The sequence below is a fragment of the Cyprinodon tularosa genome, unplaced genomic scaffold (genome assembly GCF_016077235.1).
Source record: "Cyprinodon tularosa strain WSP-4 unplaced genomic scaffold, ASM1607723v1 ctg540, whole genome shotgun sequence".
NCBI lineage: Eukaryota > Metazoa > Chordata > Actinopteri > Cyprinodontiformes > Cyprinodontidae > Cyprinodon > Cyprinodon tularosa.
The window spans coordinates 228,072-299,034 of record NW_024039275.1 but is presented as its reverse complement, the minus strand read 5'-3'; the positions used below and the strand labels follow the sequence as shown (position 1 = coordinate 299,034).

General features: G+C 38.0%; 5 protein-coding genes across 11 annotated transcripts; 2 read left to right on the top strand and 3 right to left on the bottom strand.

The window, feature by feature from the left end:
• Positions 1-5,843: 5,843 nt before the first annotated feature.
• On the bottom strand, positions 5,844-7,915 carry si:ch211-145b13.6 (T-cell ecto-ADP-ribosyltransferase 1). Its single transcript, XM_038304776.1, has 3 exons — positions 7,655-7,915; positions 6,771-7,489; positions 5,844-5,948 (listed from the first exon to the last, which is right to left on the bottom strand). The coding sequence occupies exons 1-3, from the start codon at positions 7,712-7,714 to the stop codon at positions 5,873-5,875; spliced, it is 855 nt and encodes a 284-aa protein (XP_038160704.1). The 5' UTR covers positions 7,715-7,915; the 3' UTR covers positions 5,844-5,872.
• A 2,546-nt stretch (positions 7,916-10,461) lies between these two features.
• Positions 10,462-16,097, bottom strand: LOC119796283 (ecto-ADP-ribosyltransferase 5-like). The gene is made up of 5 exons (XM_038304775.1): positions 15,963-16,097; positions 15,731-15,813; positions 14,932-15,647; positions 13,278-13,331; positions 10,462-10,698 (listed from the first exon to the last, which is right to left on the bottom strand). The coding sequence occupies exons 2-5, from the start codon at positions 15,788-15,790 to the stop codon at positions 10,623-10,625; spliced, it is 906 nt and encodes a 301-aa protein (XP_038160703.1). The 5' UTR covers positions 15,791-15,813; positions 15,963-16,097; the 3' UTR covers positions 10,462-10,622.
• Positions 16,098-17,173: 1,076 nt separating this feature from the next.
• On the top strand, positions 17,174-23,447 carry primpol (primase and polymerase (DNA-directed)). Of its 3 annotated transcripts, none has more exons than XM_038304747.1 (14): positions 17,174-17,293; positions 17,966-18,232; positions 18,316-18,410; positions 18,488-18,626; positions 19,792-19,939; positions 20,030-20,114; positions 20,192-20,313; positions 20,569-20,731; positions 20,802-20,899; positions 21,182-21,268; positions 21,792-21,900; positions 21,990-22,066; positions 22,174-22,220; positions 22,326-23,447. In XM_038304747.1, the coding sequence occupies exons 2-14, from the start codon at positions 18,059-18,061 to the stop codon at positions 22,545-22,547; spliced, it is 1,566 nt and encodes a 521-aa protein (XP_038160675.1). In that variant the 5' UTR covers positions 17,174-17,293; positions 17,966-18,058; the 3' UTR covers positions 22,548-23,447. The 3 variants fall into 3 exon arrangements, with proteins under 3 accessions (XP_038160675.1, XP_038160676.1, XP_038160677.1); XM_038304748.1 differs by having other exon boundaries at positions 17,175-17,292; positions 18,018-18,232; XM_038304749.1 differs by having other exon boundaries at positions 17,177-17,293; positions 17,985-18,232.
• Positions 23,448-24,864: 1,417 nt separating this feature from the next.
• acsl1a (acyl-CoA synthetase long chain family member 1a) lies at positions 24,865-59,079 on the bottom strand. Of its 5 annotated transcripts, none has more exons than XM_038304744.1 (21): positions 58,973-59,079; positions 41,586-41,792; positions 40,325-40,442; positions 40,177-40,241; positions 39,985-40,086; positions 36,552-36,651; positions 36,302-36,477; positions 36,194-36,226; positions 35,049-35,100; positions 34,873-34,946; positions 32,048-32,125; positions 30,153-30,287; positions 29,886-30,020; positions 29,524-29,619; positions 28,981-29,053; positions 27,081-27,169; positions 25,905-26,021; positions 25,679-25,822; positions 25,492-25,593; positions 25,339-25,410; positions 24,865-25,174 (listed from the first exon to the last, which is right to left on the bottom strand). In XM_038304744.1, exons 2-21 carry the CDS (start codon positions 41,778-41,780, stop codon positions 25,034-25,036), a joined length of 2,097 nt encoding a protein of 698 aa, XP_038160672.1. In that variant the 5' UTR covers positions 41,781-41,792; positions 58,973-59,079; the 3' UTR covers positions 24,865-25,033. The 5 variants fall into 5 exon arrangements, with proteins under 5 accessions (XP_038160672.1, XP_038160670.1, XP_038160674.1 ...); XM_038304742.1 differs by lacking the exon at positions 32,048-32,125 and adding an exon at positions 31,917-31,994; XM_038304746.1 differs by lacking the exon at positions 32,048-32,125 and adding an exon at positions 31,917-31,994 and having other exon boundaries at positions 41,586-41,787; positions 58,973-59,051.
• A 7,863-nt stretch (positions 59,080-66,942) lies between these two features.
• helt (helt bHLH transcription factor) lies at positions 66,943-69,307 on the top strand. Its single transcript, XM_038304734.1, has 4 exons — positions 66,943-67,097; positions 67,600-67,704; positions 67,865-67,961; positions 68,069-69,307. Exons 1-4 carry the CDS (start codon positions 67,071-67,073, stop codon positions 68,542-68,544), a joined length of 705 nt encoding a protein of 234 aa, XP_038160662.1. The 5' UTR covers positions 66,943-67,070; the 3' UTR covers positions 68,545-69,307.
• The last annotated feature ends 1,656 nt before the right edge of the window (positions 69,308-70,963 follow it).

Genomic DNA, 70,963 nt, shown 5'->3' with positions numbered 1-70,963 from the left:
GCAACTTGAATGACTTACTGGTGGTGATTTTGTCATACTCTGTTGGATATTTTCTTGAAATGCTTTGGGGCCATCAGTAGGAGTTGATTGCCAATCTATCAATGCCGCTGCACTGATGTTGACCATGGCTATCCCTTTATGCCCTTATTGCTCTTATCTTCTGATGGCTATTTCCCAAATGATAATGTCACATAGTGAAATAATGATTTCAGTCTTTATTTAGTTGCTTCGACATACCTGAAGGAAGTGCGTGACGCTGTTAGGAGAACATGTGGATTTATGCCCCATGAAGTTCAAGCAATTCTCAACTATATTTGATTCTCCATTTTTGTTAAATGAGACCTTTACCACCTGTCCATCCAATGTCTAAGCCATTCTATCCTCATAGAGTGGAGGCTGGTGCTTCTCTCAGGCATCAGAGATTACTCTGGAAATTATTGGGCCACGCAAGTGATAGATGGGATGAGATAACGATAGGTCAGTGTGTCGTCTGTTATTAAAACCCAACAGGATCACTTTAGTAAGTGAAATATTGATATTGATTTCATGCTAAATGATATCAATTTTATCTCAATGGATCTTTTATAACATTTGAACAATTTAACACACTACAGTATTTACTTCACAGTGATTGAAATATTTTAAATCATATGAGCATGAAAAATAATATTTCAAAATGACTATGGATTGACAATGACCTGGATTACTGAGAAACTTCACTAGCATAAAGTTATAAAATGTTTAATGTCAGCAGATTGAGATGTAAAAAACATCTTATGGTGATGCTTAGAGAATCAGAGTCTCTTCTGTATCAAATGTTTCTGTAGGAGATAGAAAGATTAGGCCTGTTCGTTTCATTAAACCCATTACGACTGCAAGATGTACTTTCAGCTGTTCATAAGTAAGTTTTGGTTTCAAGTAGAGATGTTCCAATACATTATTTCTCTCCAGATAGGATTCTGATGCTTTTGCTGTGAGTATCGGCCAATACCAAGTACCGATAGCAGGATGTTACAAAAAATATATACAGTCATACTGCACCTGCACCTGTGATTGATTATCATCGTGGTAAGGCCTAGCAGAGCTTAAACCTTTGAATGGAAACATGAATGAATACAGCAAGTTTAAGCCATTTATTTTTTGAATAGAGAAAAAAACAAAACAGTAGTACTAGTAGTAATGGCAAGCTCCGTCTCCGTCAGGTGATCAACTCTTCTTTACAGCAAGCAACAGGTGGCAGCACAGCACAACTGGTTTAAGAGCGGTGAAGAAGTACTGCATTATAACTAACAGAACTAACCAGTAAATAGATTCCTGTTTTAAATAACATGGTGCCTGGACTCCAATACTCGTCGATACAAAATGCCAGCATTTTTGGCAGTATCTGAGGGATTTCAGATACTGGTATCGGAATTGAAACAACTCTAGTTTAAACTTTAAAGTATGAAGCTCTGGCTGATTTACAAACCTTCAAGCCTGCCTGACCAGCAGCCTCCAACTTTGTGTAAGGAAGGTTAAAATTTACCGTAATGGTTTTAGACGAAGAGTTCCTTTTATTCCACATATGTTATGCCATCTGTGTGTAACAGTGTTCATCAATGTCTGGGCCCAAAACGTAAGCAGTAGAAAGAGAAAAAAAAAAGTGAAGCAGTTTTCCTCAAGGATGTTAGAGAGTCAGCTGTTGGGCCATACACATTATCTGGTTCAGATGTACCACCAATATACTTTTAGCTTTTCTTATCTATATTTGCTTTTTAGTCATAGAGACGCTAAACATTTATAAAGGGAAATTTCAAATACTTTGAGCAGTCAGTGGTGTAAGAAAAAAAGGCTTCCTTTCTTACTTTTTAAACTGTGTGTAAAAAATCCCACTGTTTACATATTTTTGATTTATTAAACTCAAAACCTGTTTGTCCAATAAGAAAAAAAAGATACCAAGTAACATGTGACCATCTCTAAAACCTACACCAGCTTCCTGGGAAAAAAGAGCCAGACAGTATTTAGTAACTCTTCCACATATTTCAAACTTAAGCTTAGAGCATTTTTACAAAAGATGTAACTAAATATTAATGCAATAAAGATGCTCCAGAAGAGACTTCTGGAGAAAACAAGAGGATCATTTTTTGGAGAAAACTAAATAAAGAGATTTGGTTATGTCTTACAGTAGATGCGACTTAAAATGGGGAGTGGTGGCCTAGTGGTTAGAGCATTGCCCTTGGGTCTTGGAGGTTTTGAGTTCAAGTCCCTCTCATTCCCACAGCCTCCACTCTGGCTCCCTGAGCAAGACCCTTAACCCCTCGTTGCTCCCGGGGTGCTGCACAGTGGAAGCCCACTGCTCCCCAAAGGGACTGGTTAAATACAGAGGTTGACTTTCCCCATTGTGGGAAGTAAAACATTTAACCCAAATATTGACATATTCCCCAAATCCCATGACATTAATTTCTTAATAACATTAGATCAAAATATTTTTTTTCCTGTTTTAGGGTGGTTTGGATTAGCTATATTGGTAAATCTGTTAATACAAATGTGAGACCGTGGCTCAATCTGAATTGGGCAAATTGATAAGGAAACTTAAGCACATGTGTGCGAGCTGTAGGCCTGATATTTGCCCAAGTAGTGCTTGCAGGAAGGGGGCAGAAAGGAAGAGGAAGCAGGATGCTTCCTATCAATAGTTCATTTAGCACAAGGGGCTCATGACATTCCTCTCCTGCACTCAGTACTATAGAGATTTCAGGGGGGTTTTGCGTTCCCATGCATAGAGATGTCTGTGGCATGCACTCACTTAACATAACATTAAAAGTCAACTGCAATAACTCCAATAACAAACGATAATTTCATTCAAAATGTATTTATTAAAAATGCTTAACAATTCCTGTAATGAATGAATAGCACAATGAAAGAAACAATGTCTCATCTAAACATCCCTCAATTAACAATAAAAGTTAACAATAACTCTCAACTCCCAATAACAGATGATGCTCAGCCTCAGCAATGAACGAAATAATGTCTGTTCTGTTGGCTATTGGAAAAAATAAATTAACAAATGAGCTAATTAACAAAAAATACCTCTTGTGTAGCAAAAATTATTCATAATGTACCAAAAACGAACAAACATATCAATAGACTATCTTTACTTTCGGAGTCCTGGTGGCTTTTCAGATCCCTTGCACCTCCATTGGACACCGAGACATATGTGCACAAGGCCTCCCATTTTTCTCGACCCGGACTGAAAGCGGGGAAACTCTTTTGTAAATCGTTGGTAAACATACAGCGTCGTGCGCAGTGCCCTAGCGCCTGTAAATTTAATGGTCCAATTAAGGTAATTTAAAAAATCAGGACATTTCCTCACTTTCAAAAAAAACCCCGGGACAGGATGTGAAATACGGATATGTCCCTGGAAATATGGACGTTTGGTAACCCTACCTAAGGAGAACTTAGATATGCCAATTAACCTAACACTCATGTTTTTGGACTTTGGCAGGAAGCCGGTGTACCCGGAGAGAACCCATGCATTCTCAGGGAGAACATGCAAACTCGCTCCACTGTGCAGCCCTTAGCTGGGCTCATTTTGCTCCTAAATTCAAACTTGTCCAGAGCCACAAAGTTGTTTTTCACCTCACTTTCATGGTCTGCAGAAAAAGCTTGTGATGGGACTATATACCTGTTGTGACTCTAAAGTTGGGATTTAGTACAAATGTGTATTTCATAGTAATGCTATTTTATTGTTGTATTCTATCATGGTTTTGAAAAGACATTCTTACAAGTAGGGCAAACTTGTGTTAACAATGTGTAGAATTCACATATATTTAAATGTGGCTGGAGAGATGGATCATATGAAACTGACAGCAAGCATGTCTGAATTATAAATCATTACATTAGCATTTCTTTGATTTGTTTAGTATTGGAATGTAGCACACACTAACAGGTGTCAAGTAACAAAGTATTTGTACTTTGTTACTTGACATGGCTGTACTTAAGTGTACTTAAGTACACTTTTTAGGTATCTATACTTTACTTCATTACCTATTTTTCTTCCTACTTCTGACTTCTACTCATTACATTTTCACACAAGTATCTGTACTTTCTATTCCATACATTGTTAAAACTAACATTACTAGTTACTGTTGGCTTAGGTTTAATGTTTGTAAATATTTATTTCCCGTCATGTGCTCCATCCAATGCAGATCATTGGCTCCATCCACATCTAGTGAAAACCAGTGTAACTGGATGCGTCATATAACGCAAACACTCATTGGTTAGCTAAAGGAAATCATCAGAAGCAAGCAGGGGCTCTTCAAACTGCAAACGTGAATTGTCTATGCCATGCTACAATGTTGGATTCAGAAAGATGTAAAAATGTCTGAAAGGTTGGAAACAGGCGAGAGCTTATCGGGAGATGGAGTCCAACAAGACCTCCCTCATCCTTGGCCCTATCTCAAAGAATTTTTCGAAAGAGTCAAAAAATTGAGCTTTCAATTCATGTAGTGGCATCTGGCTGCCTTTTTTTTAAGGTTACTTTATATTTTTATACTTAAAGTAGTTTTTGGAGCACATAATTTTTTACTTTTACTTGAGTAAAGAGGTCAAGATACTTCAACTTTTACCAGTGTTTTTAAACTGGAGTATCTATACTTCTACTTAAGTAACACGTGTGTACTTTTGACCCCACTGCACACTAAGGTTTATATCAATAATTCTTTCAATCATTTTGGAAAACATTTACACATTTAACATGATTTATTGGCAAAAGAAGAAATAGAAAAGTAGAATCAGATACTTTCATTTCACATGAGAAAGAAAATATTACAACAGATGCCTTCATGGTGGATCCCTGTAAAAAGTGACCAAAACATTCCTGGTTATGATCTTTATTGTCCAACTGATAAGTTCAATATAACATGTCAATGAGGTTAAATGTTGTTATTTCAAGACAGAAAAATAGGAAAATAACTTGACTTAAGTGAATCCCTAGAAAGTAGGTTCAATGAACTCAAGTTCAGTTCAAGTAAATTCCTCTTAACTGTTCCAAGGCTCTTTTATGTCAACATCTTATTCATAGTCTCATTCCACTGAAGTCAGCACAATATGTGCTTCCAGTAACTTCAACTATAAAATGCTGTTCTCTTTCCTTTGATGGATGACTTTTCTTGAATGCTCATTCCTTTCCTGTACACACTTGTCTTGTTATCTCACACAGCTTATAAAAACAGTGTAAAATATAAACCTTTTCAGAAAAAAAACAACAACATAAAGTTCACAAGTGAATATAATGACCTAGGGGATTTTTTTTTTTTTTTTTTTGTTAAATTAATTAGCAAGGTTAATGTAACATATGTAAAATGAATACTTTGCATAGTTTCCACCAGGCTGTCAGTGGCCAACAAATTACATTTAGTTCCACAAGTCCATTTAAACAAATAATAATCTTGAACGGCATTATCTCTGATTCTGGTAGAATTATAACCAATAAAAATAACTATAGTTCCCGGAACAAAATGCCTATTTGCAATGACTCCAATCCCACTATGTCCTAGCTTCATTCTCTTAACTCATATATTTCAAAATTTGACAAGAGTAATAGCAAAATATTTCCCAATTTGCTTCAGTCTTTTTATTCTGTATGTTTTTAGCAAATCTAAATCATGCATTGACTTTCTTTAGCTTTTCGATCTTAAAATGAGATATATCTCCATGCGATCCCATTGCAAAAACATTTTAACTTCAAGTATTGTTTTGTTTACTTTTATAAACACTTATGAGATGAAAACATTTTATTAAGCCAGTTCTCAGCTATCTGATGGATTTTACTAAAGAGACATCTACAAAAACCTTTTTTTTTTTTGGGACAAATTTAAGGTCAGAAGAAGTTATTTTACAAACATGTGGACAATATTGCTAATGCTGCAAGCAGAGGAAGAAACAAATGGGCATTGATGTCAGCTGCAGACCTGAGGGGATAAAGAAAATTGGTTTTAAATACACCCACACACACACACACACACACACACCCACCCACCCACACACAATCTGTTTTCTATTAAACTGGGAGTATAATTTGTTTTACAGCAGGCATGGTAGCAGTTTTTTGTCTAATTTGTTTTGATCCCAGAACAATGCAAATAGCTGAAGAATGAGTAAAAATGAGCGTGACAGGACATAACACTGGGTGTGGTAAGATTATGTAGTCCTCTACATTGTCTGTGTTGATCAGTGCATGTAGTGGGTTGCCTCTAATTTTTATTAAAAACATGCCACCAAGAAACGTGTAACACACTTAGAAAAATATTGTAATGTAAACTTATTATCCACACTTTTAGAGGAAAGGATGACATGGAGTAATCAAAGGTTTTTATATTGTTTTCCTCTGTAAACTGTGGAGAGGTCGGGATAGATGGAAGGGGAGGTTGCAGGGGGAAATGGAAAGAAGTCCTTGTAGGTGGTGCAAGCTGGGAAAAAAGTGACAGTACTCTTTACCATTGCATATCGGTGCTCTTAAAGCAATGCTTTTTAAAAATAACTTTCCTATAGATACACAATTTATATTCTCAGCCTGACTTCTTCAATTTTCCTGCTGCTACAGTCAGCTTGGCTCTGTGCTATATGCTAAAAAAGGTTATCAGGAATGACTTAAAGTGATACTAGTTAGTGTACTCTTTATGAACAATTCAAAAGGTTGGATAACTACTCACTGACTCCCTGAAGTTTGATGAGGACATAGGTTTTTACTTTGTTTTAATGTAGATATTTGTTGAACTTTAAAGAGGTCTTACCTTGAAAACATGATACAGTTGTGGTTGCTTCTCAGAGCAGAATGGGCCAAGACCACTTCAGTGAACTCATCACCATCACTATTCTCCTTTTTAGCTACGGTCTCTACGGTGAAGACTTCAGCCGGAGATAGGAGTATTTTACCAAGATATCTCTGACAAAGCTGGTCCCCCAGGTCGACGTAGAAGCAAGTTTTTATTTTAAGAACAACTTGGTCTACATAATCAATCAATTCCAAGTCTGTTTCAGCAACGATGAAACTTGCAAACCTTACACTTGAGCTTGGTTCTTGTTTTATTTGCTCCTCCAGGACTAAATATACCTCCTTGCATTCCTTTGGCTTCAACAACTTCATGGAATCCATCAGTAAGAAATGAAGGGCCTTGAAATGAAAGTCATTTTCATATGTGGTAACATTTGTCATCATCATCTCCACTGCATTATTCAGCTCCTTAATAAAGTCTGTACCCCTGTAGTAGTAGAAGACGGACAGGGCAGAGGTGTGCTCTTTATTTCCTCCGGGGATCTTTGATGAACAATTTATTCTTGTTTTCTCTTGCTCCCAGTTTTTCCAAGCTTTCTGCAGTTTTTCACTTTTGCCAAGCTCTTGTTTTAAAACGTCAGGATTAAACTTCTTCATGGCTTCTTCACGGCATCCATCATAGAGATCATCAATAACAGGTGAGGATGCATTCAGCAGTTTTGAAGTACTGAGAGTAACCTTTAAAATAATAATACATTATATTTATAATAAACTTTACATACAAACATAAAAGGGCCACAAAATGGTAATAAAAAAAAAACAACCAACAATCATGCTGATAAAATATTCTTATTAAAAGGAATGGATTTGAATGGTTTCTAAAAAGAAAAAAAAAAAACTTACCTGGCAGTAGAAAATCAACACAATGAGTAAAACCAGATGCTTTTTTCCCTCGGTATACATATTAGATTCGGTTCTACTATCACCCTCAATCTACCTCAGATGTGGAACAAATATGGTTTAAGCTTTTCTGGTCTGCTTGCTCTAGCATACAGCAGTCTATTCCAGCTTTAAATAAGATATATATAACAACTACAGAGAGCAAATTTCATTACAGTGAAAACCAAAAATGGGTAAAGTGCCTAGGTGTGTCTTTTTACTCCTCTAACTGTTTTTTCTAGCTGACTGCTCTTTTAGGAAGTGATGTAGCATGTCTCAATAAATAACTTTTATGAGCAACGTGAGAAAAAGAGCTTCCTCTTTTCTTTTGAAACTGGGCGTTCAAATGATCTTCACCCACTTTGGATTGATTAAACTCAAACATTCCATGCAATGGGGGGGGGGGAAATCCAGCAACATGTGCGCCCTGCATACAGCTGAGCATTTGATGGACCGCTCAGGATTCAGTAACTCTTTCACACAATTTTGATTTTTAACTTCATGCAAATTCATATCTGACATGTTTTCAGAGCAACAGTTATTGTTAGTTTAATCTTGGTCATTAGTTGAAATACAAACATTTTGTAACTTTTCATGATCTTGGCACTGATTGCGGACTTAATGGTTAATTTTATTCACCTGCCTGGCTCTGCCCATTGTGACATTACTCGCCTGCTCCTGCCTCTATTTAAGCTGCTTGCTCCCTATCATCAGTGCCAGATTATTCAAGCCTTTGAGGAGAGTTCTCTAGCAAGCCTGTTGTTGTTCTGATTGCCTGATCCTGACTAGTTCTTGGACCTCTGAGCCTGCTTTTTCCCGTTCTGATCTATTTGCCTCCTGCCTTCCTGCGTCTCCTTGCTTCTGCTCATCAGCCAGCTCAGCAGGCTCTTGGCTTCTGCCCCTGGGACTCTCTGGGAGGCGTTCCCCGCATGCTGTTGGAAATCTTCTGGCTGGATTCCACTCCTAGTTCTGGCCCCAGACTGAATTTTAAATCCAGTTTAGTGACTCATACGCTCATAATCATCCTCCGTCAGATTTATGTGGTTACTAACCTTAGTTTTCCCCTCTAGAGAGATTCCGGCCTTTTCCGCTCTAGCTGTTGAGTCGCAGATTCAATGTTTATTAATAAACGCTTTTGTAAATCATGTGTTTGTCTTCTTGAAATTCTGAGTCCACAGTTCTGAGCCTGGACACATCCATTATTTGTTATCTATTCCTTATAAATAGCTATGTTAAGAACACAAACCATTCATGGCTGCATTACTCTTGCTGTTCTTTCCAGGATCAGACAAAGCAGCCGGTCCGCAAACCTTAATAATCATTCAGACTTTTGTAACAGTGCTTACCTCTGAGCAACTTCAGATTTGCAAGGTCTAAGGGTTATGGTTTCTATTACTGTTGGACTTAATAAACATTTTTTATGGATTCTAGATGGATTTTAATGTCTGATCCACGTCTTCTACTTTCTTCATTTAAGCAGTGCTATGGTGCTTTTAACAGATCTAAACAAAGAAAAGCTAACTGGCTGCAAAGGGATCTTGTAAAAATGACAGCAGACACGTCACATTTTATCATCAACTTAATCATATTTTCTTGCAGTGAAATAAGTAATGAGTCATAAAGTTTTACATCAGGTTATAAAATTTCTTTGATTTGTTTGATTTTATAATTTACCACAAAATAAGCAACATTATGGCCTATTTATTTCAGTGTCTTTTTTATTTGTTTTACACACTAGAACCAATGTGCACTCCCTTTCTGTACACTTTTCCTGCCAATTCACTAAAGGCATGCAAAGCATAAAAGGCAGTGTAATATAAAAACTTGCAGAAAAAAACAACACATAAAGTACACATGTGGATACGAGGACCCTGGTTGAAATGTTTGCTAAGTTTCACCACAAGGTAGATATGTAAAACATGTGAAATGAATACTTTGCTCATTACAAGTGAAAATTGAGTGCATTTTAAATATACAACAAGGGAAACATATGTGAAACCCCTGGGGTTACAAGTAGAGGCTATATGGTGTCCATTGCGTTACAACTGGAAATAGGCTATCTCAAAGCAATCACAGCTGTCATTTATTCAAACACAGATCTCCGGATCAGTAGGCAACTTGGGGTTTCACTGCCTCGCCCAAAGACAAATTGGTTGCTTAGGGAGACTGCAATAAAACATACAAACCTGCCAAGATTCAACTATGTGTGAAAGCATTCTGTGTGTGACAGCAAAAAGCACAGTTGAAGTATATATTGAAATGTGCAACATATGAAGAACATGCATTTCACACGTGGAATTATTTACAAGTGTTTCATATATGGAAATTATTTCAATGTAGAAATAGAAAAAATTATCTATATATGAAATGCTTTTCATTTTTTTCTGCAATGGATATCAGGCAGTAATGTGTGGAACTGAGGGGGAAAAAATCCACATGTGACAACAATAAACACTGTTGAAAAAGAAAAAAAAACAGTCATGTGTGTAATACATTAAAAACATGCTTCAGATATGAAAATATCTTCATGTGTAACAGGTGGAAAGACATGCCACAGGTACAAACATTGTTCTGCATGTCTTCCATATGTTACATTTTGAATACATGTTTAAATGCATTTCTATCAGTTTTAATTTCGCTACAGTTATTCTTATTGGTAGCTTTGCTTTCATTAAATTTGGAACATGTAGCCACTTTAACTTTTCAAGATGGCACAGATAGTGACATACCTCCATGTTATCAAATGGGTTCTACACCTTAACTTGAAGTGGTTTTTTTTTTTTACCACTTTTATAAACACAACAAAGAAAGAACATTGTATGAAAGTTGTTTTCAGTTAATTGATGGCTGTTTCCAGGGTACTTTTTGTTTTTACAAAAACAGAGCTTTAATTTTCTTTTCCAGTGATTTCAGAGTCAGCGATTTCTTTCTCTTAAGGACACATGGAAAGCATTGCTAATGCCACAAGTAGTGGAAGGAACAAATTGTTGGAGAAGTCAGCTGCAGACCTGTAGGGACAAAAGAAAAGTGGGTTTGGAGATCTTAGAACAAACAATGATTTAAACACACAAAAAGGTGTTTTCAAATAAGTTGGAAGTGTATTTTTTTATACAGCAGACATGGAAAATGTTCCACTGACTCATTTGTTTTAATACCAGAATTTGCACATATTTGAAGAATGTCTAAAAATAAGCTCTACAGCAGACCGCACTGGGTGTGGTTAGATCCTATAATCCTATCCGAGCTGTCCTTGCATCTTTCCTATTTTTCACTGGCAGGACAGTAAAATAAGAGCTCTCAGACGACCAATGCATTTAAAGGAATAGTACACCCAAAACATGATTAGCCTTCATTTTCTACTCACCCCCATGCTGAACAACACTCTGGAGTACTTTTTTGATATCTCAAATGCATCTGGAGATCTGGGAGGCTTCTTGCTGTCTGCTGACATTCAAATAATGGAGGTCTATTGTGCCCGAGACAGAAAGGTCCATAAAAGTCCACAAAAACGTGTCAATATTCCTCCATACTGCTCGTCCAATGTATTCCAAGTGTCCTGAGTGGGTAGCATCCAGAATTTACTCGAAACGAAGTCATTTAGAATGTTTTTAGAGCATAAACAGTAGTGTATAGGATTTCCTGAAAGCGCGCACATGCGCGTTCACGACGCTACGGAAGCCGGCAGACCAAACCAGCACATTCAGCTCGGCAAAGAACTCGTGCTCTTCCTCAACACTGAAGTCCTCAGACATTTTTCTTTCGTTGTTTCTTTCTTTGCACAGGTAAACAGCACATTTCTTCTTCTACGCTTGCATTATTGGCAGAGCAGACGCTGAATGCGCACTTTCATCTGGCTTGGTCTGCCGGCTTCCGTAGCGTCGTGAACGCGCATGTGCGCGCTTTCAGGAAATCCTATACACTACTGTTTATGCTCTAAAAACATTCTAAATGACTTCGTTTTGAGTAAATTCTGGATGCTACCCACTCAGGACACTTGGAATACATTGGACGAGCAGTATGGAGGAATATTGACACGTTTTTTGTGGACTTTTATGGACCTTTCTGTCTCGGGCACCATAGACCTCCATTATTTGAATGTCAGCAGACAGCAAGAAGCCTCCCAGATCTCCAGATGCATTTGAGATATCAAAAAAGTACTCCAGAGTGTTGTTCAGCATGGGGGTGAGTAGAAAATGAAGGCTAATCATGTTTTGGGTGTACTATTCCTTTAAGCCGTGGGTTAGAGGCATCATCAGAGACCAAGCCCCTAGGAGATGAACAAAAAAATTAGAAATTTGGAACGACAGAAAATACACTTTCATACTATATCTCTGTTTGCTATCTCCACTTTCAAATCATTACTCTCCAATTAAGAGTGTAAGCCAGGTTTTTATTTTTCAAACAGGAAGCAGCTCCTGGTTCTTTAAATACATAGCACTTTATGCTTTTAGCTTGGGACTGGAACTAACTAATAATTACTTCCAACAGTGATAGGAAGTGCTTACTTTTTGATATGTTTATTCGTTTAAAGCTATGTTCTGATCACATTGTATTGGATTTGCAGTTATTTGTAAGACAAAAGTAAAAAGTAAGTAAAAAGGTGATTCAATTAAGAATCATAACAGCTTTTATGTTATTCACTGGCGGAACCCTCAACAATTGGATCTCTGAGTTGATCAATGTATTTAGGTGCTGGGTTGCCTTTCCTGAGAGGCCTGACTTGGTTTTAAGGACAAGTTTAGCCCAAGGAAATACACAGGATGCAAACGAAAATAGGGGGGAGCACAAATTGTCTAACAAAAAGTTGCTTTAGCACAGGTTCAACGATTTAACAGAGATATATATTGTGTTAAAGTTTAAAGAAACTATTAAATTGTTAATACATTAACATAAACACATATGTCATACATTTAATTCAAAAGTGAGATTGTTTTAAGCAAACCTGAGTGTTTCTTGTCACCTAATCCTGACCTGTTCTGCCTCTCACCACTGAGCCTGCCTGTTCCTGTTCTGATCTGTTTGCCTGACCTGTCTTCGGACTCCTGCTTGCTTCTCTGTTCTCCGGGACTGCAGCATCTGGGACACCTTGGGCGGTGCCTGCCGCATCTTGTCAGCAGGCCACTGTCTGGATCCTACCTCATTCTCTGGGCATGGATTGTACTCTAAACCAGGTCAGTAACTAATTTGTTCTTATCATCCTCCGTCAGGTTATCGTAATCACTAACCTGTGTTTGTTCTCTCCAGAATTTCCTGCCCTAGACGCTCTAGCCGCTGCTACTCCCCTCTGCCAGTTTTAAATAAATGCCTTTTGAATTATGCCACCGTCTGTCTAGCCTGAATACTGGGTCCTCTGCTCTGAGTCCTGACAGTAATTGTTTTATAGTATTGTGGCCCTATTCATCCTCCATACAGATAAGGTATATTATTTCAAATGCAGTACTTTTAAACCAATTCAATAAATGAGATAATGATTCATAAATCTTTCCTAACTTCATTTTAAAACTATTTTAGATAGCTATTTTGTTGATGTAATCACTACTTTTACTCATTAGAGCCTTGGAAGTAGTGACCCTTTCCTTAGACTTACCCTTCCAATAGTGCTTTATCTTCTTTCTCTCCCCGTGTTCCTCTGTCTTGATCCCTACAAGTCAATATGGAAGTGATTATTTCATGTATATCTCCATCATCAACCATCGATGATAATCTTAATAATTTCAGTTCTTTTTTGACATTGTGGAAGCATCTGTGTGTGAAGTGAGAAACAGTTAATGTTTCAGAAGGAAGTCCCCCCAGATATAGCAAAATGATGCACACTTAGCTCTATAAACAACCAGGGCCTTCAAAATGCATTTTAGGATATTTAATAGCCTAAGCAGCATTCCCTTAAAGCTGGATCATAACTTTAAGAGAGCCATGAGAGATAAGAATTTATCCTGTTATCTAGGGACTGGAATGAATTAATTGTTAGAAGTGGGTGGTTTGTTTGCTCATTTTAATCCCTCAAAATCTGTTCTCCTAGTTAATATTCCTCAATAATCGGTAAAATCTTGTCTGAAATTATTACCACCATCTTTGGTGCAGAATTAGCATAATATTTTTGTTCCAAAAACATTTAAAGAAAGAAATCCAAAAAACACGCAGCAGAACATAACGGTGAGATTAAACGCAAACACAACACCATATCATGTTGCTGGAGACAAAACCCCCAGACCAAGGGTGTAACTTTGTGATAAAAGTTGGTGGGGACACCTGGGGGGTGGGTCAACCTGAACGCTTTCATAACGAATAACAGCTGATTCCGATGCCAAAATCAATATATCATGCATTCCTAGAATTACAACTTCAATTCTATCCATCCATCCAGAAAATTATGGATATGCTGCATTTTAAATACAGGACAGGATATCTTTTTCTTGTAAACTTTCTGGTAAACTTGGAGATATATTTTTAGTGCATGTTGCATATCCCAGTAAAATTGTTTCTTGCTTTAAATCTGCAGCTCTTCCTGCTTCTCTCTGAGCTCTGTTTAAAAAGATTATATACCCCTTTACTAATATAATGATGCAAGAAACAAAATTTCAAGATATGTAGAAGCTCTGCAGTCTGATTCTGTCTATTCAATAAGAAAACATTTTAACCTGTAACTGGGAGTCATGGTTCTCTGAGAAGCCCAGCTAGTTTTAAACTAGTAAAGAGGAACAAACTAAGTTTTCTCAAGCTTCTTGCATTGTATTACAAACTTGTATAAATTTACAATCTGCAGTCAGCTTGACTGTGTGCTCTATGCTAAGAGATGTTATCAGGAAAGACTGTTAGTCTTTATGAACAATTCCAAAGGTTGGTTAACTCCTCACTGATAGAGCTCCCTTTTGCTATGAAGCAAAGGGAAACTGACAAATATTATTAACCAAGATATTACCATATTTTAGATAATAGAGACAGTTTATATTTGTTAATTTAAACTCATACTGGATTTCTCAACTGTTTATTTACTAAAAACAAAATAATAATAATAATAATAATAAAAAAAACAGGCATTAAATTAAAAACCAACATATTTTGTGGTGGGAGGGTATATTTAAGGGAGGCTCAATATAGGCTCGTTAGATTTTCAGAAACATATTGTATGTTAACTACCTTTATTGAACTAAGGTAAAGATCCCATGGATAATTCCGAGATTTTTTACTTTGTTTTAATGTGGATATCTGTTGAACTTTGATGAGGATGCAGTTCGTCTTACCTTGAAAACATGACACAGTTGTGGTTGCCTTTTATTGCAGAATGGGCCAAAACAACTTCAATGAACTCATCACCATCCTTATTCTCCTTTTCAGCTACGGTCTCTATGTTGAAGACTTCAGCCGGAGATAGGAGTATTTTACCAAGATATCTCTGACAAAGCTGGTCCCCCAGGTCGATGTAGAAGCCAGTTTTTATTTTAAGAACAACTTGGTCTGCATAATCAATCAATCCCAAGTCTGTTTCAGCAACGATGAAACTTGCAAACCTTACACTTGAGTTTGGTTCTTGTTTTATTTGCTCCTCCTGGACTAAATATACCTCCTTGCATTCCTTTGGCTTCAACAACTTCATGGAATCCATCAGTAGGAAATGAAGGGCCTTGAAATGAAAGTCATTTTCATATGTGGTAACATTTATCATCATCATCTTCACTGCATTATTCAGCTCCTTAATAAAGTCTCTATCCCCGTAGTGGTAGACGGACAGGGCAGAGGTGTGCTCTTTATTTCCTCCAGGGATCTTTGATGAACAATTTATTTTTGTTTTCTCTTGCTCCCATTTGTTCCAAGCTTTCTCCAGTTTTTCACTTTTGCCAAGCTCTTGTTTTAAAATGTCAGGATTAAACTTCTTCATGGCTTCTTCACGGCATCCATCATAGAGATCATCAATAACAGCAGAGGATGCATTCAGCAGTTCTGACGTACTGAGATTAACCTTAAAAATAAATGATTACATGGTGAAAGGATTTTATGGAAATCTCTGGTTTTAAACAGTTCCTGAAAAAAACACACACTTACTTGGCTGTAGAAAGACAACCCAGTCAGTAAAACCAGACGAATTCTTTCCCAGGAAAGCATGTTAGGCAGTGGAGTTCTTTAAACTGCAGGAACAGAAAGAAAACCGTCCTTACTAAGTTAGAATGAAACACATCTGAATTTTAATCAAATGCCAAGTTCTTAAGAGCTACAAATGATCAAAAATCTGATTTCCCTGTGCCATGCAGCTAAATGTACAAAGAGACGTACATACCTCAAGGAATTTGAAGAAAAACTGAAGGGTAACTTTAAGGATCCTTTTTATGAACCTCAAACTACAGTGGACTGATTGCTTTTGCAGAGCTTAGGGAATACTTATCTACTGATGTAACTCCCTACTTTTTCCTGTGGAAGGAAACCCGGTTAACAACACACAGAGCTGTTCTTCCAGAATTTGTCTTCTCACGGGAAAGAATCTCTTCAAAAGTATTTAAACACTCCCTTGAGACATTTTTTTTCTTTCTTTCTTTTTTTTTCTTTTTTCTTTTTTCTTCTTTCTTTCTTTCTTTCTTTCTTTCTTTCTTTCTTACTTTCTTTCTTTCTTTCCTCCTGCTGATCAGTGCAGTGAGAGTTCTAATAAGAGGGTATAAAGTTATAACACAATGCACAATGTTTTCTTTCAGTTGTTTTATTTTCTTTTTTTGGCAAAATGAAAATAAACATCTGTGCATGATGGAAAATTAAACTCAGTCCTTTTCCCAGAATCCAGGTGTAGGTAAATCTTGGTAAGTTTGTTGTTTTATTGTAAGAAAAGATAATTAGTAGAGGCTCCAAATTATTTGAGGGTACCTTTTTTTGTCTATCCTATTTCAACGGGGGGAGAGTGGTTAGGGCATAGGGCTTGGAATTGTGAGTTCAAAACCCACTCCTACAGACTGCCACTCTGGGTCTCTGAGCAAGACCCTAACCCCTGATTGCTCCCCGTGTGCTGCACAGTGGCAGCCCACTGCTCCTCAAAGGGGATGGGTTAAATGCAGAGAGTTAATTTCTCCATTGTGAGATCAATAAAGTTCAATTAAATTTAATTAAAAGAGTTCTTCATCACTAAATTTAGTTTCATGTACACTGATCAACTTAGATGGCACAATTTGTACAAACATTTATTCATTTTTTTAGTGTAAATCTTTTACCCAACTAGAAAAAAACAAAACGTAGAAACTAAAAAAGAGATTGGATAAAAAGAAATCTATGGGATTAGACAACATCGCTTTTCCCAACAGTTTTTTTCGCCATAAATACATTTTATTTTGAAAAAAGCTATACAGGAAATGGATAAGCGGATGATACCATTCGTAAATGAGAGGGCTATAAACGGAAATTGTGTTACACCGACAAAAAATCTGCCTTTACATGAATTTTAGATTTATTTTGTTTTAATCATTGTTTTCAGGTAAACCCCCCGAGTTCGGAAAGTCCATTTCCGGTTTTTGAAGCGCCAAAACATAAACAGCTGATTTTTACATTCTGTTTAGAACTAGACATTTTCTCCATAAATACACCGTCTTTGAACCAAACAGCGAAGAACAACAAAGAGGAAATACATTGGTAATGTAGCACACCGAGCAACAAGGAACTAAATCTATAAACTAGTATTAACAAAAATAAACGTATAACTGGTTAAACATTGTTGAGACGAAAAGGTTTTTCGAGGGGCTGATTTATTTTTAAAACCCTGTTTTTTTTTATTTTACTCAAACTTTCTGTACAAAAATAGATGAAACTACATGTTCATTCTATCCACAGACACTGCTCTTATGCTATTGCTAGTTATGTAATATTTAAATGAAGAAATTTTCCCCTTATTGGAAGTCTTTGTTTTATTACAAGATAATTTTTTAATGTTGTATAGGACCCACCCCCTCACCCTACTTCAGTCATTTTTTAATTTTGATTTTGATTTTTTGTATTATTTTTTTTTTTTTGTATTTATTTATTTATTTTATTATTATTATTTACTTCAGGCATTACTGTAAAACCTTTTCAGTGTATCTTCACCATAAATGTAAGCTTCTGTTTTCAACTTGGCAAAATTATGAAAACAATAAGATACATGTTTTAAAAAAAATGTGTATTCTCACATTGAAGAAAAACCTGCAATAAACTAAAATTGAGTATATTTATTCAAAACCTTTTATTTTCACTGCTTTCCTAACAACCTTTCCTCCTCGGGTTATTTTTATCTGGTTTTTATTTCAACTTTTATTTTAATTTTAACAGGGTTATGTTTTGAAAACAGAGGATTGGTGCTACAAGTCCTCTGTTTTTTGCCGGCTCGTTGAATTGCATGAAAGTGATCAGCTGGACCTTAGAATGAGCAAGTGGGGAGACCGGTTGAAGAAAGTGGGGCAGCTTGCTCAGTCCTTCCAGCAGAACCCCCTGACAACGCCCTACAAACCCCGACTGTGGCCCCTCCAGCCCTCCTCTGTCTGGAAACTCTTCCCTCGGCAGAGCCTGGCAATCAGCTTTGCTCAAAGCTGTAGAGAGGCACGGCCTTCATGAGCAACATGCAGCTTCTTCTCATTGTGTGAAGCTAAAACAGCTAACGTCTGTCGTTATGTTGTCTACAGGCCGTCCATGTTTTTGCCCTTGAAAAAGAAAAGGCTTCACATGGTCAGAGAATCTTTCTGGTCACCAGTTACAGCGAGCTGTGGCATTATTACAGGTTAGGTCACGTTTTTGCTTCAGTTGCTGTTGTTTTTGTAATTCATTTAATTACTTATTACCTCTACATTTTTTTAGGGTTTACCCCCAGTCCTTGATGCATTGTTATGAGGTGATACCAGAGGGGGCAGTGTGCAAGCTTTACTTTGACTTGGAGTTTCACAAACCCTCAAACCAAGGATGTGACGGGACATCAATGGTCTCTCTGCTTATTCAGGTTTGTGATATTTTTAATCATAAATCAAACATGACAGTCAGTATCTTCTATATCATGTAGCTTTTGTCAAGGTCTTTCTAACTATGGAGCTTTTATATGTTTTTGCAGAACCCTTAAAGTTATTTGTTAGATTATTTTCTTATTTAGTTGCTTTAAAAAGAGAATAAGCATGAAATTGGAGTTTTATTCCCCAATGGGAAGTGGTGGCATAGAGCTTTAAATCCTTTCGTTCTGCTTTCGAGCCCCACTCCCACAGACTGCCACACTGCTTCCCGAGTGCCAAACAATGGCAGCCCACTGCTCTTCAAGGGGATGGGTTAAATGTAGAGAGTTCATTTCATTGCTCTGTACTTGTGTAAGTGTATTGACAATAAAAAATCCCTGGGAAAATAATTACTGAAGCAATATTTGGTCTAAAGTGACTTAATGCTGCTACTTGACATATAAACCAGGAGTACCGTGTTGTTTCCTTCCTAAGGATATCCCTTGGCCAAATTATTCGGTTCACCCCAGTAGAAACTCATTATAAACTTCTGAAATGTCTCCCATCTTACATGGCTTACATTCAACATGTCAGTAAAATTCCTCCGAAATGTTGTTTCATATTGATATGATAGCATAAAAAAGTCCTGCACATCCTTGCTACAAGTGACCTGTTTTACCACATCTCCAAGGAGCTGCATAGGATTCATACCAGGTGACTAGACTAAACGCTAATTCAAGATAAGATTAGGTTTAAAAGCATTATGCTGCTGGAAGGAAGTGTTAAAGCTCAGATCCTCAGTATGTATAAAGAGATGGTCCTGTTGTGTTACTTGAACTGGGATCAACTGGTACAAAGAGGCCTAAATGTCCCTCCACACCATTATACATCCACCAGCAGCAGCCTGGTCCAGTGATGTAATTGACACCAGCGTGGCATTTCTGTCCACACAGCTGCAGCTCACTGAATAGTATCTCTTTTTTGTTTAGGCTATTCTCTTTAAACTCATGATCAGCTGTTCCAGAAATATTCAGAAAAAACATATCTTAAATTTCAATTTCCCATCTTTGAAATACTGCCAGATGTCTGATTTGCTGTCTGTGGGAACACTCAGGTTAACAGATATACCTAATAAAGTGGCCTCTGAGTGTCCAAACGTGGACTTTGTTGTTGTGTTGACAGTATGTCTGTGAAAAGTTGATGGAGGTTTATGGGATTGAATGCTCTGTGAAAAACGTCCTGAACCTGGACTCCAGCACGGATAACAAGTTTAGTCGCCATCTTATCTTCATGCTACAAAACGCGGCTTTTAAAGACAACCTCCATGTCGGTATGTTCAGCCCCACAAGAAAACCATGATATTTATTTTTTTCTTTTGAATATTCGTGTATTTTTACTCATGTTCCTTTATTTCTTTTAGGTAGATTCATCCATGCTATTCTTCAGCCCATCATCACCAAACTCAGAAGTGAAAGAGACGTGTCACAGGAGGACAACAGTAAACAGTCAGTTTTCTTTTTTTATGGCTTTTTTTATTGAAATATATTTTGGTTTGTCATCAGTTAGTGTAATTCTTGCGCAGAGCGCTTGTGTCTGAGGTGGATCAAAGTCCAGATATGAAGAGGAGAAAACAGGAAGAGAGAGACCTCAGCTTCCTGATGGTGAAAAACAAGGATGGTCATAAATGTCTTTTTGTTGATCTGGGTGAGTCCATGGTTTTAAAACGAAAATATTAATTTGTGCTAAATGTGTGTTTAATCATTGTTATTTATTATTGACCAAAAAAAAGTTTGTTGGCATAAAATTGAAGAAGAAAAAAGTCAAGTTTCTCACACTTTGTTTTCAGTTTTAAAGAGTGACAGGACATCTTTTAATTTCAGTTTTTCTTTTTGGTGGGGGCCACTATTGATAAATAACTTTTCCCGTTTCAAACATTTTGATTTGAATTCACACAAACAGGTGTGTACACCAGGAACAGGAACTTTCGGCTGTACAAGTCGTCTAAGGTGGGGAGAAACGCTGCATTCACTGTGGCTCAGGACAACCAGTTTGCTGCCAAACCTGCAAAAGGAATGTCTGTTGAGGAAAGTGTATTCTTTGCCTCTTTGGTCTGTAATATTAGGTACGTGCCAGTTTTTTGTAATGTTTTGAAAAATTTTTCTTAGCTAATATCTTTCTGTCTTTCTTTTCAGTTTCACGGGCCAGAGGATTCTAACGTGGGACGCCCCAGAAAAAAAAGAGGCTGAACCCCAAACGCCTCACTGCCAGCAGGGATCTGATTCAAATCCAGGTAACTCTAAATGTGACAATATTTCCTTTCTGCCTACCATTCAAGTCATTATGCCATCTGCTTGGTAATAATGCATTCTGCTACAACAGTAAAGTTAAAATACAGTTTTTCCTTGTGTAATCTCAACAATGAAAAAATTTGTTTTCTAGATCATACCAGTTTATTTTGCTGTGTATACATACATTCATTCATTGTACAAATTGTCCTTGGTTTTACTTTAAATTTTTTTTTTTCTATTTGAATGCTTTGGATTCCAAACATCTCCCTGTCTTTTCCTTACAGGAACACTGTCTGGCTGCCTGTCTTCTCCGTACCAAGAAGTGGACAACTATGTGTTAACCTTGGTCAGAAAGGATGGGGTTCAGGGAAGTAAGGGAATATTCAGTTTTTAAAATGTCTCATTCCTGCCGCAGGGTACGTCAGACATAGTATTAAGATTTTATTTCAGGTTTTGCTTTGTGTACTTGTACTCGTCGTTTAATCCGGGTCAGGGGAGCAGCAGAGAGGATTGGGCAACATGCTCCGGCCTCGCTTTGCTTTTATTGTTTCTTAAATTTCAATGCTTGGTCTTTGTTTGGTTTAATTAGTGTAATTATCTTGTAAGTTGAAGTGTAGAGGACTATTACATTATTACAATGTCACACGGCCTATGTTTTTATAATAAAAATGCATAATAATAATTTTTTTAGGGACTTGTATATGATTAAAAATGTCTTAATGCAATGATTATGTCACAAACATGACCTAGAGTCATTAGAATAAAATCATTAAAGATTATGTTTTTATTTAGGATATTTTAGATTTTTTTCACCCTGATAAACTGACTTGTTTCCAGGCTATTTTTTAAAATCTGAACCTGCCTTGTGCTCAAATTGCTTCCTGATCTCCGCAGGCATTCGAAGATGGAGCTACTTTGCTGCAGAGCAGCTTCTTGTCTATGACATTGCCAAATACCGCTGGTGTGAGAACGTGGGAAGGTTTCATAAGAGCAACAACATCATGTGTGCACCACACTTTGCCTCCAGTTCTTCTGAAAGCTCCCTACAGTTTTCTTTTCCTCTGACTCCCCCCGCCTCCTTCTCCTTTGCAGGATTGTTGTAGACCTGAAAGAAGAAGTCTGGTACCAGAAGTGTCATGATCCAGACTGCAGGATCTTCCGGTCCTCCAGTAAGTGGTGACCTTAAATCACATTATTCTCTGCAAAATTTCAAAAATAAAAGCATTTTTAGGAAGAAAAAAAAAAAAAGAAGTTGTAAACTGGTGCTTTCCTGCAGGTTTTCCACTGCCACAAGAGATCTGCGTCAGCTACATCCTGACTCTGGTTAGTTCATGTCAATGACTTAAAATTAAAAAATTAAAATCTCTGGTTATTCATACTCAAGAACAGCCTCCATAAATAGTGAGCATGTCTGCTTTCATCTGACAGGATGAGGACGATCAGGCCTATTTAATGGACGACACTGGAAACATCGAGCCCAGCCAGGCCTCAAATGGCTCCGTCTGTACGGTAGAGGAGACTCCTGAAGATGTGTGGGGAAAAGAGCAGGACGAGCAGGAGTATTTGAAGAGCCTGAATGACTTTGAAGAAAACAGTGTAGAGATCTCCGACCAGCTTCTCCTCACATGTGTGGCAGACTTTGACTCCTAGAGGGAGACTGTGTTCTGCTGCGATAACTGATGTCCTCATAAAAACCCATTTAAATCAGCTATAAGCAAACCTTTTATTAACTCAGGATGAAGACATGCAGGTGTAAAAAAAGAAAATGGCACATTTTACTAATAGTACAGAATATTCCCTTTTTATTCTCTTTATTTAATAAATGTGTCATAAACCAATCATTTAACGTGAAAATACGGGTTCTGAATAATAATTGTTAATCAAGCTTCTCAAGCAACACAGCTGTACATTATAAAGGCTGCTATAAACCCCAAAAGGCCTTTAAAATAGAATAAACTGATAGGAAACTTGGAAATAAAAATGTTGGAAGAAAATATTTTATTTGACAAATATCTTAGAATTTTAAATAAAACATTTTTTCCCTCCTTTTTGTTACAAGAGTGTTAAAAATGTGAGCTTTAACATCACAGAGCATTTGACATCCTGAGCTTTGCAGAGGATATTGAAATCTGAAGACCGTTTTATTTTTCAGGTAGCTTGAAGAAAGGGAGGGACATTTGAATTCCTTCAGAGAATCTTCTCTTTCTCTGTGAAATGTATTTGCCTGTTGGGAAATCTTTACCTTAAACCCAGTCGCTGCCAAACTTTGAAAAAAAAAAACACGCCCCCAGAAAACTATATTTTTTGTCAATATTAGCAGCACATTATTACAATTTACACTTTTTTCAAAGGTTTTTTTTTTTACAAATTTGAGCCAAAGCTAAATATTTTCTTATAAACACATGAATAACAGAAACATTATAAATCCCTTCCTTAACATAAACAGTTTATAATTTCTATCGCCTCAACATTTATCAGTGAAACTGCTGAAATGAACCTTTTCTGGAGTTAATTGGTTTGTAAATAAATGGAGATGCACTTTTACAGTAATTTTGAATGTGACATTTTATGTACCTTACTTGGTGTCAGACGAACTTAAATTTGTATGGAGAGTGCCGTCTAAAGTTGTTTTACGTTTCTTTATACTGTAAATAAAAACTTTAAGCATCCAGGAACCGGGAGGGACACTAAGTTGTTTTCAAACCCAACAACAGATTTCCAGAGGGTGGTTTACAAAGATGATAGTTTACACGTGACTTATGGGTCTAAACGAAAAGGTCCCTGCTACCACCTGGTGTTTCATCATCCAATTCATGCTGAATTCACTTCATGCTGTAAAATGTAGCTTTAAACACTTAAAAATCCCAGAAATCATCTTTACAGGATGATCTGGAGACTCAAAAGCTTGATCTTAAGATCAGTAGGTCCCATCATATCCAAATGCTACCAGACAACAGTCAGTGTTCTAGATGCTTTAATGATGCAGCAGAAAAGACTAGAATAAAAAAAAAACCTGTTTTAGTCTCATTGGGGTGTTTAACTGACATCATCGTGATTAAAGGAGGTGTAAAAAGCTTATTAACAGGAAATGCTGTCTTTGACCTGTTGAGGCATCTGAGAAAGCACGATTTCTAGCAGATAACAGGAAGGCTGAACATATAACAGCAGAAATGTTCAGTTTTAAGCTTTTTTTAAAGGAAATTGTTGGATTTGGAAATGTTAACAACTCTTTGAAAATCCCCACAGAGATGCAGTAAGGAGTTATATTCTGTAGTAAACACAGCAAGGTTTTTATTGTCCCTGTGCTCATCAGTACTGGAACACACTAAGGAGGAGCATTTAAACTTAGAAATTATCTTGTTTTTCATTAAAAAAATTCAATTAAAGCTTTGTTTTTCAGGGTAAAATCACTTCAGCTTCTAAAAAAAAGTTTCATTTTCATTACTCTTCTTATGTTGTAGCTTCTAATAACATACATCTGCTGGTCAAGGCTGAAACTAGAAATCTGTGATTAATGGGTCTAATTAGTATTCCTGGTGATGTTTAAAACCAAAGCCTTTTTTCTCTGGGTTTTGTTTGTTCACTGCATCAACTTAGAGCTACAAACGTCAGCCACGTCTTCTTCAAAGAAGTCTTTGCTTTTACTCTACAGATATATTAAACATTTTACATGCACTTTACAAAAACACAAAGCAAAGGCACCTGAACCCAAACACTTGACTAAACCTCGCTTTTTACATTTTAAAGAGCTCTTCAACAAGACAGACAGGAATGCAGTAGATTATAGCTAGAGTCTCAGTAAACTATTTACAGACTTGATGATATTAAATACCAACTTATAAATAGCTCGGCGTATAAATAGTTGAGTTGATGTAATAGAGGTTTTTTTGTTATAGTTCGAATATTATTTCTGCAATCAAAGTTTCTATAAAAATACTGGAGCCTGAATGTTCTGATCATAAAGAGATCAAATGACATTGAAATTATGAGAAGCTCAATTTTTCTCTTTGCGATTTTTTTTTTCTTGAGCCCCTGTACAATTTGTTTAAAATACCTCCTACGAAATAGCTTGAATCTTCTGCAGAAATGATTTGGTTTGTTGGGAGGCCATGCTGTGGTGGATTCTCAGTTCCAGCTCACATTTTGATTTTGGCATAAAGTTCATCAATCTGCTCTCTGAAGTGATTCCGGAGTTCGTTCCTCTTGGCCTTCAGGGTGGGAGTCAGCAGACCGTTTTGGACAGTAAACATCTCAGGATGTAATGCAATATCTCTCACCTACAATGGAACAGGTAGAAATGTCAATTAGGATCAGGGTTTGGATTATGTAATCTCAGTCATTCATCAATGGCTGTGTGTCAGCAGAGACTGCTGACATTAGTTGATGCATTACTAATTAATAATACGATATTTTACCTTTTTTTTTTTCCATCATTACTCACTTGTTCAAACGACTTTAGTCCAGCTTCTTTCCCCAAAACCAGGATGTCCTCCAGAATAGCCGCCTTTACATCCTTCAATAAAGCAATCAAAAACAGCTAAGACCGTATATCTAGAGCTCCATAATTACATCACTGCTTTTGTAAGAATCAAACCTTGTTACTGCACAGGTCGAGGTAGGATCCTTCAAATCCTTTTCTCTTGGCCCACATTGGTAAAAAGTCTGGATCTGGTACCACGATCCCCACCAAGCATGCCTAAAAAAACAAGAAGAGAATGAAATGAAGCAACGCATTTGCAATATTATAAAACAAGATTATTGTTATTTTTATAATACTTAACCTTTAAGCTGTCGCCATGAACAAATATCTGAGCCACTGGATCGCTTCGGTTACAAACGGTCTCTATTTTCTCCGGGGCGATGTACTCTCCTTGTGCCAGCTTGAAAATGTGTTTCTTCCTGTCAACGATCTTCAGAATGCCATTCTGGAATCGATAGGAAGGCCTTTTAATGACGTCAAACTTGAAAGTTTCTAATCAGAGTTCTACTATCCAGTGTTTTGCTTACTGGGAGCCATTTCCCAATGTCTCCAGTGTGCAGCCATCCATCCTTGTCTATTGCCTCTGCTGTTCTCTCAGGGTCATTCAAGTATCCCTTGAATACATTTGGTCCTTTCACACAAACCTGTAATGAAACACAGATCAACAATGCCTAACTGGGGAAAAAAAATAATCCCTCTTACTGTTATTGACATAATATTTCAGAGATTTTAACTAACATCACATTTACAGTACAAACAATTTTAGAATATTTTGTCCTTTCTAAAGCTTTTTTTTCTGTGTAACATGCACATTTGCTAAAGGCAGTTTTATGTAAGGAAATGAGATAACTTAACCAATTCACACCCAAATGCAAAATAAACCAAGATTTTAACAACCAAAAAGATAAAAAGAAAATGTCCTAATCAACATTTACATAGAAAGACTAGAGTGGGTATCAGTGCTGTGCACCTGCACTACTGCTCTCAGGGGCAAAGTGAAAAGTCACAAGAGAAGAATGCACCAAAGCAGCTGCAGTCAAGGATAAATGGCTAAAACGTCCCATTGCAGGCGTTTCAGGAGAAGGCCGACTGTTTCATTAACACAGTAAATTATGACCCCCTGATTTATGAAGTTAATATTTGTCTATAAGTGACTCATTCAGAGGAGCTTCATTTTTTGTTAAAAAAAGTATATTTGTAAATGAATCTTATTTTGTATATATTTTAGTACTTATTCACTTTCCAGTCAACAGATTTAAGTTATTATTTTATTCTAATTGAAAATATTGAAATAACTGAGCAATAAAAGTTCAACTAAAGGAGATTAAATTAATGTTTTACATTTTATATTCAGCTGCACTTTCCAAGGAGATACTCATGGTATGATAAAATGGCCAAGGGGTTACATGAGTCAAAAAAGGTTGGGAACCACTGGAATACAACACTGTGAGTGAGCCCTCATGATCAATGGTTGCTACGCTTATGTTTAATAAAAACAAAGTTGGCACAAATTAATTATGTATGTCTTACTCTACTAAAGGAAAAAATAACAATCTGCAGATGTAAATGAAGTTCATGGGTACAGACATTAAATGTTTTGATCTGCAAGCTGCAATCTTACATTCAAAAATATAACACAAACTAAAACATTAGTACACAGGATGATGCCCTAACAGCTAAGAAAAATAAATTTGCATTCTCACCTCTCCTTCTCCGTTGGCTGCTAGGTAGTTCATTTCTGCCACATCCACCAGTTTTACTGCATTGCATGGCAGAGGAGGCCCGACGTGACCTGATGACACAGTATTTATGTTTACTTTCTGTTTTTTATTTTAGCACCATTGTTCTTAGACGCTTCATTTTTAGACTTCTTTATTTGTCATTTTGTATGCACAGGGTGCATACAGAACGAAATTGCGTTACATACAGCTTATGAGCGTTGCATTGATATTTCACAATGGCACGAGTTATAGAAAAATACAAAAAGTGCAGCAGTGGTCAAAGTGTGAACAGTGCAGAGGATAAGAGACAGTGTGCAAGTTGCAGTGGTTCAGTGCAAAATGGCATTTGTGCAAAAAATGCGTTATTGAAAAATACAATGAGATGAACAATTTAAAGGGCTAAAAGTTAAAAGTTCAGCAGCATTTGATGCCCGATAATGTGCAATAGGTGCAGAGTTCGGATTGTGGATCAAAGGTTCAACAGTCTGATGGCAGTGGGGAAGAAGCTGTTGCACAACCTGGTGGATCTGCAGCGGATGCTGCGGAACCTCTTTCCAGAGGGCAGCAGGGAGAACAGTCCATGGTGGGGGTGTGAGGGGTCTTTGATGATATTACGGGCTCGGGACACACAGCGCTGTGATGAAATGTCCTTAATGGAGGGAAGAGGAGCCCCAATGATTCCTTCCGCTGTCCTCACCACCCTCCTCACATTCTTCCAGTCAGAAGCTCTGCAGCCTCCACACCACAGAGAGAGACAGCTGGTCAGAACGCTCTCTATGGTGCTTCTGTAGAAGGTTGTGAGGATGGGCGGGGGCAGGCGGGCTCTCCTCATCCTCCGCAGAAAGTACAAGCGCTTCTGTGCCCTCTTCACTAGAGATGAAGTGTTTACAGTCCAGGTGAGGTTGTCCGTGATGTGCACCCCCAGGAACTTTGTGCTGCTGACCACCTCCACAGCTGAGCTGTTGATGAGCAGTGGAGCATGGTGGGGGCGGTTTTTCCTGAAGTCGACGATGATCTCCTTCGTCTTCTCCACGTTCAGGATCAGACTGTTTTCACTGCACCAGTCCACCAGCTGCTCCACCTCCTCTCTGTAGTCCCGGTCGTTGTCGTCCCTGATGAGGCCCACCACCGTGGTGTCGTCCGCAAACTTCACGATGTGATTGGTGGTGAACCTGGGGACGCAGTCATATGTCATCAGGGTGAACAGCAGGGGGCTCAGGACGCAGCCCTGAGGGGAGCCCGTGCTGAGGGTGATGACATCAGAGGTGTTCTGACCGACCCGGACTGACTGAGGTCTGTTGGTGAGGAAGTCCAGCAGCCAGTTTCGAAGGGGTGTGTTGAAGCCCAGATGTTCCAGCTTTCCCACCAGGTGCTGTGGGATGATGGTGTTAAACGCTGAACTGAAGTCCAGGAACAGCATCCGCACGTGGGTGTTCTTCTCCTCCAGGTGGGCCAGGCTCAGGTGAAGAGCAGAGGAGATGGCGTCCTCAGTGGAGCGGTTTCGCCGGTAGGCAAACTGGAACGGGTCGAGTGTTGGGGGGAGACTGGAGACGATGTGTTCCTTTACCAGCCTTTCAAAGCACTTCATCATGATGGGAGTCAGTGCGACGGGCCGGTAGTCGTTGTAGCAGGTGACTTGAGGTTTCTTTGGCACTGGGATGATGGAGGCAGACTTGAAGCATGCTGGCACTGTGGCTTGCTCCAGCGAGGTGTTAAAAATGTCCGTGAGGACACCAGCTAGCTGACCTGCACACTCCTTGAGCACCCGCCCAGGTATGTTGTCGGGACCTGGGGCCTTCCGCGGGTTCATTCATCATAAACATAAAAAAATTACTCTTGTTAAAAAGCTTAAGCAACACCTCATGAAGCCTGAAACCTTTACCTGCTGACCAGTCGCCAGGCATGGACATGGTGCAACCAGCTGTGCATTCCGTCTGACCGTAGCCTTCATAGAACTGGGAGAAACGCAGTTAAATTCACTTTAATAAATAGTGATTTAAGGTAGTATTGCTGATAAAACCAACATTAAGTGTCTGAATTAGAATAAAAAGAAAACTTATTGAAACACATTTATTTGTCATACCTTCAGCTTATTCATTTTTTCCCTTTATTTTCAAGTTTTTTAATTAATTAAGAAGCTCAGACAAATAAATCATTATGAGGATCCAATATCTGCCGACAATGCACACTTTGTTCCACATAATTCAGTGAAATATAAAAGATATACTACTAAGAGCCTCTTAGCATGATGCTACCAACACTATGCTTTGTTTAGAGATATGATCAGAGTGTAGAGTACTCTATCTATAATCAATTAGATCCCTCGACTGCATTTCCAACAAAACACATTTGACTTTCTAATAAGAAGGATAAATACATTTCTATCCAGGCTAAGGCAAAAGAGATAAGGGTAAATTTGACTGACCTGACAACCGAGAGCAGCTCTTAGGAAAGTCAGAATGGTTGGAGATACGGGGGCTGCTCCTGTGATCACCAGTCTCACCCGACCGCCCAGGCTCAGCTGCAAAAATAAAATACAAACTGAAAGGTAATGTTTTAAAGTTATGTGGACTTTATTTTTTTTGATAAAGAGAGATACTGTAAACCAAGGGTCTACAGGGTTTTTCAATATCTGTATGCCAGATTGATGGAGAGGATCCTAAGTTTTTAACCCCACATGGGGTGGGGAGGTTTGTGCAGACAAAATTGTAGCAAACATTAAGTACGGTATAACTTTTTACTACACTTTTTGTGAACTATGAGGAACAAAATGTGTAAATTCCTTACCTGTACTTTTTTGAAGATGAGTTTGTCCCACATGCTGTCCTTTCTCATCACTCCATTTTTCAGCTCTGCTTCCTTCCTTCTAAACGCAAAATCCAGCAGCCATCTTCTCAGAGGTGTGTTGGCCTGGCTGAAAACCTACAGAGAAACAATCATCTCAACTTCTGCACACCAAGGCAAATATAATAATAAAAAAAGCACCCTAGATAAAGAGAGAGACAGGAAGGTGAGAGGCAGAGTAAATAGCAGAAACAGAATGCGTTATCTAACCTTGTCAAACATACGGTTGAGGAGACGGGGAACGACGGGGAAGACCGTTGGCTGCAGAGTTTTCAGATCATCCATAAGGAGTCGGATGTCCCCTTGGAAGTAGCCTATCCGTGCTCCGTGGATAAGGATCACACCCTGAGGAAGAAAAACACAGATTCCTGATTTAAATCAAAACAGTACTTTCTTTCCCCACTAGAGGGCACCATCTTCAAATAAATTTCATCTCTTGTCCTGTCATCAGTGGGATAAACTTAAAGCACGACTTATTTCTATTTTGCCGATCCCCTCCTGTCAATAAGACTTTAATTTACACTTGTACTGACACAGATCCTTAAGTTTTACAATAACCACTTAAGAAGTCAATGGGTGAAACAGACTGCTTGTGTTTAAGACATTTCAAATAATACAAAACCCACTTAACACGGACATATCAGCTGTTTAAGACAGGCAGCGCAAGGTCAAGAGTTTGTACTGTGACTATTCATCTTATACATTGGGGGAAAAAAAGTCTGTAGCTACATGTTTGCTTTTGACACTTCTTTTTTTTGTTTATTATTGACGATAAGGATATAACCTTCAAAGACGTACTAAATAAGAAAATCAGCTTTCTACATGTGTTCCGTTTCTTTTATCATTTATCTTATTTTCTCTCAAGGCTATATATTTATACCTGATGTCGGTATGCTGTGAGCAGCTGAATCAAAGGTCAGATTCCTTGTTCATGCACACATTCAGAGGAGACACTGCAAGATAAACTTCTGGGGAAGTGACGAGCTCAACAAGTACTGATGCACAGAACAGGTTAGGAAGGTAGGCTGGGCAGAACGTAGTAGCCTCAGTGATTACATGTTGTGTTGCACTAAATGTTGCATGTTGAAATGCAAATTTTAAGCTCCACTGTAATAATTTTGTCAATATTAGAGATGAAATTTTAACTTCTGTTTAAAGCAAAAGTTCAACTATTAAAAGCAGTGTTGTCTTATTCCTATGTATATATATATATACATAGGAATATATACAATATATATATATATATATATATTTATATATATACATATATATATGTGTGTGTGTGTGTTTTTGACCATATCGAATGGAAGGAATTGTGCTATAATTAATGACCATGCACTGTTCAATTCACACACAAAAACAGAAGTATTTTTTCAAAGAAGTTTTAAACAATATCAGGGTATTTTCTTAAAAAAGCTAGGAGCTTATAACTTTTAACCAGTTTGATGGTAAAATAACCTCAATAATGGATTATAAATAAATATTTTAGTTGCTCATTCTGAGGACTTTTCAACTGAGAAGGTTGTTTCGATTATATGTTTTCAATCAAAATACAATTAATTGTGATGAAGTAATTGCAGACCAAGTCAAAACACAAGTTGAAAATCAAATTGGGTCCCCCCCAATAAATATTTTACATGTTAATTTTACTCTTGTCATTGTCTTCAATACCTTTTTTTTTTTACTTTTGTTCTTAGAACTTTGAGATAGGCTACTTATGTGAAGAACACTATAATATTTAGTATGATCATATATGGCTTAAAAGGTTGCTTTTCTTTTAAGGCAACTCTCAACTGTCAGTATTACATGCCGTCTGCACCTCTTTATATTGGCAATGGCAATCTTTGTCTATCATTTGCAACATGCCCAAGTATTGCATGCGCAACTAAATAAATACATAAAATAAAAATTTGCCACATGCAATTTATCTGTTAAAGCAGAGAATATTCATAGTACATTAGATCCACAACATACCTGCACAACCCGTTCAAACATGTGAGCTAGGGGGAGATAGGATACATGAATGTCATGGACGCTCAGCATGCAGTGTATCTGCAGAAGAAAACACATGCATGTGTGCAGGTTAGATCACTCAGCTACTGTACCTCCACCACCCTCTCAAACATGTGTGCCAAAGGGAGGAAGGAGATGAGCACATCTTTGGAACTGGGCTTTAGTGATCCCTGGACAGCCGGTCACAGAAAAAGGAAGGGAAGAAAAAAGACAGACAGACAACGTCTAACTACACATCTACACATGAACAATGCCTTGCTAAAGAATGAACACTTTTATAATAATGTCCAATGCAACCTTTAATTTCAATGTGTTTTTGTTTTTAGCTTTTTTGTGACAAAATAAAATATATAATAACTGTACTGGAATGAAATGTTTTTGTTTCTTTAAAAAAAGAAAAAAAGAAAAGAAAACTCTTAAATCAGAGGAACTGTCATCGTGGTACATATACAGGTGCTGGTCATAAAATTAGAATATCATGAAAAAGTAGATTGATTTCAGTAATTCCATTTAAAAAGTGAAACTTGTATATTATATTCATACATTACATACAAACTCATATATTTCAGATGTTTATTTTGTTTAATTTTGATGATTACAAATGACAACAAATGAAAATCTCAAATTCATCATATCAGAAAATTAGAATATTGTGAAAAGGTTCAAAATTGATGGCCCCTGGTGCCACACTCTAATCAGCTAATTAACTCAAACCACCTGCAAAAGCCTTTAAATGGTCTTTCAGTCTAGTTCTATAGGCTACACAATCATGGGGAAGACTGCTGACTTGACAGTTGTCCAAAAGACGACCATCGACACCTTGCACAAGGAGGGCAAGACACAAAAGGTCATCGCTAAAGAGGCTGGCTGTTCACAGAGCTCAGTGTCCAAGCACATTAATAGAGAGGCGAAGGGAAGGAAAAGATGTGGTCGAAAAAAGTGTACAAGCAAGAGAGATAACCGCACCCTGGAGAGGATTGTGAAACAAAACCCATTCAAAAATGTGGGGGAGATTCACAAAGAGTGGACTGCAGCTGGAGTGAGTGCTTCAAGAACCACCACACACAGACGTATGAAAGACATGGGTTTCTGCTGTCGCATTCCTTGTGTCAAGCCACTCTTGAACCACAGACAGCGTCAGAAGCGTCTTGCCTGGGCTAAAGAGAAACAGGACTGGACTGCTGGTGAGTGGTCCAAAGTCATGTTCTCTGATGAAAGTAAATTTTGCATTTCCTTTGGAAATCAAGGTCCCAGAGTCTGGAGGAAAAGAAGAGAGGCACTTCATCCACGTTGCTTGAAGTCCAGTGTAAAGTTTCCACAGTCAGTGATGGTTTGGGGTGCCATGTCATCTGCTGGTGTTGGTCCATTGTGTTTTCTGAGGTCCAGGGTCAACGCAGCCACATACCAGGAAGTTTTAGAGCACTTCATGCTTCCTGCAGCTGACCAACTTTTTGGAGATGCAGATTTCATTTTCCAACAGGACTTGGCACCTGCACACAGTGCCAAAGCTACCAGTACCTGGTTGAAGGACCATGGTATCCCTGTTCTTAATTGGCCAGCAAACTCTCCTGACCTTAACCCCATAGAAAATCTATGGGGTATTGTGAAGAAGAAGATGCAATACACCAGACCCAACAATTCAGAAGAGCTAAAAGCCACTATTAGAGCAACCTGGGCTATCATAACACCTGAGCAGTGCCACAGACTGATCGACTCCATGCCACGCCGCATTGCTGCAGTAATACAGGCCAAAGGAGGCCCAACTAAATACTGAGTGCTGTACATGCTCATACTTTTCATGTTCATACTTTTCAGTTGGCCAACATTTCTATAAATCCTTTGTTTTTATTGGTCTTCAGTAATATTCTAATTTTCTGATATGATGAATTTGAGATTTTCATTTGTTGTCATTTGTAATCATCAAAATTAAACAAAATAAACATCTGAAATATATGAGTTTGTATGTAATGTATGAATATAATATACAAGTTTCACTTTTTAAATGGAATTACTGAAATCAATCTACTTTTTCATGATATTCTAATTTTATGACCAGCACCTGTATACACTAAACATTTCAAACATTATAATGTAGCTGGAGGTACTTTTAGGGCTGTTATGTTGCAACAACTTGTTGCAACATAACAGCCTGTCTTATATTTTGAATTCTCTAGTAGGTTTGCTTCCTAGATCATGATGCTGCCTCCACCGTGTTCCACTCAGGTGATGATGCTGTATGATGTCACATCACTTTGTTCGTTGGCCTAAAGTTCAATCTGGCTCCGACAAGCTTACAGGATCCTCTTCCAGGGTTGGATGGTGTCCCAACTTAGCATCGAACAGTAAAATGAGCCTCTTATGACTGACTTTTAACAATAGCTAACTTCTTTTCACAATTACACAAAGGTAAGAGTTATAAAATCCTTAATCAGAGGAGTGGATCTCTGCAGCTCCTCTAAAGTTACCAGAGTCTCTAAGCCACCTTATTGGTTCATGTTCATTGGGCAGACATTTAGATTTAAGGTAACCTAAATGTCTTTGATCTTGGATTCTGATCTATGACCTAACTCTGATTTAAACGTCCTTTTTTATCATTTGTCCCCTCAACTGTTATCTCTGAGGCTTTCTGAAGGAGGTTGGTTGCAGTTCATTTTTAGGAGGGGAATCATATCAAAAGGGAAGAATAGAATTGGATGGGAAAATTCAGATTTCTGTATAAATTAAAAAATCACGTATAACTTTAATTTCACTGTACAGGTGTTCACTATCTTATGTTGGTTTGAGGGATACATGTTTAAAAGGAACTGCATTGTGACAAATCTTAAAAATCATCTTTCTTACTGGAAATTTTCTCTAAGTTACCTATTTCCACATTATAATTTATCATAGTGAGGCCTTTGCTGGTGAGTTTCCTTACCTCCGTTACTTTAATGAATGCTGCTGTGTTGGAGACGACATTTCCATGAGTGAGCATTGCCCCTTTCGGAAACCCTGCATTGAAAACATCACAGCTTAGATAAACATACGGATCACAAATAGTAATTCTAAAATAACCATTATTTTTAACTGAAGCAAACTGGTCTTTGAGCATACCTGTGGTTCCAGATGTAAAGCAGATGATTGCCAGATCATCTGATTTGGGAGGCTGTAATTAATTCACAGGTATTTTCAATTTATTAGATCCGAGATTTACAATAATGTTAGTTTTCATTAGATTTACACATATAGAGTTTTTATAATAAAACCAAGCATAGTCATTAGGGATGGGAATCGAAAACCGGTTCCTGTTCAGAAACGGTTCCGTATTTTCCGATTCCATGGCATCGTTTGGCAGCTCGCTGAATGATTCTTTTTCGATTCCCGCAGCACCAGAGCCTAGAGCGCGGGCTCTGGGGAGCACGGCTTACGTCACGTTTTTTACGCAAGTTACGCACACAGCGTTCAGTAAGCAAGTACGACGTGACTAGGCAAAAAAGGAAAGCAAACAACAAACAAGCAAGATACGCTGCCCTTGCTATCTGGACTGGCTAAAAAATAACCTATGTGTGCAGGCTTCCTCCACCCCATCTGAGAGGGTGTTCTCCACAGCTGGAGACACCTTAAGCGCTGAAAGATCCCGTATCCTTCCAGAAAAAGCAGATATGCTCATCTTTCTGCAAAAGAACTGTTAATTTTCCCTACTACTGTTTTATAATTAGTATTTTTTGTTATTTAAAATAGGTTATTATCCCATCATTTGTTATTAGACATTGTTGGTTATTAAGTTTGTTCTTGTATTCATTTTTCATTTAAACACAGATGTTACTCCAGTTTCACATTTCCTGTGGACATCTTGATCTTGTTGAGTTTGTAAGATTGTGCAATAGTTAAGTAAACAAAGTTGATGCTGATAATCAAACTGTTTGTTCTCCTTTTTCCCCCAAATTGGAATCGAAAAAATAATCGATAAAGAATCGAATCGTTTCATAGAATCGAAAAGGGAATCGGAATCGTGAAAATCTTTTCAATTCCCAACCCTAATAGTCATGTTAATCAGGTCAGATGATTTGTGCTTTTTGTTTTGGGATATTGGATATCATAGACATGACAATGAAACAACAATAATTTATATATATATATATATATATATATATATAATATATATATAAAGGAAAGCAACACTTAAAATAGTTCAACAGCAGCAACAACAAAACCTAACATGTCAAAGAGGAGAAAAAATTCATTCTGTTTCTACTCACTGTTGGTTTCTGACGATTAGCTTTGCCAATGGCCTAAAGAAAAAAAAATCCATTTTAGCTTTTGAAGAGAAAACATTAAATTGCGACAGAAAAAAGAAAAATCCTCACCTCGAACTCCTTCAGACTGAGGATCTCCACCCCGCTTTCTGTTCCTCGGCTCACCAGATCCTTGTCAAAAGCTTCCATTAGAACGATGGTTTTCACTGACTTCCCCTGCCCGCTGATGCAGTCCAGAATCATCTGAGCCTTCTCAGGTACGTCACATATCACTGTTGAGATGGTGGCTGAAACAGAGGCGTAGGAAACGGTTCACTTGCTCGGTCCCTGATTTATGAGTCACAGAGGAACTGGGTCGTACCTTTGTCGATGATGTAGCCGATGGCCTCCTTGCCGAGCGTGTCGTATAGAGGGACGACCACCAAGTTGTATGTGTAACAGGCCAGCTCTGAAATCGTCCACTAAACCCAAAACAACCCAAATGGGTTTGATTGATTTATAATATATTGATAAAAGGAGGAAAATAAATCATGTAAAGAAGAAAACATACACATTTTGTAAACAGTTGAATGGAGAGATATATCATATATTAAAAAAAACATTTAACATTCATAAAAGCTGCATTCATAAAAGCTGCAAATATAATAAAAATTTTAAAGTTTAAAATCTGAGTTGGTATTCTCCAGATTTCAACCAGCACGGTTGTAGATCGGGGCTAAAAGTGAGAAAATTGTCTTATTCTCTTTTTTACTGCCTGAAATCAAAGACTGCATTTACCTATGTAGGCAGGTTTATTACTTCCCCTAACAATCAGAAAAAGTGAAGAATTCTATATCAATTTAAATATAATATAACATTTCCAAAGTGCCATGAAAGGCTGTGTGCATATGCTGGAGAAGGATAAAGTAGCATTAATACACAGAATAATAATGCATTTCCCATTTCTGGAGGTGAAGATCATTTGGAGATGCTAACCCAACAGCTGAAGGTCCGCACTATAGCAGCACAATGCAGGACCATGAATAGGCAGCAGTGAAAGACAAACAAAATGGAGACATCAAAAAAACGAGGCTTCTCCAGGTGGAAGGAGCGAATGAAGATTTTCAAAGGGACATTAAAAGTTACCATGTTTCTCTTTGACAAGAAAGTGAACTGTACTGCCTAAATTAGCATAAAGCTAAGTGTTTCTGTTCGGTTTAATCAGACAGTGTTGCTTGGAACCATAGAAAGCATAACCGTAGATCCTGCAAACATATATCAATATTACTGGTACAAATTGGTAGGTTTTAACTAAAAAGTCAACTAGTCTACTTAACTAGGCTGAGCAGTCCCCCGTGGGGCTTGAAAACCTATAATAATAATAACTGAACTTTACTGATCTCACACTGGAGAAATGTATCTCTGCATTTAACCCATCCCCTTGGTAGTGGGCTGCCATTGCCATGTGGGGCGACCGGGGATCAGTGTTGGGTTAAGGGTCTTGCTCAGAGACCCAGAGTTGCTGTCTGTTGGACTGGGGCTCAATCTCAGAACCTCAGGATTCCAAGCTCTATGCCCTAACCACTAGGCCGCCACTCCCCCCTAAAAATAACTTTATTGATTTCATATTGAAGTAATTTGACTCTGCATTTAACCCATCCTCTTGGGGAGTAGTGGGCTGCCATTGTGCGGCGCCCGGGGAGCAGTGCGGGGTTAAAGATCTCACTCAGGGACCCAGAGTGGAGTCTGTGGGGATAGAACTTGTATACTTGTACTTGCAACCTTCTCAAAGTGCAAGCGCACTGCTCTAACCACAAGGCCAACACTTCCCCTTGTCTCTTATAAGCTTATTCTATGGGCCTAGTAGAGCACACACTACAGTTAGCAATAAAAGCTGGATTGGACCAACCTGATATAACTCAGAACAACACAGCAGCAAGAATTATTGTAAGTAATTCTCAGACACACCCCACCTTGCAACCCTCGACTTAATGACATGTTTTTTTAGAACAACACATAGACTCCACTTTCACTGTCAAATAGTCGACTTGGCAAAATCAGAAGTTGTAGATGCCCTAATAGGCTTACATGTGTTTAGTGGATTTTCACCCCCAGCTCACACCAACTCCGGTGTTACCGTTGCGGTTTGGTGGGTGCGGCGCCGCAGTGATTCCAAGTCATTAAAAAGACGTAAACCTCTCTCACCGACCGGCTGCTGAGCTGTCCGGCTGCGGTTACCGAGACACTCCGGCGCTGCAGAAAATTCAGCAAGAAAGCTATCCTTGCGGCGTGCCGGAGCCCTCCGCAACAAGCTCTCGCAAATATCATTATTTGGGCCGTGTTATCGCGTGAAGTTACGTGAACTCAAGTGAACTTCTGTTCTCGCGAGTTAAATCTCCGGACCTGTTGCCGGAGCCACAGAGCCGCACCGCACCGTAGTCAAAAGGGCGGTGTGAGAGGGGGTGTGCGGGAGTTGCGGTCTCCGTCGGCTCGGTAACCGCACCGGAGCCAGTGTGAGCAAGGGGTAAAGCTGTGGTAAACACTGGATTTTTGTCACAGTACATGTCAGCTTGTGGAGACTTCAATCCACCTCTGATGACATGATCACATCTGTGTTGTCGAGGGTTTCTGACACACAGTAGCTACTATTGCCCCAATGTTAGCCATTAGGCAGTGATACGCTTCATCTAAATAAAACACCCCCATTTCACGGGTAGACAGGTGCAGCTAGTGGAGTTTTCTCCAGTGGGAGAAAACTCCACTAGCTGCTAACTCCAGTATAAATTCAAAATAAACGTATACCAAAAACCAATCAAACATATACTAAGTTATCACACCAGTATATTTATATTAACGCTAACAACGAAAAACATTATAAAAACACTTTATAAAAGCAAAACATTATTTTATGTACAGGTTCACTTTTTGTACATATATGTTGCCCTTCTAAGGCTTTGTGAAGGCAAATCTTTGTTTTGCATGGTCCAATATGGTGTCACAAACCTAAAAAAATAATGTACCAGTTTAATAATGGAGAAGCTATTAGTCAGATTTATATTTTTTAATATATAAAAACTATTTTCTGATATTGTGTTTAAGATTAATTATGCAAATTAACAAACACCTACAAATAGTACACTATATCATATTATATTCATTGTGAATCCCAGATCGTTCATGCTTCTTTGCCTTTTCTAAAACATTATCCATGCTGTGTCAGATCCTGACATTTGAAAAAGAAGGCAGGAAAGCAGAATAAATCTGTAGCCTTGCTGCATGCCGTTAGCCAAGCCTTGAAGCTAACCCAGGTCCTAGAAATGACAGAGAGAACCATCTCCATCTGTCTTTGGACTGCTGATTAATTTTGATGTTTGGCTGACCAGGTCCAAATGCTTTCACCTCCAGCTTCTCTTAGTAAGTTTGCTTTAAGCGACTTCACTTCCACAACTCAACCTGTCAGTCACCTGCACTACAACTGTGATGACAGTTCCTGTCCCCATGGCACAGCTCTCCTATACCTTTGTATTGCAGAGGTGCTACTGCACATGTAAGACTTTTAGAGAAAGTTGTATATGCGCACTGGGCGCCAATCCAACAAAAAAGGAAACAGCTTTACCCATCATTAAAGATTAAATATGTATCTTTCACATCTAAATATATATCAATATATTTCTAAATATTTAGATAGTGGCCAAATTTAGCTAGGTAGCTCTAAATCTGAGAATTTACTCTGTACCTTTACTAGATGCAATATAAAGATACAACTCACACAACAATGGCTTTTTAACATTAAAAATGAAAAGCATTTGATTTACTTCAGGTCTGTTTTGTGAAAAGATGCCGACAAACTTGTCGCCCGTGTGGAAGTGCCCTCTGTGAAGAAGGGCGGAGCCAATGTTCTCTGCTCTATCCGCCACCTGGAAAAAAACAGGGCATTTCTCAAAAAAAAAAAAAGAATAATTTTGCAATAGACAGCGGTTAACTCATGGCAGTGCTCTACAGTTTACCTCTTGATATGACTGCCACTCATAAGGCTGGTTTGGTTTCCTTGACCCAAGGCAAGGTCCATTATCTACCATGGAAAACAGGGAGGATCTGTTACTCGCTTTGGTGCCTTTAGGTGTTTTCTGATCAACCTCTAGCACATATACTCACTTGACACTCTGAGTCCTCGCTGGAACACCTGGTATATTGTTTGTGCATCACTGTAGTAATGTGTGACAAACTCACTGTCGCTCTCATTTAGTACTGACCTCCTGGCACGCTCTCCCCCCTGTGGACAAACCAACATTCACAGACATGTTACATAATGACTCCTCCACTTGACTCCCAGGACTTACCAAGAGTATAAACTCATTAATCTGCTATGATTGATATCACTTTTAATGAGTCTGGATATCGGTGTCTAAGGCTACGTTCACACTGCAGCCTGAAGTGACCTAAATCTGATTTTTTTCCCCCCATATGCGACCTGTATCTGATCTTTTCATGATAGTCTGAACCACACAGATCCAATTTTTACCAATGCCACTTGGCTAATCCGATACGAATCTGATCTTTTCAAATGCGACCTGTGTCTGAACGGCCTGGTCACATTCATCCGTCCTGTACAACATTAATACCCAACAAAGGTCCTTATTCTGCGTCTTGCTAAGTAGAAGCGGCAAGAAAAACAACAACCATGACATATGATAAAAAATATTGAGTTTTTAAGGTTGGCAAAGATCGATAGATGCGCTCCAGCACTACCATCCATGTTTACTTCCGCAAACACAGAGCCTGCTTGCTTGTGACGTCATTGCGTCCTCTACTGTGCATGCGGGACACTTGGGTTGTATGAATGCAGGTCACACAGGAGATCCCATACAAGTGACATATATTTGGAAATTTTAACGGCAATGGAAAAAAACAAAAAACGAATTTAAAAAAAAAATCGGAATTGAGCATAAAGCCCTGCAGTGGGAACGTAGCCTAACAGTGCTGCAGCTCAAATGTTCCAGTCAACAACAACAGTAATTTCAGTGCATGGAAATATACGTTATAAACGATAAATGGCAACTGTTTTGCAGTGCCAGCACAGTTTAAATGTGAATAAAAAGCTACTACTTGGCTATAGTTATTTAAATAAACTTTAAGTTGGCAGGTCTGACTTCAAAGAACACTAGTGATCAGTATTTGCACAAAAAAAAACAAAAAGAAAAAACATGGTCTTTTTATTGGATCTATAGTTTTGCTCCACAGCAGCTGGAAAACAAACAAATCCTTCTTCCTGCAGCATGAGGTCAACTGCTTAGTTTTTTGGGGGGTTTTCTCTTGTAGTTCGGGGGCAGTTAGACTGTTCCAGGACATTTTTCTTACTCAGACAGTAAGAAGAAAGAACAGGTGTTTAGTCATGAGAAAAAAAGTGGGACCTCACCGGTATTTCCAATGACTGCAGTCCGAGATCACAGGGCGGTTTCAGGGCTTTCGGCCGGGAGGCAAACCAGTAGGTGGTGATGGCAGCAAAGGCTCCCATACCCATAAGGGCATTTGTGGGGAAGCCCCGGACATACTGTCGGAAGTCATCTAGCTCTGGAATCCGCAGCTGTCTAAGAACCTCCTGAGCTTGCATGACTGTTCTGCACTGAAACAGAGGAAACAGCTGGGATTTAGAAAGTCCAACCAATCACAGCGCTACTTAACAGATTCACTGGAAAAAATTTTTAGACCAAAAAAGCACTAAAAGCGCATCTACAAACATTTACTAAGGCCTTATCTAAACAACTAAATTCTTTAACCCCCCCCCCCCCAAAAAATCCACAAACTGACATTGCAACCACAGAGCTTATAGAGACATATTGTATGTTTTTACGTAAGAAAAATCTTTATAATAGCTTTTTTATTTGACCATTTATGACTAAAACATTTTTGAGCAGACTGACACCTTAGTAGTCCAGCACTGATGCTTTCACAGTGAGGAAAATAAATATTTGAACAACCTGATATTTTGCAAGTTTTCCCACATGTAAGTCATTGAGGGGTCATTTGTGATTGTAGGTGCATGTCCACTTTGAGAGACATAACACAAAAAAAAGTCAAAAGATCACAATGTATGATTTTTAACTATTTATTTGTATGATACAGCTGCAAATAAGTAGCTCATCACCTGAGAAAATCAATGTTAATATTTGCTTACAGTAGCCTTAGTTTGTAATTACAGAGGTCAAATGTTTCCTGTAGTTTTTCACCAGGTTTGCACACACTGCAGGAGGGATTTTGGCCCACTCCTCCACACAGATCTTCTCTAGATCAGTCAGGTTTCTGGGCTGTAGCTGAGAAACAAGGAGTTTGAGCTCCCTCCAAAGGTTCTCTATTGGGTTTCGGTCTGGAGACCACACCAGGACATGTCATGTTGGAAGACCCAGCCTCGACCCATCTTCAATGCCCTGAGAATGAGGGAAGGAGGTTGTTCCCCAAATTCCTTCAATAAATGGCCCAAGTTATCCTCTCTTTAATACAGGGCAGAGAGAGACAATACTGGATGATGCTGCTTCCTGTCTTACGTTGTTATTGGACTCCTTCTCACTGCACACAGACAGATGTGCCTGTGAGGGAAGCTGTGCAGGGTAAAGCTAAAATACTATTTGTAAACTTGTATAATTATACAGTAGAGAAACCTTTCCTCTTTAATTTGCACGGGATTAACTGGAAGTGCACTGAACAGCACAGGTTGTGAAGTGAATGAACAAAACTTCCAAAGTGGGGGAGTTTGTGTTTGGTCAGTTATTTATTTGTTGAAATTATGATTTAAGTTGAAAAGCCTGTTTTTTTTTATGAAATGATGTCTCAACTGTAAGAAAAAATTTAAAAACCTTGAAAACTTTCCAAATCCTCTACAAATACCAATCAAAGGCCAGATGCATCTATCAACTCTAGTTCTGTGTTGTTCCCCAGATTGGACGACAGAGGTAAAGTCTAAAGTCTCCCAAGTTCTTTAGGTTTTATTTAATAGATCCTTCTGCAATGAGATTGCATCTACCGCCTGTTTTGTCCAAAACATTTGACAACTTCTACCAAGTCTGCTGCTCAACCACTCATACAGTTTCATGACTAACGTGGCAACTTTAAACAAAAAAAAAGTCTAAGACATTTTTTCATTTCGAAGTCACCACTTTGAGCTATCGGAAAAAGAGAGTAAGCATGCTAACATTCATTATTCGGTGACTTCAGCCATCTTACAGGTGCTGGTCATAAAATTAGAATATCATGAAAAAGTAGATTGATTTCAGTAATTCCATTTAAAAAGTGAAACTTGTATATTATATTCATACATTACATACAAACTCATATATTTCAGATGTTTATTTTGTTTAATTTTGATGATTAGAAATGACAACAAATGAAAATCTCAAATTCATCATATCAGAAAATTAGAATATTGTGAAAAGGTTCAAAATTGATGGCCCCTGGTGCCACACTCTAATCAGCTAATTAACTCAAACCACCTGCAAAAGCCTTTAAATGGTCTTTCAGTCTAGTTCTATAGGCTACACAATCATGGGGAAGACTGCTGACTTGACAGTTGTCCAAAAGACGACCATCGACACCTTGCACAAGGAGGGCAAGACACAAAAGGTCATCGCTAAAGAGGCTGGCTGTTCACAGAGCTCAGTGTCCAAGCACATTAATAGAGAGGCGAAGGGAAGGAAAAGATGTGGTCGAAAAAAGTGTACAAGCAAGAGAGATAACCGCACCCTGGAGAGGATTGTGAAACAAAACCCCTTCAAAAATGTGGGGGAGATTCACAAAGAGTGGACTGCAGCTGGAGTGAGTGCTTCAAGAACCACCACACACAGACGTATGAAAGACATGGGTTTCTGCTGTCGCATTCCTTGTGTCAAGCCACTCTTGAACCACAGACAGCGTCAGAAGCGTCTTGCCTGGGCTAAAGAGAAACAGGACTGGACTGCTGGTGAGTGGTCCAAAGTCATGTTCTCTGATGAAAGTAAATTTTGCATTTCCTTTGGAAATCAAGGTCCCAGAGTCTGGAGGAAAAGAAGAGAGGCACTTCATCCACGTTGCTTGAAGTCCAGTGTAAAGTTTCCACAGTCAGTGATGGTTTGGGGTGCCATGTCATCTGCTGGTGTTGGTCCATTGTGTTTTCTGAGGTCCAGGGTCAACGCAGCCACATACCAGGAAGTTTTAGAGCACTTCATGCTTCCTGCAGCTGACCAACTTTTTGGAGATGCAGATTTCATTTTCCAACAGGACTTGGCACCTGCACACAGTGCCAAAGCTACCAGTACCTGGTTGAAGGACCATGGTATCCCTGTTCTTAATTGGCCAGCAAACTCTCCTGACCTTAACCCCATAGAAAATCTATGGGGTATTGTGAAGAAGAAGATGCAATACACCAGACCCAACAATTCAGAAGAGCTAAAAGCCACTATTAGAGCAACCTGGGCTATCATAACACCTGAGCAGTGCCACAGACTGATCGACTCCATGCCACGCCGCATTGCTGCAGTAATACAGGCCAAAGGAGGCCCAACTAAATACTGAGTGCTGTACATGCTCATACTTTTCATGTTCATACTTTTCAGTTGGCCAACATTTCTATAAATCCTTTGTTTTTATTGGTCTTCAGTAATATTCTAATTTTCTGATATGATGAATTTGAGATTTTCATTTGTTGTCATTTGTAATCATCAAAATTAAACAAAATAAACATCTGAAATATATGAGTTTGTATGTAATGTATGAATATAATATACAAGTTTCACTTTTTAAATGGAATTACTGAAATCAATCTACTTTTTCATGATATTCTAATTTTATGACCAGCACCTGTACCTAAGTGAAGACATCATCAGCAAGAAAAACACATAACTTAAGACTTAAGTCACACATATTTTTAGAAAGTAAGAGGATTACACAGAAACTTGCATAGAAAAAAATATAATAAAGTTGACGTGAGAGAAAAATAACAGTGACTATAGCCTCCTGTTCGTAATTTAATACGTAATTATTATTTAATAAGTTAGTAATCCTATTAAAATGTGCCATTTTACTTATGTTTAAAAGCCACTGAGCTTTCTAGCTTATCCTTGGTATTTATTTGCAAACGACTCTCAAATGACTCCTGATCCAAACATCCCGAATAAAGACATAAACTAGAGTGAACCTGCTTTTTGCATTGAGTGGTTCACCTCCAATTAAAGCTTTCTAGAATATTGCATTTTGCATTGATGGTGCTATGATCTATAGCCAATTACACCCATGCTATCTTTAGGAATCAAGTGATTTTAGCTTCCATTTCTTATTGCGGTTTGCACATTTCTACCTGACATGTTGATAGAATGACTCAAAAACCAGCAGACAAAGGTAGAACTTTTATAGCATAATAATGTTTAGTAATAAAACAAAAAGGAATCATGTTTATGATTCAGAGAGAGTCTATTAACTTTGTTGCATTTATTATTCTGTATTTCTGAAACCCAAAGATCTAAGGCGCATAAATATCTAATGACACCATATTTGTTTTTTCCAAATTTTTTTCAGCAATCACATTCAGAGCAATGATTCTCAAAATTGGTGTGAGAATCCCACTTAGGGTCGTGGGCCAACAGGAATGGGGTTTCTATGGAAATTAAAGGAGGCATCACTTAAAAATCTGACTTTTTTTCACATAAAATGATGGGTAAGACCTCAGGTAAAACCTGCTGGAAAATCTCAAGTGTGAAAATGGCTTGTTTCTTTCTTTTTCTTTTCTTTGTTCGTACCAGAAAAGTCCGCTAAGATATTCTCTCTTTGTCTGTTGACCAAACTGCCAGGGGACAGTGGATAAAGTTCATCTTTGACAGCAATCTGTGACTCTCCCAGTAGCTCTTCATGTATCTGCTAAACATTTTGCATGTGAATTTTTCTCTAACTTGTGACACTAGTGGACAGAGATGCCATCAAGCCTGCGTTGGGAAAAGGGGTTCATTTCAACAATCAGAGACTGACCTGCAGGCAGTAGGTATCTGTTGCTGCTTTACCTTTTTATTGACTGCATGAGTCACGGGAAACGATGGTAAACAAACAATGGAAAACTGCTAATCCTGATAAGGGCATCTCTAGTACGGCCAGAGAAACTTAATGTGAAAAAACACATAACCAGCATCTTTCAGCTCCTCGTGAAGCCCTCTCATTTACAGAGCTGATTTTCAGTTTTTCTGTTTAAAGGGGAAGATTTGTTCTGCTCTCCCATGTAACAGCTGTGCTATGGAAGGAAATCCGACTCCACACACGTTTCTGATCACAATCCTCGACGGAGACATAAGGAAACAACCACAGGGTCAACCACTTGCTTCGGGAGGGGAGAAAAAGCTTTCCGATTGGGATACTTTAAACATGAAGTCACTGGGCTGAAACCTTTTTTTTTTTCTTCTCTCTCTCCACTAACATGTTGCAATAAAAATTTAATCTAAAAAGTTTTTTTCTTTTTAAATAAGTGCATTTTTTTCTTGAATTGAGGATGCAAGTGAGACAGTTTTCAAATGGAACAAGACCATTTACATTTAAAACAAGAACAACGATTACATAGTGTTATTTCAAGTGCATATTATCTAATTATAAAAATTTAGCAAATCAAATTATTAACCAACTCAAATTAATTTAAGGTTTTGCTTTTACTTATTTCTAGATTGTTTTGTTGCAGCAGAACAAAAGATGTGAAATTAAAATCACACATTGCAGAATTAGAGATTTTGTGATTTTAATCAAACATCTAATGGGCTACAGCTGCTCTTGAAGCATAAATACAGTTGGTAATAGTTTTAGATAAATTCCCAGAATAGACTCAGACTTATTAATAATTGACTCTTTAATCGGCTCATATATTTGTCCTAGGTAATGTTTGCTATAAACCTCAGGACATTCAGTTCAAATGATCTGACCTCTGTGGTGAAGGTAAATGAAGTCATTGAGTAAAATACAAAAGACTTTTCACCTACTTCTATTATTACCTTGAAGCTCATGGCAAATGGGACCAGTGCCAAGTGGAGCAAAGTACACAAGCAAATAGAATAAAGAGTTATTTGTGAAATAAATAAAAGTATGAAGAAATATCATTAAAAAAACAGACATAACTGCTAATGATTTAGCTTCTTGAAAAAGAATAAAAACGAGGACTGACAAAAGCTTCTTTTCCTCTGACACCTGTTACTTTTACCCATGTTAGAGGAATCAGATGATCACAATACTAAACCAAAGTCAGTTGAACTTAAATGCACTTGAGCATATTATCAGACAGCACAGCTCAGATTATCCACACACAAACATTTAACCATATCTGTACTCACAGAGCGTAAATGGCAAAGGGTCGAGGTTGTGTTTCACAGTGGCGAGGTGCAGTTATCTGAAAGGCAGTGGTGCAGTAGCTATTAGAAGGGCTCCCACTGACCTCTAATAGACCTCTCTGTTCTCACAACTATGAATAGCAGAAACACGCCCCTCCTCAAACAGAAACACAGACGCGTGAGACGCAGCAAGCCGCTCGCTGGAGAGTCACTGGGAGGGGGACGGGTTGAAACATACCAACAGACTGTTTTGTCATCTTTGTTCCCAAACACATCCGACGTGCAGTTAGCTGGTTTTCCTTTGTAACACAGGTAAACGTAGGGTGCTGCTAGAATCCCAGAGAAAATGCAAGCTGCCCCATAGTGGCTTAAAGACTTATTATTCCACTGATATTAATGTGAAACAAACAGCTAGACACTAAGATTAACTTTAATGTAGTGAAATAACCAAACAAGGAAATAATAAGTATGTGTATCTAACTGAGGGTTTTTCTCCCAAAGCATCATCTCCCTTTAACAACCCTATTGCTAAATGCTGCTTGTGTTTAATTAATTAACCCCAAAGTCCCGATTTCACCTTCTTGCAAAGAAAGACCAATTTGTATGTCACATAAATATTCCTGAATGTCAGAAAGAGTTATTTGTAAACTAACAGAGCTCCAACCATTCTGTCTTCCAGAGCTGATGCCCAAACTAATGAATCAGTTCCCTCAGAAGAAACACTTAATGTCTATAAATTGAGGGACTGTTCAGGAGACACTGAGCAGAGACCTTTACTGCGTAATCATTGAAGGACAGTGGAGAGTGAAAGCACCAAAACTGTAGAGAAAAACCTCCGTAGAACTAATCTTGCAACCAAGATCTCTGAAGGAAAACTGTTGAACTAGAGTAGAGGCTAACACTCTAATTAGATAGATAACATTTCGCAGCTTTGGTCGTTATGACTGAAGGACCTATCTAAGCAGAGAGCCTGACTTATGAGCTTGATAGACTCTAAATGGAGTCAACGGAGATGAATATTAGTTTTCAGTTTGAAAAAACACCAATAAATTTGGCAATTTTTATCTCTCATATCAGAGCATGCTCTTTTTTAATCATTTCCCAAACAACCAGTGCTTTTTATCTTCCCACTGTTTCTGTACAGGAATCGGTCTTATGAAAGATAAAGGCTTGCTTGGTCAAATTGATATAAAAAAAGAACAAAAACAACTAGATTCAACTCAGTTATTTTATATATATCACTTATTCACAACATATATAACACAATGGTTCTTTTAATGGCATAATCTAGAGTAGAAACATGGCTAAGCAGATGACGGCAGGGACCGTTTTTAGGTTTGAAATATGAAAGAGTGCATAGAGTTGTATCAGTAGAAGCTTAGCCAATAGTGTGGGTTACCCTTTACAGGCGAGAGAAGGAAATCCTATAAACCTGTTTAGCTAAATTTCCTGGGTAAAAAATAGCTTATTATTGTTATTATTTTTATAAACATATTTTTTTATGTGTCTTGTTTGCCAATAAAGAGCTGAGGAATTGATTCCCGGTGCTGGATTATACCTTAACAGATTTGCTTTAACAAGGTTCATAAGGTTCCACTTGGTGATTTCGTATTAAAACTATTAGAGGCGTCTATGGGGAAAAAAGGCAATGGACACCGAGACAGAATTGGAAATGAGAAAGGAAGAGGAGATGAGAAGTAAGGGGAAGAAAGAGAGAATAAAGGAGAGATTCGGAAAATAAAAACGAAAAAGAAAAATAGAGAAAATACAGAATACTTCTTTTTGGTTTGTTGCGAGTCTAGAGAAATGAGAAGCAAAAGAGAGAAAAGAAAAGAAAACAGCCACCATGACAGACAAATGCATACAAAAACCACATTATTAAAGTACCACCCAAGACATGGGAAATCAAACAAACAAACAAAAACCACCAAAAAAACGATTAATATGCTCATGGCTGATATGAAAAGGATGTCTCTATTGTCAGCACCTACAGATTATATTTCAGTGATCTTAACAAAATAACTGCAGGCTAAACTGAGCCCACTAGGTTTATACAGCATGAGATCCAATGTAAACGAGTTGTAACGTCATAATAGCTGCTGAATTATATCTGAAAGGTGAGGTTTTTTTTCAACAGGTGCATGAAGGTTAAGATTTCTCACAGTTCTGTATATTCCACCGTTCAGCTTTGAAATGACATAAAGACATGTCCCAATTACTTTACCTTCGTTAGCATCCCATAATTCTTATTCATAATTTGGAAATATGTATCTTTATGGAGGAAAAATACAAACTAATGCTATTCTATTTAAAATTTATTTAAAAAAACATAAAAAATATTTTTGAAATAGTAAAAAAATCTAATAAAATTAGATGGCTGTCTTCTATTTTCTTACTTTACCTAAAGGCGAGACTTGGTAAGAGTTGGTCACATCGTTTTAATTTATATCCCATGAAGTAAAAGACACAATCTTTCATTATCAAATCAAATTGGTGAAATATAATCAAAGGCTCCAAATTGATTTATTTGATTTAGCAGATAATTTGGTTCACCTGCTTAATCAATTGACTCAGAGCCAGCATAAGAAGATGCTGCTGAGAATAATCTTACACAAAAAAAAGAAACTTAGTTCAAACTTGACATTTTTATCACCCAATCAATTCGTCAATTTCAGTCAAATTCAGGAAGTTACCAGCGAGGAGGTTTGATGAAACCTCTTTCTGACGCTGGTTCTTTCCACAGAGCATTTGTGCTGACAGTTGTTGGAGGTGAAAGGTAGTTGTAAAAAAAAAAAAACCCACCCACCTCCACTCTCCTTACTTGGCCTGGGAGAATGACAAGCCAATGGCAGAGCAAGTTCACCAGTCAGACCACACTCCAGTACAAGATCAGGGGGGGTGTAGGGGGGGAGTTGGGGAGTGCAGCAAGGTCATTTGACACATAACAGAACATGAAGAAAGGCCAGCAGCCCAAAGGCACGTTATAGCTCTGCAGATGATACCAGAGCCACTCCAACCTCAGCCTGGAGGTTAGAGTGATATAACTCAGTCACACTTGATTTCCTCTTAACTACACTTAGTAAGGAGTTGTGCCATAACGTCTTCGATAATCAGGAGTTAAAAGGTTAAAGTCAAAGGTAACTCGTTTAAGACAAAATCTAAGAGTGGAGTTGACTCCTTGTCTTAATCAGCAGTATTTGCTGCAGTTTTCTTTGAAAGCTGTGAATCTTCCTGTCGAACTGGACGATTCAGCAGTGACAAATAAAATCTTAATTACATACCTTAAATAAAATGAAGTCTGCTGTAGATATCCATTACATTTACATATAAAATGACACAGATGACTGAAGTACCCACATCTATTAACATTTTCTATACTGCTTCATCTTTAAACCTGGATTTGTTTTCTTGGAATTTCACGAGATAAACCAACAAAAAAACAATGCATAACTAATATAAAAGGATAGCTGGATTTCACAGATAAAAATCACAAAACATGATATACTTTAGCCCTCCTCACTCTGTGTTCTTTTGGCTGCACCCATTTTCAGGGGTTGCCATAGCAACATTTGTCAATTTTTACATCAGATGCCCTCCCTGTCACAACTGGCATTCAAACCCAGGTCACCCGCTTGGCAATCGGAGGCTCGACCTAGAACACCATGACAGTTCTGTTTAATCCTCCTTACCCCTAAATTAAAGTAACACTTTGAATAAATACATAGTGACCAATGCTCTCAGGATCATTAAACAGTCAATCTACGTGTAGCCTAATCTCAGTTGAAGTAGAATCAGGTGAGAAAACATAATCTTTGGACATCTCACATGGCGAGGCGATCCATAGATAAGCTGGAAGCACTCACAAATTTAGCAAATCTGGGAAAAACAGCAAACATGTGGAGTTAAGAGTGCAGGTAAAATGTGACAAACATTGACACGCATTGCTGCAATCCTCTGTATGCCAAAACTTAAAACAGATTAGAGCATGGAAAGAGACACCCTTCATCCAAACAAAATGACCTGGACTGGATTCATTCTGCAAAGAAGAAGCAAAAAGAAAACACAATGTGAAAGTTTTTAAGAGGTGCAAACTGAAACTGATTTTTTTTCTCTCTTTCACTTCTCACTTTTTGTCACCTTAAATCCTAGTATAACACGTCGAAGTTGTATTTCTAGACAAAATGTGTCACAATGAAAGAATAGTTGTACCAAGAACTGTTTTTAGCGGAAGACACTGAAGTCACAAACCGCATCACATGTAGTCTGTGTGTAACTTCCCCTCTGAGACTAAGATTAACATGAAGAGCTTCAATTCCTTAAACTGTAGTTAAAGGGACACTGATTAAGAAAAGAAATGTGGTGCCTCAGTTACCTTGGTGATAATGCAACACTTCCACACACTCCACACTCTGCCCCACGGGAAGCACTTCAACAAAAAGACTGAATGGCAATAATCATCTACAAATCTCCTTCCTTCTACACTTACAGGCTAATGTTTCATGGCTTGTTTTCCAAAGATGAGCAAACAGAAGCGCTCTAAATATGGCGAAGCAGCCAACGACTCTCATAGAGAGGCATGCTGTTTGTCACTGTGTGGCTGTCAGATGGCTGGTAGACCTCATGCGGCTGCAGTGTGACTTTTCTCCTGCGCTCCCTGACACGTGTCCCTACTGCACTCACTGCAGTCAGCTCTGGGTTAGGAACCAAAGGCTGACCTTGCACAAGAAGACCACTATGAGTAGTGCAGGTCCCGACCCCCATGATGAAACCTCACACTGCTGGTCACATGAGGCGCAGCAGGAAAATGCATAGAGAGAAGAGGGATAGTGAAGTGGGGCAAAGGTCACATGTCTGTCAAAAGTTTCCATCCAGTCCACCCTGTGTGTCATAACACACACAGGGTTCCCAATGCAGGTCACAGAGAAAAAACATCATTCTGATTTTTCTCTCCAGTCCAAGGTCACTCTTTCTCATTTGATTCATATTTGATTAAAATCAAGATTCTTGTCTAAGCATCAGCTGTGGAGTCGGATCAATCAACCACTAAGCTTAGCAAAAGCCAATTCAACCTGCTCCTCTTCATTTTATACTTAAACAAGATGAGTTGATGAAGTTTCATGATGAACATTTTTCTGTTTACAATGTCAAATTCTTAAAGCTGGGAGCCAAATGCTGTTGCCTGTTAAAAAAAGGAGCTGTAATAAGTAATTAATAATGTAATGTAATGTAATTAATTGGTAAATGGAGGACTGAGATTCTAAAACGTGCCTTTAGCTGACAGAGGGGCCTACGCAAGAGAACCAAATTTGTAAATATATATATCGCACAAGCCTAATATATATATATATATATATATATATATATATATATATATATATATATATATATATATATATATATATATGCATTTGTGTGCTGGTGGATGGTATTTCCTTCCCCTTTTTAAGACACTGCAGCATTATCATGTGAATCCACCAATCCACTCAGAAGCGTAAACAAAGAGAATGATGGATGAGCCCAATGAAGAAGTGTCTAACACAGCCGTAAACGAAATTAGATCAGCTAATCCAGTGGAGCTGAGCGGGAGCAGAGAAGAAGTCTAGAGCGCGTTGTCAGTTGGGCACGCAGCAGACCGGTTTCAAGTGAAGGTGTGCGAGTTTTAACGATGCATATTGTTCTCCCTGTACGCTCAGTTCGGTGGCACCAAAAATTACGCCATAGATGTTAAGAAAAAGGACACAAAATTTTGCCTGAAAACTGTTGGAACTACCCAAAGTAACATATCCAGCCTCCACCAACTACAGCACAACCACATTGTTGAGTTAAAGGTGTGCAAAAGGTTCAATTATCTCTGCGCAACAATGTTTGCAGGACAGGAAACAATTTTCTCCTGTTCAATGAGACATTGTTGAATGTTTAAACCTGAATGGGTACTACACTTCAATATTTAATTGAAAGTAATATGTAATGAGATTTATTCAATAAATAAATAAATATCGGTGGAATGGCAGCTTAGTGGTTCCAAGAGGTTCTGAATTCAAGCCCCACTCCCACAGACTGCTCGCCTGGGTGCCATTCCGTACTTAGTCCCGCCCACAACGTTTGAGGTCGGGAAGTTCGGCCCCCACTGTGTGGGGGTTAAGGCTCCCCGGGCGCCACACAATTGCAGCCTACTGCTCCCCAAAAGAATGGGTTAAATGCAGAGAGCGTATTCCGTTGCTTTTTACTTGTGAAACTGTAATGACAATAAAATGTATTCTTCTATTCTTTTTTATAAAAAGATCAATTCATCAATTGATCATCAGATCAATTCATCAAATCCAATTATCAATCAGTTAATCAGAAAAATAATCAATAGGTGAATCAATTAGCAAGATGATGGTTAGTTCCAGCCCTAGTAATAATCTGCAGCTGACATGTTAAATGAGCCGGATTTATAGCTCTATCAATGACGTATCCATCACATATTCAAACACATATGGACATTTGTTTATAAGCAACACTGGAATTTACTGCTCACCAAACACACCGCATAAGACCTACTAGTTGGAAATTGACTGTAGACCCTTTAGAGTCAGCTTATTTCAGTATCATTAAACTGTGAAAATAAGTACGGGAAGCCCAGTGGGGTATAGAAAGCTGAAAGAAAAGAAAAAAAAAATTCCCCCTGAGGCTTATTGGCTGTTCATCCAGGCTGCTACAATAGGGAATGAGACTTCAAAAGCAACAGGAAGATAAACACTTTTTTTTATGTATTTGCCTAGTCTAGCTTTGTTTTTCACGGAAACCTGCTGGAGAGAATTTGTTTATCTTGTTTTTTAAACCGTGACAATGCAGCTGGTTGCGCTAATTGCGCTAATCCACAGCTACAATAAAAAGAAATACCTCTTAAAAATAAGACGAAATTAAGACATTTTCCAATAAAATCTTCAGTAACCCAGCACATGTTTAGTATCTATTAATCCCATAGAAATTAGGGTTGTCACGATACTAAAATTTTGAAATCAATACCGATACTAAGGAAAATATTCGATACTCGATACCATTTTCGATACCACAAGGATAAAAACAAAGACTCCAAAATTCAACAGAAATATTTTCATTAATAAATAAAATACAATAAATAAACACAATAAAGGTTGTATGCTGTGCATAATATTAAGCAAGCTTGATAAAAAACTTATAAAATTCAAATTAAGTGTTCCTTCCTATCTATGCTTTGCACACATAACAATGACACTAGCCAAACCAGTTAAGAAACAAAAATAATTCTCAGCAGCTGCACCTCTTACAAAAAAAAGTCTGAAACTGAAAAGTGCACAGAATTATTCAATCACACAGTGTTCTGAAAGTGCATTGTCCTCTATTCTGCACTTTAGATGAATGACTGCTTAGGTGCCACTGGTGACGGCACTGTAGCGATACTTTTAAAAACGAGTATTGTATCCGGATACAACATTTCAGTATCGATACTTTTTTGAGTTTCGATACTTTTGACAAGCCTAATAGAAATAAGAACTTATGTGATGCAAATTTTGGCAAGCACCCAAAACAAGTGGAAGCTACTGAGCTATAATCCATCTTGTAAATGAGAAACACTGTCTCATGCTGTTATGTTATATTTACTATTGCCGTTGACTTGAAACCTGGAAGCGAGACGTCATTGTTGAGAAATAATTGGTTTCACTATAGCTTGATGTTACCCTACGTGTATAATCGCAATTAAAAAAAATGTATTTTACATTTTCTCACTGACAAAAAACAATATATTGTTTTTATTTATAGCTTTTACAGAAAGATCCGAATCAGCTAAAATCTGGTTTAACAGGTCAGAGGATTACAGAAATCAGAGTTATCGTATAACTTCACTACAGGACAAGACTTTAAATACCTTAAGAAATAAAATTCAATAAAATCCAGAAAGAGAAAACTTCAGATAAACAGATTTCCAAGGAGGCCATTCCACTTAAATCACCAAGCAAATTAGATTTGTTTAGCCTTGAAGATTTCTCGCATGACTTTTCCAAGTTCTCTCAATTATAAGATATGAGTGAAAAGCTGTTGAGATGTGACACTCAGCTTTGAAGGTCACATATAAGAGCTGATTGTGTTGTAAACACTGGCTCTTTTAGCCTGCTGTCAGCCCACAACAGACACAGTCATGCTGGTATTCTCAAATGACCATGAACGGCGTAATGACAGGCTCCAAAAAACCACAATCTCTCCCTCTGTTTGCTATAAAGACAGCTTCTCCTGTGCCTAAAGGACAAACACATGACATCTGCACAGTCACCTAACGTGTGTCTGTTTACCACGGATGTATATAACTCCTCTGCCGCTCATATAAAAAGTAGAAACATAACGACACGCCACTCAGTCTGCATTCCACAGATTCCTGTAAAAATAAAGTTTATAGTAAAACACCTGCAGAGCTTCCACCCCATCTGTTCGAAACCAGCTGAGAATGTTTACTGAGAGATTCAGAACATGACAACTGACTGAGGGAATCTGATTTAGTTCTCAAAGGCTAAAAAAATAATGAAAGAAATCAATAGAAAAATTACATTTCTTGACTGTCTATGAAACTATCAAACAAAACAATTAATAACAGTGAAGCATGTGTAAAATCAAACAAATATAAACTGGTGTTTTGAAGCATCAAGCAAGATGTGTCCTTAAATGAGAAAACTTAATGGGGGAACAGCAGGGATGTATGGATTTAAGGGAGCTGGGGAAACTTGATATTAAAGCCAGTGCATTAATAGAGCAGGTATGTTGATTTTAAAGGTCGATTTCTTTTAATGAATCAAAAAAAGAGATGTTAATATTGAATGTATTTAACAAATCTCCGATCCCACTAATAGTACAGAGTGCACATTGTACTATATATTCTATACCGCTGGAACCTTTTAAATATTTGGTCTAATTAATGCTTAGACCCGGCTGACTGTTTCTTCTGACTCAAAGTAGTATTACTGCTCTAGGGTGCTCCAACCACAGTCTCAAATTAAATGGGGCAGAATTAATGAAGGAAACTAAAGATTAGGGTAATGGTAAGTATACCATCCAGCCTTGAACACTTGTACCTCATCAAAACACAACAGACCAATGGAAACATTGAAACATATGGTCAGCAAACAGGAACACAAACAGACATGTTTGCAAGGAGTATGTTTTTCCCACAACATAAATTTAAATTAACCTTTATTAAGCAACAACGAATTAAAGTGAATCAATTATATGCAACAGAACCCCCAAAACTTGAGTTTGAGGCTTATTTTAAATTCTCTTACAGATTTGTGATAGAATACTGCATCCTGACAGTCTCTGGTGAAAACCTCACCATATTCACCTTTGCTCTGTCTCTTTGATTGCTCCAAGGACACCTCCAAATTGAATCTCCAACAGCAAAAAGAAATCTCCAAACCAATTCCAGCACATTCTTAGAGCTGTTAATGCAGGCCAGGATAGTTCAAACAACAACAAAAAATCAAACCTTTCTTCCATTGAAATTATTGTTTCTTTAAAGTTATTAATCTTTTCTATTCCAGGTGTTATTATTTATGGCTAAATATTTGTTTTATTGTTTATTGACAGTTAATAAAATATCTGTAAAAGACAGGTGGAGTTTAGAAAAAGAAATCCTAACATATATATAGGCAGCAGTAAAATATTATTAATGCCATTTTTTTTTATCCAGAAGATCTTGCTGTAAATATATCTTAGAGGTAGTGGCCATTTCACTCAAGAAATATAACACATTGAGGGAGAGGGGGGAGCTGGGCCCCAGTATTACCAGCTAACTACACCCCTGCCTTTGAATGTCCATTGGTTGCTTGGCAACTGCATCCACCATGAAATGCAACAATGTCCCTGGAATATTAATCTCTCTAATGCCAGCTCCCATTTACACCTAGATAGGAGAATCAGCAAATTATTTTAGACTTTTAAATTCTCACAAGTAAGGATCATAACATCAGAAACCTTTAGACTGCAGTATTTTATTACAATGAAGCAGACTTTGCTGAAAAACATGCCCGGATATCAATAGGCACATACATACCATACTATATAAACTGCTGAGTTATTAATCTAATCTAAATGCTGTTTGATTCTTCTGTTGCAACCAAAGGATGGGTCTATTTAACCAAATACTGGGTCAAACATGGTGACCCAGTTTTTTTGATTAGAGAAGAGATTAGAATGAGGTTTATCATTCCTCAATTATCAATTTGGCTAAATTGTTGTTCTGTAAGATGGTTAACGCCCCATGTTATTGAGTCAAACTAGAGGACGGGTCTTTTACACAGTTATTAAGTCGGTTAACCCAGGCAACATCCACCAATTCAAGAATTGTGTTGAATTTTTTTCTTTCAATAATATTTTTTGCTGTTGTAAACACCAGAACTTCCCCACTGTGGGACAATAAAAGGATTCTCTATTCTATTCTATTCTATTCTATTCTATTCTATTCTATTCTATTCTATTCTATTCTATTCAAAATGTTCAAAAGAGTAAAAATGCTGCTCATTGGTTAAAACAGTTTGTCAAAGAAAGCATCCTTAGACATCATGAGGTTTGTTTGTTTTAAACCTATTCTGGGGCTGAAATCTCAGTCGAGTACGCTGCGTCAAACCTTCAACTGAACCCTATGGTCTGGACTGCAAAGAGCAGAAATATCTTCTTCTCAACCAAGAACCTGATTAAAAAGGATATCTGACCAAGAATGTCTCCTTCCTACGGTAAAATTCCCAAGAAGTTACAAGTGTGACTTAAAATACCAAAAAAAAATTTATAAATACATATATAATTTTATCATCATAAAAGAATATTCCAATAAATGAGGCAATCATAAAAACATGCGATCATGCATCTCTGTAGAGAATAGTTGGTATTTAAAAGAGACGCCTTATGCAGACAGTAGCCACTAACTTCCTTATGTTAGTAATAACCCTCCGCGCGCGCGCGCGTGCACACCCCACACATGGTCTCTCAGAAAGTGATAAACGATGTGGCGGGATGTCAGCACGAGAACTGAGAGATAATGCTCTATTTCTCCCTCTATAATTTAATAACCCGCCAGCAAACAGCAGCTTATGCAACAAAGCTGGAGAGAGAAAAAATACGCCCGAAAACAACGCAGCCAAAGTTTGTACACATAACAGATAAGTGCGCACTCTGAAACCTGATGCAGCTACGTGTGCATCCATGTCTGTTTTCATTTCATAACCCTCCTCTATGCGCACGAAGGTTCTTCACGCGCAGAACAAAAACTCACGTGTTTTATGTTTAAATGAGAAGAAGAGGAAAAAAGATTTCACAAAAAAAAAAGGACACTTCAAATCAACTGAATTCACCCAAAAAAATAACCTTTTAGATGCCTGCTTCCTGATTTTTGATGCGCAGATGCGCCATTTTAATCTTAGATTTCATCTATAGGCTCGAATATGTCAAATTTTTTTAGGAGGCGATAAGAACTAACCTGTGAGCAGCTGCAGACTTATTGGGATTCTTCAGGAAGAAGCAACAGTGGCAGGAGCGGCTGCGGCGGAAGGCTGCGTGAGTTAGAGCGGCTCTCAGCCAATAAGGGGCGGAGTTACATGTGGCTTTAACAAAACACTGAGAGCCGCTCCCTCATTGGTTAGTGGGTCGTGACAGCGACTGCTGTATTAGTTGCTCAAAAATCTGGTATGAGTGGCTGCTTAGGGAAGAGTACATCTGAACTATCCGCTCCTCATGAACCGATTGACGATTATTCTCTATAGTGACCATGAGGAATGTCAAATATTAGATGATAAAGATTCATTAATTTGTGCATCAGATGATAAGTGGGCCATCACCAGCTGTTACATATGAGGAAATGGGTTATCAATCAAAATCACCTATATAAGAACTATTTAGACTTTTTTTAGGTTTGTTTTTGTAAGAAATTTGATGCCAGTGTGAGCCTCCACTTCAGCTGTCAACAATGGGCTCCATAGAGCTTCTGCAAGAACTGTTGGACTGAGTAATGAGCTGGACAGAAGGATTGCTGCATTATGTAATAATCTTGGTTCACTAACCTCAATAAAAAAAACAAAACAAAAAAATCCCAGATTTTAAGTTATCAAAATCATAATGTATACAAATCAAAGCTAGATGTGGGGCCATGGCCACCCTTAGGCAATCATTGGCCACCCCTGTGGCCACCCCTTCCATGTTTTCCCTCTAATACAGATGGTGGCACCAGTAATACTCTCAAGTGGAATATTCAAAACATTTTATTATTTTATTTTTTTGTTAATTATGCACATCACTATACTAACATCAAAGATTATATGTACAGGGCAATTTTCAGAACTAGATTTTGTGTCATATGGGGTAAAGAGAAAATGATGTGCCTATCTAGGAGTCTTTAGTGAAATCATAAATAAAAATTCTAATAAAAACTTATCAAATGATCAATTTATGTAGATATTAGTGCTTGGAAATATCAATTTTATGCAGAATGTCTATTGATACAAGTAGGTAAGTAAAGACAATGGAAAAGATTTACACCCCAGAATTCAAAACTGAAAGAATATTATCCACTATACCTTTTATCTAGAAGTCACGGATGTTTAAATATATGTGTCTATTTGTTAGCAAAGGCTGAAAGTATAGTTTGTCTTTATTTAGAAAATATGGATGTTTTGCTCGTTAATTTTCCTGTAGGAATAGTGTAGATTGACCTTGAGGCTCTGGTGCCTATATTTTCGGCCACCCCTCAGTCTACACTGGTTATTGCCAACGTACACTGCCTCTGATGTGATGTTCCAGATCAGCCATTATCAGTGTCTCTCTGTGTGGTAGTTAAAAGCATGGAAATGGTAAATGACCTGTACTTATATAGTACACTACATTCAGTCATTCACCCACACACTGATGGTGGCAAACTACATTGTAGCCACAGCTGCCCTGGGGCTCACTGACAGAAGCAGGGATGCCGTACACTGGCACCACCGGGCCCTCTGACCACCATCAGAAGACAATGCAGGTGAAGTGTCTTGCCCAAGGACACAACGACACTGAAAGTCAGAGCCAGGACTTGAACCGTTAATCCTTCGATTTCAGGGCAAACTCCTACATCCGACACCACTTTCACCCTGGCAAGGAAGTGTATTGAACTCATCATGTGGGTCATCACTAAACTTGGTTGACCACGTGATCCGATCAATGAGAGATGCCACTATAGTTCAGAATGTTGCCGTGGTATAAGGCTGTTTCTGGTGGAAAAGTGTAAAAGATAAACAGTCCAACACGTACAATGCACTGCATGCTGACCGCTGCCGACTGCTAAAAATGTAAACAATGTGCTTTCAGACCACATGGTTAACAGAGTGCATTTGCATCAGCTTATTGGCAAAAAATGACAGGATGTGGTGTAGAAAGAAGGTAAAAGTGGTTTAGAAAATATTCTGTTGGAAAACCCTGGATCCTGCCATGGCTCATGAAAATGTGTTGATGTATCATTGATTTTAGCATCTTCATCATTTCTATGAACAACATATGTGTAAAGATCTGACTTTATCAAAGAATATGTGGATATTGATGTCTTCAAGATGCTCTGGGTGATTTGAAATGAGTAGGGCATGCAAGAAATGTATCAAATATCTAACAACAGAGGGACACACTACCCTCAGACTGATGTCAGAAAGTGGAGGATTGGATACAACAAGTTTCTCATGAAAAGTTATTTCAGCTAAAGAAAGTAAGAGTAGCTGATAGGGACTGGCGTTTCCTAAAGTATTTATATTTGAATATTGTGTTAAATTGGTGAAGCAAGTTCAGTTTTGTTTTGAATTTACAACTGATGATGAAAAATTATATTAAACATAATTATAGGAACAGAAAAACTGAATGTTTAATAGGGTAACATTGTTTCTTTAATGATTGCTTAGTATTATTATAGCTTCTATTTGTATAATAATACATAATGTAGATCCTCAGAAGTGCCTGCTGATAGTATTTGCTTTTATATTTTGAAAGATTGGTGCCTTTTACTGGTAACATCTAATAGGTTGAAGAAAAGGAAGTAAAAAGACAAAGCCTCTACAAAAGAAAAAGCTTGTTTTGCCTAAAAACCAAACGGTTGTTAGCGCAACAAATTTCTGTTAAAAAATAGGCAAATGTAACCTTGTTCATCACAAAACAATTCTTGAAACTGTTCTTGTTTGTTCCAATGACTATACAGACCATTGCTTTAATCCATTTTAAAACATTCATCCTTGAAATGTGATATTTTAAAAAGAGAAAAAAAGTATATATATATATATATATATATATATATATATATATATATATATATATATATATATATATATATATATATATATATATATATATATATATATATACATATATATATATATAATCTTTTTTGTTTTTAGATTGTAGATGGTAGAGTTGGGCCTGTTTTTAAGTTGTCGGTCCTGTTTCTCTCCTATATCTATGGACTTAGCTTTTACTGTGACTGTAAATGTAAATGTAACCTTGTTCATCACAAAACAATTCTTGAAACTGTTCTTGTTTGTTCCAATGACTATACAGACCATTGCTTTAATCCATTTTAAAACATTCATCCTTGAAATGTGATATTTTAAAAAGAGAAAAAAAGTATATATATATATATATATATATATATATATATATATATATATATATATATATATATATATATATATATATATATATATATATATATATATATATATATATATATATATATATATATATATATATATAATCTTTTTTGTTTTTAGATTGTAGATGGTAGAGTTGGGCCTGTTTTTAAGTTGTTGGTCCTGTTTCTCTCCTATATCTATGGACTTAGCTTTTACTGTGACTGTGATTCTTTTACATAAAAATTTGTCACAGAGCTTATCAGTTAAACACATATTGAGCCAGTTTACATTACCTTACAATTCAGTTCACCATTATTTTTTAATGAGTGCATTTATGTTTGTTTTGTGTGTTTGTTTTTCCTTCCTGTCGAGCTTTTTCTTCTCTCCAATATCGCTGCATGCATGCTCAGTGTGATGGATTGCTGTAGAGTCAATGACAGAATGCAAGCAATTGACTTCTGTTCCCACATTCTCATATACAATCAGTTGGTTTCCCTTAGGTAGAAACTAACTGTGTGATCTGATTGCATTGCCTCTTTAAAGTGTCTTGAAGTGACTTTTCTTAGTTTTTGCAAATGGACTCTATTTACATTAATTAAACTAAATCAAACCTATTTACAAAGCCTGTTACACTTCCCACAAAACACCACAAGAGGGAGCACTTGACCTGAAGGAACAAAAAGCTCCATCATCTACAAGAATCTAAATCGTTTGCATATACAGGTGCTGGTCATAAAATTAGAATATCATGAAAAAGTAGATTGATTTCAGTAATTCCATTTAAAAAGTGAAACTTGTATATTATATTCATACATTACATACAAACTCATATATTTCAGATGTTTATTTTGTTTAATTTTGATGATTACAAATGACAACAAATGAAAATCTCAAATTCATCATATCAGAAAATTAGAATATTGTGAAAAGGTTCAAAATTGATGGCCCCTGGTGCCACACTCTAATCAGCTAATTAACTCAAACCACCTGCAAAAGCCTTTAAATGGTCTTTCAGTCTAGTTCTATAGGCTACACAATCATGGGGAAGACTGCTGACTTGACAGTTGTCCAAAAGACGACCATCGACACCTTGCACAAGGAGGGCAAGACACAAAAGGTCATCGCTAAAGAGGCTGGCTGTTCACAGAGCTCAGTGTCCAAGCACATTAATAGAGAGGCGAAGGGAAGGAAAAGATGTGGTCGAAAAAAGTGTACAAGCAAGAGAGATAACCGCACCCTGGAGAGGATTGTGAAACAAAACCCATTCAAAAATGTGGGGGAGATTCACAAAGAGTGGACTGCAGCTGGAGTGAGTGCTTCAAGAACCACCACACACACAGACGTATGAAAGACATGGGTTTCTGCTGTCGCATTCCTTGTGTCAAGCCACTCTTGAACCACAGACAGCGTCAGAAGCGTCTTGCCTGGGCTAAAGAGAAACAGGACTGGACTGCTGGTGAGTGGTCCAAAGTCATGTTCTCTGATGAAAGTAAATTTTGCATTTCCTTTGGAAATCAAGGTCCCAGAGTCTGGAGGAAAAGAAGAGAGGCACTTCATCCACGTTGCTTGAAGTCCAGTGTAAAGTTTCCACAGTCAGTGATGGTTTGGGGTGCCATGTCATCTGCTGGTGTTGGTCCATTGTGTTTTCTGAGGTCCAGGGTCAACGCAGCCACATACCAGGAAGTTTTAGAGCACTTCATGCTTCCTGCAGCTGACCAACTTTTTGGAGATGCAGATTTCATTTTCCAACAGGAAACATAACATAACATAACAACAACATATTTATTTTAACCTGTATAGTTTTATGAAACATCCAACTCATGCATATATCAGGGCTTTTCTTTTAGCGTTGTTTTCAGGGGAAAGCCTTTTATATGGACTAACTCAGTGGGGACCGTGTGAACTGTCGCGCTCCAGGCGGAGGGTGGCGCACCAGACCAAAGGATTGCTCTGGGACCCTCAGCGGTGGTCACCACGGGTCAGAGCGCAGCGCTTGACAACCTAAGGGGCCAAAGCGGTGAGCGCTGCCGCTTCTGCACGGAAAGACTGTATGGCTGTAGACTTCTTTATGATTCAGTGCCTGCTTTTTTCACAAAGATAAACTTAGAGTAACTAAAATAAATAAAATAGCCCCAAGCAATTAAGAACGATAGGAAACCAAATTAGTTCAGCAAAAAAAAAAAAAAATTGAACAATGTACTTTATTAGCGGAAATGACTATTCTAACATTTAAATTAGATTATAAACAAGCAAACAACTTTTGCCTCTTAATTTGTAAGACATTTAAGAACATTTTAATCACTGTAAAAGGAATAATTGTTCATTTGAATTACCACAGCTTGATATAAATATGCAGCCAACTTGGCCACATGGTTCGAATTCCAATTTTAATCAAAGTTTTTTGCTTCTACAGTGAATTTTTTTATCAACATCAAATTTAACAGTTTCTTTTGTCTAACTTGATTGCTTTAAGATTTTTCTTTTTCTACATATTTGTTTTCTAGTATTTGCAATCAACTAGAAGTTTTTACAGATTTAAAATGTTGAAACATTGAGTTAAAACATAATTTTAGTAAACATAATAATAATAATAATAATAATAATAATAATAATAATAATAATAATAATAATAATAATAATAATAATAATAACACTAATTTTATTATTATTGTTAATATTATTCTTGTTATCATTTTATTATATTATCATTATTATTATATAATCAATAAGACATCCCAAAAGGTGATTTTGTTGTATAGCATCAAATAAAAATATCTGCATTTTTGCAATACAAAGATAAAAACTCAAGTTATAATTGCAGTTTTGATTATTATGATAAATTACCAAAAAATGTTGTGTCTGCTTAACCTATCAGTTAGTTTTATCTGTTCTAAGTAGTCAACAAAGAATATGTTTCATTAAAATTAATCAGAGACACTATCATAACGGTATACTAGATATTGACATATATGGATCAGCAGAAGAACCGGCCCAAACAAACAGAAAAAGAGGGGGAAAAAACGTTGGATAACAAATACGTCAGGCAAAATGTTTCTTTTATTAAATCATGTGTTTTTAGGATGTTTGATGCTAGATGAAACAGAAGATACAACTTTATATAGCACACACAAGGGGGGATAGGATGGGAAAAGAACTCCAGACTAAGGGTTTGGCTCCGCTCTGACGCATCATTCGGCATAACCAAGTCTGACGCTTTAAAACTCCGCTGTTTAATTTAGTCCTTAACAAAAGCAACAACCCGCAAGTCTCTTTATATCTCATAGGACAAATACATAAGAAAAGTGTTAAAAACTCCACACTGGAGTAATTGGATTTTCTGCCCCCGTCCCTCTCACTCGCGCCTTTCTCTCCATGGTGCTCCAGAAACTTTCCAAAAGCTTCAGATGTCTAGTGAGCTTTGGCTCTCTCTTAATTCGTCCACAGGATCAAATATACATCGAGCATGTCGAAAGTTTCCAGATAAAAACGTTCTCAGTCACACACACAAAAAAAGAAGAAACAGAAAACCTGTTGTTGCGCATGAGAGCGGTTTGAATCTGTGCGCACACAATGGACCTTGCTGTGAAAATATGTTTGAAGAAGAAGAAACAGCCAATTGTTGTATGAAAATGTATTCAAGTATAAAATAATGCCCTTTGTTTGAGGGGAAAAAAACTTGAGCAATGTGAGGGTACAAAAGTCCCCCTGTGGCATTTACCAGCAGCCTTTGTGCTGTTTTTGCGCTCTGGCGTCTCCACTTGGCGCATTACTCAGGCCCCTCTAAACGCGATTGTTTCTTTCTTTCTAATGACATTTACCGGATCAAAACGTGCTGTTAATTCGATCAGAAAGCTTCACCCTTCGCAACAATAGCAGTATAATTTCTCCCAAAGTTTGTTAAGTTGACCGAAATTAGGCAAATGAATAGGGGTCTCCAGGCTACGCATCTCGCAGGTGACGGGGAATAATGCGCGCTCGCACCAGCTGCATTCTTCTTTATTTCTCCCTTTCTTTCACTGCATTATTAAAATTTAGGCCAATGAAACTATTCATTCCACTGAATAGACATTTTCTTATAGGATAATAGGATACAAATTGAGCCTCTCCAAAGAGTCTCCAGTGGTGGGTAACCCTCGTGTGCCAGAGGCTGCTGGAGACGCCGGGCCTCGACGCAGACGACGCTCGTGTGCCAGCGCTAATCACACACCTGCCGAGGAGTCCTGCAAAATATAAAGAGACGTAAACAAAAAGCTTGCCATCTCTCATAAAAGATGGACGTGTCAGCAAGTCGTGTGAGAACCGGCGGGAACAAACGGGGGGGACTCCGTCTCCAAAAGATCTCCCCTGAACTCGGCGGAACAGCCTATTAAAGGCTTACTTAATTACTCTAATGGTACTGGACAGGCCTTAAAACTCTGACCGGGGCTTGGATAGGAGTTAAGATCGCTTGCTGGGATTTTTAAACAGGCGATCGTGTGAGAAACGCGAGTTGGAACAGAAAGGGATTTTTTTCCCCTTTCTCCTCTGCTTGCCCGCTTTGTGTTGAGTGCGCACAGTGCGCCCCACCGGACAAGGCCGATCCCGACGCTCGGTTCTTATTTCCCGCCTGGGTTGTTACTATGCAAATAATATTCCAAACATAATCACGTGTCCTTTGAAAAGCCACGTGGATTAACAAAGCAGGTTTACCCCCCTGCCTATTTCAGATTTTTTTCTGTTTCTTTAACTGATCCCAAACGCACACATTTACCCAAATGCATGGCTCTTTAATCCCATGGAATAATTTACACCGTGAATGCCAGAGTCCCCTAGGATGGTCCCTTTATAAGGGGACAGTTTCTCCCTTACACTTCAGTCTGCTTCATATCCCACTAGATTTTCGCAGCTCTATAATATACAGCTGAACTTCTTTTGGGCCTTTTTTTCTGGAATTCCTCGATGGCATCAAAGATGAAGGACAGGAAGGTAAGCGCTTCGCGTGCGCTTTACATTTTAGGACTAACATGCTACTTGTCCTGTTTAGGACTCTTTTATTTAAAAATTTAATCTTCAAAGATATTTTTGGGATGTGTGTTATATAAAGTAGCATCTTTCTGGAGTTATTTAACGCTGTGAGGTGAACTAACATTCTGCGCGCAATCTGGAAATGTTTTGGCGTGCAATTGGTGAAGCTTAAACATCAACATAATCTTTTTTTTTTATCTATTTAAAAATGCATTACTATTAAATATGACTACCTTATCCATTTCAAATATAACCTAAATGCAAAGAAGATCTCATCACAGAGCAATACTTACATGCGCGCCAAAGCGCACGGCACCCAAATCTTTTCCAAATTAACCTTTTAAAGTGTCGACCTTCTTTTTTCCGCTGAGCAGCACAGATTTATTTTGATTGGTTAAATGTGAGTTTGTTTGAAACGTGTAAGCTGTATTCTAAGTTCGACTTTCTGTATTTTGCTCCGCAGAGGACTCCCATTTCCCACAAAGTTATTGAGAAAAGACGGCGGGATCGCATCAATCGCTGCCTAAACGAGCTGGGAAAAACGGTACCGATGGCGCTGGCTAAGCAGGTATTTTATGAATATCTGACCTAGACTGTGTTAGAGTGTTCATTTTGCCGTTTAAAAATGTAAAATAAACGCACAAAAAGTTAAAATAAGATCCAATTTCTGTTGGGATATTTTGTAAGATTTGTTAGATATCTTATTATGTATCCACTTTTTTTTTTAGAACTCTGGAAAACTAGAAAAAGCTGAAATCTTGGAGATGACTGTTCAGTACCTGCGAGCTCTCCACTCTGCAGATTTCCCCCGTGGAAGAGAAAAGGGTAGGTGAACCTCTTGATTCTGATCAAACATTAAGTAAACACTGTTCAGTTTTACGCACACCTGCCTGCTCGGATTTTTCATAATATTTAGTTTTATTTTTTTCCAGGCGAGTTGCTGGCTGAGTTCGCAAACTATTTCCACTATGGATACCATGAATGCATGAAGAACCTGGTGCACTACCTGACAACAGAAGACAGAGCTGAGACCAAGGACATCAAATACGCGCGGATCCTCGCCTTCTTGCAATCCAAGTCCCGCGCGGTCACCGAGCCGGTATTTGGCTCTTTGGGCTCGATGCATGAATCACCAGACTACATCAGCCAGCTGCATACCTCTCCAGAGCATCCGAGCCACAGCCCTTCGGACTCAGTGTACCAGCAGAGCGCACCGGGACACTTTTCATGGCACGGCTCTGGTCGCAGTCCGGGAATCTCCTATCCAGCGATGCCGCTCTCTGCGCACACGCAGCAGCATGGAGGATACATGTCACCGGTGCAGGGACTAGAACATCATTACTTCAACTTCATAGGCCACAGTCATCCGAATACGTTCAGTTTACACAGCGCTCAGCATGCCATGTAAAATAAATCAGCCTTCCTCTATTTTAACTTATATTTTTAGATAATGTAGATATGTTGTGAATAAAAACATTATTTTCTAACTAAAATCATCCTCTTATTTTTTAATTAGGTAACACGCTGCATGCAGCAAACAACTACAAATAGACGTTTTTAAAAATGTTTGCTACGAGTAAATGCATCTGTCCCTCTTTCCAAGACAGCTCTCAATGCCAGTTTCAGTATATAGTTGTGAAAATGTAGCAATAGGTTTAAGGGCAAGACAAAAACGCATGCGTCTGCGCTGAAGGAGCAGTAAGAGAAGAGTTACTACAAACAGGGACGGTCTGAGATTGCACAAGGCCCCAAACAGAATTTAACTTTTCCTTCATTGAAAAAAATAAGTTAATCCGCCTGGGGAAGCTGGCCAAAGTTAAAGGATGAAACCGAGATTATCAGCATATATTTATGAAGATGGATCCTGGAGTAGCACTCTTTTTTATCTCATCAAAAAGTTGCAAAGTGATGAATGATAAAGTTAAAGCTGCATTAGACCTGAGTGGTTACTAGTTCCATTTACTCAGTTACATATGCTTGAGTAACTTTTTGAGATATGAGTACTTTTTTGCATTATGCTTTTTTACTTCTGCTTGAGTAGAAAAATGATGCAGTATTGTTATTCTTATTTGAGTAAAATAAGGTTATACCTTACCCATCATGAGTAACTTCTGTCATAGAACAACAGGCCTATCTTAAACAAAAATAAACCAGAGAGACAAACGCCTAAAGTTAATGTCAAACTTAGACTTCTTTTTTGTACTCCAGCTTTCATGTTTTTTTTTCTATTTGCTGTTGTCAATTGGAGGTCAAGAGGAAATACAGAAATAAAGATTTTAAGTGAGCAACAACAACAACAAAAAAAGATTTTTGCCAGGAATATAAACAGGCTTATCTAAAATAGATAATCCAATTAAGAATTATAAAAATATGATGATTTGCTCTGTGTGTCTAAACCAGCTTTGCACACCCAGACTGTAATCTATGACCACTATTCGTTGTAAAATATAGGCCAAACTCACATTCTCACACAAGCCTTGACTGGGCCACTCTAGCACATACTCAATGTTTAGGGATGTTAGCTTGTTAAAAGATTAACCACAGCCTCACTTTCAAGTGTTCTGTCATATTTAGCTGCAAAAACATCCCCACAGCATGATGTAGCCTCTATAACATTTCAAAGAGGGCATGGGGCTCATAATGCATGTACTTTAGTACACATGGCTTCTACCGTATGTAATTATCTCCACTATGTTATCTCTGTTCTGCCTGCTGTGTTCCTTGATCTTCATGATGATGTTTCTTCAATAATATCCATCCATTAATCCATTTTCCATCACACTCATCCCAGCTGGGGTCGCGGTAGCGCTAGTGCCCATCTCCAGCTGTCTACAGGCGAGAGGCAGGGAACACCCTGGGCAGGTCGCCAGTCCAGCGCAGGACGACAGAGAGACACACAGAACAAGCAACCAATGATGCGCACACTCACACCTAAGGAGAATTTGAAAAGGTCAACTAACAATTAACCTTACAGTCATGTTTTTGGACTGTTGGTGAACGCAAGAGTACCTGGAGAGAACCCACACATGCACAGGGAGAACATGCAAACTCCATGAAGATAGACCCCAGGCCAGGAATCAAACCTTCTTGTTGCAAGACAGCAGTGCGGGACTGTGCAAAAATCTCTGTGAAAACAAAACAGCAGCATTTATTAAGTGCTTGAATTACACAGAAATGCCTATATCTATTAAGCAGATTCAACAGGAAGTTTGCTGTAATAAATGCTCTGTTATTAGGGCATCAAAATTAGGGGGCTTGAATACAAATGCAGCACATGCCAGGATTTTTAGTGTGTATTTATAAAACACTTTGAAAACCACAAATCCCTCTCCTCCATTTTACACTGTCCACAATGAATGTGCTAGTCTATCAACCCAAGATTGTAAAACTTAAAATTTACGGAGCTCTTTAGTTGCAAAGTGAAACAAGCATGAAGATTTTAGATGCTAGGCTTGTTAGACACATGTTTGAAGTTGATGCTCAGAGTCTAAAGATTAGTTGATTTGACAGTTGAGGAGGAAAACTGCAGAAAAAAACACTGACTATATTGTTTACAGCATAATCTGATTGGAAAAGAGCATAATGTTAATCGTGTCTTTGACTTATCATACTGGAACCAGTCTCTAGGCCTCTTTTGCCTTTGACTGAATTAGAAAACTAACTCAAAAGGATCAAAAGAGATTTTTTTGGGCAAGCTTTTATACATGACCATTGCATCTCAATAAACAGCTTTCGGGCTTCCTTTGGCCTGTCTTTAAGTGTAGGACAGATTTTTATTCCTTTTAAAGGAAAAGGAAAGGGAGAAACGAAGAAATGGGGGAAGCTCC

Bases quoted from the DNA above. Each gene is read 5' to 3' on its own strand.
- si:ch211-145b13.6 (XM_038304776.1), bottom strand. From the start codon at position 7,714: ATGTATACCGAGGGAAAAAAGCATCTGGTTTTACTCATTGTGTTGATT. The intron at 7,490-7,654 runs GTAAGTTTTTTT...ATTATTTTAAAG, and splicing joins TGTTGATTTTCTACTGCCAG to GTTACTCTCAGTACTTCAAA. The intron at 5,949-6,770 runs GTAAGACCTCTT...TTATCCCCTCAG, and splicing joins AACTGTATCATGTTTTCAAG to GTCTGCAGCTGACATCAATG.
- LOC119796283 (XM_038304775.1), bottom strand. From the start codon at position 15,790: ATGCTTTCCTGGGAAAGAATTCGTCTGGTTTTACTGACTGGGTTGTCT. The intron at 13,332-14,931 runs GTAAGACGAACT...ATTGACTTGTAG, and splicing joins AACTGTGTCATGTTTTCAAG to GGATCAAGACAGAGGAACAC. The intron at 10,699-13,277 runs GTAAGTCTAAGG...TTGTCCCTACAG, and splicing joins GATAAAGCACTATTGGAAGG to GTCTGCAGCTGACTTCTCCA.
- primpol (XM_038304747.1), top strand. From the start codon at position 18,059: ATGAGCAAGTGGGGAGACCGGTTGAAGAAAGTGGGGCAGCTTGCTCAG. The intron at 20,900-21,181 runs GTAACTCTAAAT...TTTTCCTTACAG, and splicing joins GGGATCTGATTCAAATCCAG to GAACACTGTCTGGCTGCCTG. The intron at 21,901-21,989 runs GTGTGCACCACA...TCTCCTTTGCAG, and splicing joins CATAAGAGCAACAACATCAT to GATTGTTGTAGACCTGAAAG.
- acsl1a (XM_038304744.1), bottom strand. From the start codon at position 41,780: ATGCAAGCTCAGGAGGTTCTTAGACAGCTGCGGATTCCAGAGCTAGAT. The intron at 40,443-41,585 runs GTGAGGTCCCAC...GTTTGTCCACAG, and splicing joins TGCAGTCATTGGAAATACCG to GGGGGAGAGCGTGCCAGGAG. The intron at 34,947-35,048 runs GTATGCTCAAAG...TTTTCAATGCAG, and splicing joins CTTTACATCTGGAACCACAG to GGTTTCCGAAAGGGGCAATG.
- helt (XM_038304734.1), top strand. From the start codon at position 67,071: ATGGCATCAAAGATGAAGGACAGGAAG. The intron at 67,705-67,864 runs GTATTTTATGAA...TTTTTTTTTTAG, and splicing joins CGATGGCGCTGGCTAAGCAG to AACTCTGGAAAACTAGAAAA. The intron at 67,962-68,068 runs GTAGGTGAACCT...ATTTTTTTCCAG, and splicing joins CCCCCGTGGAAGAGAAAAGG to GCGAGTTGCTGGCTGAGTTC.